Source organism: Cyprinus carpio, chromosome A5, assembly GCF_018340385.1.
Source record: "Cyprinus carpio isolate SPL01 chromosome A5, ASM1834038v1, whole genome shotgun sequence".
NCBI lineage: Eukaryota > Metazoa > Chordata > Actinopteri > Cypriniformes > Cyprinidae > Cyprinus > Cyprinus carpio.
In genome coordinates this window covers 19,044,405-19,101,302 of record NC_056576.1, presented here as the reverse complement: position 1 = coordinate 19,101,302, position 56,898 = coordinate 19,044,405, and the positions used below count along the sequence as shown (strand labels likewise).

General features: G+C 36.7%; 1 protein-coding gene and 1 long non-coding RNA gene across 2 annotated transcripts; both read right to left on the bottom strand.

Annotated features, from left to right (window-relative positions):
* Positions 1-11,290: 11,290 nt before the first annotated feature.
* On the bottom strand, positions 11,291-14,116 carry LOC122145045. Its single transcript, XR_006160055.1, has 5 exons — positions 14,087-14,116; positions 13,639-13,764; positions 12,328-12,384; positions 11,759-11,914; positions 11,291-11,335 (listed from the first exon to the last, which is right to left on the bottom strand). It is a non-coding gene; the product is annotated as an uncharacterized LOC122145045 (long non-coding RNA).
* A 17,715-nt stretch (positions 14,117-31,831) lies between these two features.
* LOC109109592 (membrane-spanning 4-domains subfamily A member 4A-like) lies at positions 31,832-34,973 on the bottom strand. The gene is made up of 6 exons (XM_042757394.1): positions 34,887-34,973; positions 34,294-34,470; positions 33,895-34,017; positions 33,752-33,808; positions 32,789-32,938; positions 31,832-32,108 (listed from the first exon to the last, which is right to left on the bottom strand). The coding sequence occupies exons 2-6, from the start codon at positions 34,456-34,458 to the stop codon at positions 31,941-31,943; spliced, it is 663 nt and encodes a 220-aa protein (XP_042613328.1). The 5' UTR covers positions 34,459-34,470; positions 34,887-34,973; the 3' UTR covers positions 31,832-31,940.
* Between the last annotated feature and the right edge of the window lie 21,925 nt (positions 34,974-56,898).

The following is a 56,898-nucleotide window of genomic DNA, read 5'->3' as shown; positions in this document are numbered from 1 at the left end:
AATTTTATTCAAACCTTGCTGAATAAAAATAAATTTTTTTCTTTCAAATACCCTAAATAAATAAACATTTATTAAAATTATGCTGACCCCAAACTTTTATGGTGGTACTACAAATCATAAAATATCACCAAAAAATTGCCTGGCATAGGGTGTGACTTTTGATATTTCATAACATTTTTTTCTAACTCATGATAAAATGGCAGCATCTAGGGCAGTCTGGTTAGGTTGTTTCCCTACCATAAACTAAGACCAGATTACAGAATATCTCCCACCATCTGAGCATGACCAGGACCGTTGATTCATTGTTTCTAACATTGCTTCACACACAAATTATTTATTCAGCCATCTTGTCCAAGTCCCTGCGACACTTCTTGGAGTACAGGACTTCCTGCGGGCACCGGTAGCTGAGTCAGGCGGCCAATGAGACAACCACTACTGGGGCTCGCCGTGTCCAGAGGTATCGTTCCTGTTTTTGTCAGCATTTGTAAGGAGACCACCTGGCCCAGTGCCCACCCAAAGAGGGTCAGTTTGTATCGTGGGTCGTCCCTGAAGGGCAGTTCAAAGGGTCAGGGAGCGGGGGGAAAGAAAAAACAAAAAAGAAAAAGCGACCCAGAATGACAACACGCATAGCCGTGATGCACACATGAAGCGTGACCTGTTTTGCGTCAGCGTAGCGAAGGCAGAGACCAGGCTTACTTCCAGTTAGTCCAACAAACCTTGGTCACCCATACAATGACCCTTGATATACACAATTGAGGCCTACATGCTCGAAATAGCCCTTGCACCAGTCAAAATGCAAATGGAAATCAGGCCTCTCCGTTCACAGCCGCCATCAGTCAATCAATCACAAAGCCACCAACTCAACCACATAAAAGATCATGGTGCAAAGTGCAGGAGCGCGGTGCAGTAAATAACACAGCAAGGTAAGCACAGGTTTGGCGGCAGCGGTTACATAAACCGTTCTGTCTCTGGAGTCATGGGGGCCTGCTCCTCATGTACAAAAGCCAGAATGGAGGTTTGAGTTCACTGCTGCACACAGCAGTTTGGAACTTTCCACTTCACACTCCTCCTAAAAGATGCCCCCTACAATGGCCTCCAGCTCCTAATGAGTTGGCTTTTGGCGTGGGACACTGGCCCGAACAGGTGCGACTGGGACTGGAAGGCATGGGGGAGAATGGGAAAGAGGTCTCTGTTTGTACAGCACCTTCAGTGTTCCGCCAGATAAACAGACCCCCCCCACCAGCAGAGCAAACCTTAAATTCTTTCAGGGGAATTGGTGAAAGACCTCTGCAGCTGGAGGGCTTGAATGGACCTGCCACACTCCAACACAAAACCCTCTAATGAGCAAAAAGCTTGGCACAGGCTGTATTTGAAGGACAAAACAAAAAAAGCCACTGTGGCTTAAAATGAGAAAGAAAGGAAGAAAGACATAGCACACTGGTCATTATAGGGACATTCTGAAGGATGAAGACATTGGGATGGGTAGTTCAGGAGAATGTATGGATGCCAACGCTGCTTGGCGCGAATTAAAAGCTTTTTTGGGAGATTTTCTGGGAGAACAGACTGTTCCTGCTCACTCAACCACCGTGAAGCATCATGTGAGTCTGAACCAAATCAAGAGACAATGGACATCAGTGAATAGATAGGGTGCTTATTTTTGATGAACACTAATGCAATTTTAAATAAGAGTGTGTTTGGAGGTAGCAGACATGACAGGGGTGGTCATTGTGTCTCTTTAGTAGTAGTAAGTGGCAGAACCTTTAAAAATAATTGCAATTAAACACTGACCTCTTGGATGCGCGAACTCCTCCCATCTGGGTAGGCGCTTGTCAGGCAAGTTGTGACAAAAGCCAAGTTGTTCCATAGTTGCATTCTGAATTTTTTTAAATGGAATTTAATTTAAAGAAAAACACCAAAGTATCCATAGTACTCAGGCACTGCATTTCCATGTCTTCTGCCACATGGCAAATAAATAAATGAAGAAATAAATAATATATTTATCACTACCTCTCAAAAGTTTTGATCGATAATATTTGTTAAGCTTTGAAAGATGTATTTGGCTTACCGATGTTGCTTATTTGATAAAAATACAATAAAAACCAGTATTGTGAAATATCTTTACAATTGTAAAAAACGATTTTCGCGTTTATCAATATGGCAAGATGAATTTTTCCAGAGCCCAAACTCCAGTCTTTACCAAGATCCTTCACAAGATTTGGTGCTCAAGTAATCTTTATCTTATTATCAAAGTGCTGAAACCAAGTATTAATTTTTTTTAAATAAAGAACACAATCTTATGACCCCCCAATTGTCAATGTCAGGATCTTAAAATAATTTCAAAAATATACAAATCTTCTTGCTCTATACAAATTTAAAAAAAAATATATATATTATTTTTTTATTTCTCTGTATTGTCAAAAACATTGTAAATAAATAAAAACATTTAAATAATTCTCATTGCTCCTTGAAAAACTTTTTTTTTTTAATATTGCTGAGGTATTTCCCTTGTTCTTGTGAGAATGGAAGAGGGACCGGGGTCGGCTGTCTGAGGCACGTGGGTATGTTTATTTACAATAACAAAAACAATTGTGCTACATGCACACACTTATTCCTTCTCACAATATTCGCCTGAATTTCTCTGGCTTCCGGCCTTCCTAGTCCCCACGAGTGCCTCAGCTATCTCTTCTTCCTCGCTTATAATATACCGTCTCCCCACGCCAATTACTGCAACGATGTACCCAGGTGTGTTAGGTATTTTGGCACTTGACCCAATTACCGCCGTGCGCCGTAGGCTCCCTGTTCTCTCTCCCAGTCGCAGAACTCTCCTGAAACCACGCCTCCCCCGCCAAATACCCCCACTGCCCGACTCAGGCTTGGGGAGCCATTCCCTATGTGGTGGAGCCATGCAGCGGGCGAAAGGGCTGCTGGTCTGAACAGAGGCGTGAAACTCCCGCCCCAGGAGGTAATAGCGAAGGGGTGAGTACGCCCCACCTGATGGCCAAACACTCCTTCTCTAGGTGCTGTACTGAGTCCTCTTGTTATTTTGTGAGCGCTTAGATAATGTACCGCATCGGGTGGTCCTCCCCTCCACCTCCTTGGACCAGGACAGCCACAGGACCTGTTTGATGCATCAATCTGCAACAGGAAAAAAAGGGAGGGAGGAGAAAGTTAGGAGAATGCAGGAGCGGCCCGCCACACAGGGCAGCCTTAGCACGCCTGGGGTAAAGCCTGTTGGCACTGCTCTGTCCACTGGACACATATCTGGCACCTCCTTTTTAGTGGGAAGAGTCAGTCCATGCGCGGTGGTAGCAGGAAATCCCGCCAGCCCCAGGAGGAACTGCCTCACCTCTTTTTGGTCTTTGGCCTGGGACCAGGAGTTGCAATTGCTCGCTGTCTTGTCCAATTTGGGGATGCACCTGCCCATGACCCAAGTGGAAACCTCAGATACCGTACCTCCACCGCCCATTGGCTGCGCGCACTTCTTCTGGGTTGGCCGTTAGCCGCAGCCTGTCTCAGCGCTCCGAGGACTGGCCATTCAAATGCTCCAGATGCGCTGCCGAAATCCCTACCAGCACATGATGATATCATCCAGAGTAGAGGCGGCATAGAGCTGGCTATGGGGCCGCCAGAACTCCCTATCCATGAGCGCTGAAACGTGGCCGGGGCCCCTGACAACCTAGAAAGGAAAGGCGTCAAAATCGGGTGTATGTGTAAGCCAAACGGCGTTGGTGAAGGCCGTTTTCTCTTGGACACTGGGAGATAAGCGGGGATCTGCCAATATTACTTTCCGTTAAGTCCAATGTCAGATAAAACCGCAGGCTGTACTACTCTAACCATCGAGCAGCTCGTCATCCGCGGGCAGTTGGATAAGCATCAAACTTCGACACTGCATTCACCCTGCGAAAGTCCACCCAAAACCGCACCAAGCCGTCCGTTTTAGGAACCAAAACTATCGGGCTCGATCAGTTACTGTGGGACTCCTCGATTACTCCCATCTCCAGCATTGCCTCTAATTCCATCTGAACCATTTTTGGGTTCAGGCAATCTGTATGGCCGTCCGTGCACCACCACGCCTGGCTCTGTCTCCATATGGTGCTGATCAGATTAGTACGGACCAGGCAGGGGGGCCAAAAAACACATCGAGCCAAAACTTTGTAAACGTGTGGGGGTCAGTTGAGCATGCGCAGGCGTTTTGTTTTGGGGGAATTGGGTTGTATTTCCTTTGTCTGAGCACTTTGGGTTAAATCGATCCAAACCCGGGGTTTTTTTTAAAGGCAAAATAAGGATAGGGAGCGTTCCCGGGCAGGGTTGGGGGATTGCCCAAGGGTGGAAAGGACCCCGTTCAAAAGCCCTGTTGGAAACGTTTGTCTTGGGATTGTTCCAAAGGGGGAAAATCATCACGAATGGAAAAGGTTTAGGGCCCCCCAAAACCGCTCGGGTTCCCCTGAAACTGTCCCACTGGGGCCCCCGGGAAATCTTCCAAAAATGAGTGCTCGGGCCCCCCTTTTTCCCCCATTTTTTTCCTAGGACCCTCCCTGGGAAAAATCCCAAAAAAAAACTGTTTTTAAAAACCGGGGTAATTTGGGTTTCCCAAAAATTTGGGATGCCAAATGGCGCGGGGTTTAAAAACCACCCAACAATGCTTTTTACCCCTAATTTGGGTTTGGGTATGGCTTTTTTGGGGGGTTTTTCCACATATCCCTGTGCACACACCTCACCTTTAAAAAAAGCGGGCCCCTACCCAAAGTCCCGGAATTTTTATCAGGCTTTGTGGAGGAGGGGCGGTTAAAAACCTGAAAACCACCAAAACCCGATAAGACCCCCCTTAATACTCCAGGTATCTGGGATAACCCGGTCGTGATTGGGGGGGGCCTGCAGGTCATCTGGGATCCGGGGCCCATTTCCCCCCTCCATGGCTGTGGGATTTGAAACCACCCAAATGGCCCAGATTTCCCCCCAAACCAAAAGGGTGGCCTCAGGCTTCCCCCGCCGCCCCCGTTGGGAGGAAGTGGGTCAAGGGAATTTGGGGTGGGTATTAAGGGTAGGAGCCTCGTTGAGCCCCTCCTGGGGGGGTTGCCCCCACTTCCCCCTGGGTGGGGGCCCCGGGTTTCCCCTCACTCCGCGGGGGGGCGGCCCTCGGGGGGCCCGCAAAACGGGTCCTTGGGGAAAGGGATTTGGGTAAGAGTGGTAAGAAAAAGGAACAAGGGAAAGAGAGAGAGAGGGGGGAGAGAGAGAGAAAGGGAGAGAGATAGATGGGGGGTTGGCCCCACCCGGGCTCCACCAACTGGTCCTCCGCCGTTGGAGGCCAATCCTCGCGCCCGGTGGTGGCCGGGCCCCTGGGCCTTCCCCCCGGCAGACAGGGGCAACTGCTCCAGTACCCCCTTTTGGGGGATGGCCTCGGCATGTTCCCCCGGCCAGCCCCTTTGCGGACGGTCCCCGAGCTGCTGGGCCAAAAAGGGTCGGCCCCGCTTCCGTAATTCCCAAAGATCGGAAGATTGATGGGGCGTTCTGGATGGGCCGACCCTCTGGGGATTGCCATTTAAGTCGCTAACCTAGGAGGTTTTGGAGGGCAGTTGTTTGGGCAGCCTTCTGGCTTCCCCCCAAAAGCGCGGAAACAACCGCATGGCCACTGGTCATGCCCCCCACATGCCCCGGCCATCCCCTAAACAGTCCAGGAAAGCCTCTGGGTCATCCGGGGGCCCCCTCTTTGGGGAAGACATGTGAGTGGGGGGGTGAAACTGGGGAAACGACCTGTCCGAACCTCCGGGCCAGCAAGTCCGGGAACGCTTGTGGTCCTCCTGCTGGGCTGGCATCAGGGCTTTGGGAAACGTGGCCCTGGTCCCGCCCGAAGTCCAGCAGGTCCTTGGTGGTTTTTTTGATGTATACCCACGAGCGTGTGAGGACTCGGCAAATGGCGATCGCCGATTTGGGCCCCAAGGTGTTTGCATCGTGGCGACCCTCATTCTCTTTCTCCCCTCCCGGGTTTTTGGGACCCCCCTGAGAATTTCCCTTTTTCGTCAGGTGAGAAGGAAGGAAAAGGAAGGGGAGATTTTATTTACCTAACAATAAAATTTAAACAATCTACTTTAGACATTTGAAAGGGTTTTAAAAAAAAACTAAAATATTTTCATCTTGCTGGGAAAAGTTTTCCCTAAACTGAACATTTTCAGTTATACAAATATCAAAATACATAAAAAACAGTAAATCCAAAATTTTTTTTTGAAAAATTTATTTATTTTTGTTAAACTCAACAAACCCGTGTTATTGAAACAGCAGTCCGGAAAAAAAAATCTTCCAAAAAAATTGTTGTCTATTTTTGCAAAGGGGGGAGGTGGAAAAAAGAGGGGAAAATTTCCTTCCACCTCACAAGGGCCCCCCAAACACTAGGAAGACTAAACATTAGCATTATGCTAAATAGACCCAAGCAGTTAAAGGGAAAATAAAGGCGCAAAGCCTAGGTAAGAGGTCTTCAGCAGTCGTCACCTGGGGGAAAACGTCTGGGGAATCACATTCATGGCAAGTCTACTTGAAATTCAACCCGGAAAAAGAACAGCTGGGCCCCCACAGAAAGAGAAGGTCTCTTTTTTCCCTTTAAAAAACAGTCTTGTCAAGTATTTCTTAAGGTGTATTCCACCAGGACAGGTGTGGGGGGGTGGGTGAGGGGGGGGTGGGGGTCCAATAGTTCCCTTTCTTTTGGGCCGGACAAGTACAATATTGATTTTTTTTTTTTTGGGTGTTTGTTTGGTGGGGGGTTCCCCCTTTTACACGCCCTTTTTTCAGAACAGAAATTGTAAACAAAACCAAACTGCTAAAGGGCAGCCTTTTTGGGGCAAAAAATTCCCCAAGCATACCAGAAAATTCCCTTTTGGGAAATGGCCCCAGAACCTCTTCAGCTGGGCTCGGTTTCGTTGTTTTTGGGCCACCCCCCGAGTGAGATCTGCTCAAGGGGGGAAACAAAATTGAGTTTTGATTCACGAACCAAACAAACAGGGGGTTTAATGCACCCTTAATTTCTGGATGCTCTCAACCCTTTTTTCACCCCCCGCAAAAAACCCCCAATCCTCTGCAAAGGGTCCCGGGTCAATTTTATAGAAATAATTTTTTTAAAAAAACCCCTTCGGGACAGTATGTATTTTATTAAAAAAGTTTTTTTTTTTAAGAAAGTTTTTTTTTTATTTTATTTTGTGAAGTGACTTTTAGCTAATATCTATCTTCAAAAAAAAAAAAAAAAAAAAAAAGCGCATGGCCTGGCTGCACTATTGAGACAAAATTTTCACGGATATAAAAGCAGATCCCCACTGACAAAGCCCCCGCCCCCAAACCCTTCCCAAACCTTCCTGCCCCTTTAAACAAAAAAAACAATCCCTGGGTTAAAAACCCAACAGAAAAAAACCCCCCAACAGAAGCCCGATATAGGTGGATCATAATTTTTAAATTTTTCGTTTCAAAACCCGGGGATTTCAACAGAACAAAATACGTGGTGGCTTTGATCACAGCATGGGGAAAAAAAAATTTTGAAGAACAAGATGGGTGAGTGAGACCGATCGAGGTATCAGTAGGCGGACTGAAGGGTTTTTGGCGTGCGCAAAAAAAGTGCCGTCACCTTGTCTCTGCCAAAAGAGACGAAGGGCTCCCAACCCAAACCCTTCCCAACCAAACTGTAGAATAAGGCCCTTTGAGACAATAAATACTTTAACAGAATGGGACATTAAAAAACCCCCGGGCCCCTTCAGATCTAAATCAAAATCCCTGTGGAATTTATTGAAAAGAAAAGGAAAAGTGGTTAGTTTGCATTTCAGAAAATTTATACATTCCTGTTTCTTTTAGTAAATTTTTTTAAATTTTTGGATTAAAGGGACTGAGGCCGAAAAAGGGGGCAAAAAAGATTCAATTCGGAAAAAAACATTTAAAAAAATTACAAGCCAAATGCAAAACTAAAAAAAACAAAAAAACCTTTAGAAAAAACCCCAACAACAAAATTTTGGAAAAAATTTAAAAAAGGGCAGGGAAAAAACCAAACCCAAAATTTGAAAAAAAATCTGTCAAAAAACCCCAAAAAGGGGCAAAACAGGGCAAACTGGAAGAGGTAGGTATGTTTGAACAAGCACCATTAGTTTGGGATTACTCACGCTGGGCTGGAAAAAACATCCCGGCAATAATGTATACAGAAAGAACCCGCAGAGTCATGGTAGAAAGTTAAAATGGGCCCTTAAAATAGCTCAGTTTAAATTTATTGGATGGAAAGCGTTACTATCTATTTTCACTTTGTGGGAAAAATAACTCCCAATTTTCCCCCCCCCCTTTTCAACAAATTTTAAAGCAGCAGTTATTAATCAGCTCAGGGTCCGTTAAGCGGTGAGTAATTCCAAAACCAATGGCGCTGTCTCAAACTATACCTACCTCTTTCAGTTTGTCTGATTTGTCCTTGTGTTTTCTGAATTGTTATTTTGTTTTCGAAAATTGTACATTGTGTTTTCTGGACCTTGTTATAAATATTTTTCTGAAATTTTTGTTTGTGTTTTATGAATTGTTATTTTGTTTTTTAGGTTTGCATTGTACATTTGTTAATTTTGTTTTTCAGAATTGTTAATCTGTTTATTGGCATTTATTCGGCCCAACCCACGTTTATGGTATATGGATAGACTGTTAATAATAAAAATCAAAAATAAAAAATAAAAAAAAAAAAAAAACAAAAAAAAAGAAAAAAAAAAATTAAAAAAATAAAGTAATAAAAAAAAAAATAATAAAAAAAAATAAGATTTTTTGAAGAAAGAAATAACTAAAAATAAGACAACATCAGAGGTGATAATCCCTCAAAAACAGTCTTTGTATTTTGTATATTAATACACACACCATTCATACAGAATTGTTTGTTTTTTATATGTATTATTTACTTAACTATTTTGTATTCCTTGGAGATAAAAAAATTTAAATTTGGGGAAAAGCAAAGTTGGATATATAAATCATACACTACAATTAAAAAGTTTGAGGTTTGGGTTGGGACTAAAACAAAAAAAAGGGGAAAAGAAGAAAAAAAGGTTATTGGAGATTTTGAGTTGATGAGCAGGGCCCCTCAGCATTCAGTTTTGTTCCACTTGGTTCCACACAGATAAGACAGGAATTTAACACAATCAAGCGGGGGCTAATTAAAACCCCACACTCGGTGTTGCCAGAACAGGAATCAATATGCTTATTTTAATTATCTATACATACACAAGATCAGCCCCAAACCAGCCCTCAGTTGGCAAAGAAAAAAAAAGAAAAAAAAAAAAAAAAAAAAATCAGAAACAGAAAAAAGACACACATACTTGGATGTGTTATTTGTGCTTGACCTAAATTGAATGTTTGAAACTGTCTACAAGTGTACTCTTTGCGGACTTACAAAGTCAATTAAATACAGAAACCACATATGCTGTGCACACAGTAGGTCACAAACATGGGCCTTTCACCAATTAATCGAGCTCACTGGCAATTAAAAAAAGACTCTCATTATCTAGAATCCTCCAAATGCTATGCCCTCTGGAACTCTTTCAACTTCCAGGCGCTCGGAAAAACTCGGCGTATAAAGCAGGGCCCAGGCCTGGTGAGAAGTCGCTAATTTGTAAACGTGTCGGTGAAAGATGACCAGAAGGTTATTAATAATTCCCTTGACCGATGTTCGAATCAGATATCACAATGAAGGGTAATGTCAAATAAATGATTTACTCAGGCTCAGTGCTCTTTAAGAATGATATTTTAACCATGCTGACACTTGTGTTGCTCTGTGAACGAAAACGTATTATTACGGTATACTGGCAAAGACTGGTTGAGATTTAAAACGAAATGTGGGCCTTACTTTTCTGGCCAGATGGATTTATATTCAAAGCGCCATTCTGGCAAATTGCACTTGAAACCCCGGAGGGGTCTGGGATGGGGCGTGTTGGAAAGTTAAGACTGCTTTTGATCACTGCCCCGAGGAGATGACATATATATTATTCAAAACTTTATTTTACCAGGGGGGAAATAATCCCATTGAGTATTCAAATCCTCTTGTTCCTGTGTGATAGCCATAGCCTGTCATACTAGTTATGGCTATCACAACACCACTACCAATTCTTTTTTTTCTTTTTTCTTTAAGTGAAAAATTGGACACTAGAGGCAGGTGGCCTCTTGGACGAGATTAGATGAACTGACCTTAAAACATTTTTCAATGTTTTATTGTAATGCACATGGATAGCTTGTACATTAAACAGACATCTGGTTACTGATTCTGATTCCAGACATTTCCCAAGCATGCCTTAGTCCTGCATGAAATTTAGACAATGTCCCACAAGATCAAATGACCACAGATTAAAATGTGAAATCACCAATTAAATTTAATTGTAATTTGTTATTGTGTTTGAGTGACAGACCACACAAACACGAGACAAAAAAAGTGTGCCACCCAACAAATTATTGAATATACTTTCAATCTCAATTCTCTTTTTTTTTCCCCCGCTCAGTTTCCTGTAAACCGCACTTTAAAAAACGATATTTGAGGAAGAAGAAAAAAAAAACAGCTTTGGTCATTAGAACCAAACAATATGAGTAACTTATTATCCTTTTGGAAATCCCTCATTTGTGATTCAGCATCCCTAGGGAAATAACAGACAATGGTTAGTACACAAGAGATTCAACATCATTATCAGTTTTAATTTTATTTTAAGATACCCACACATCATTCAAAATGATTTTTTGGCTATACTTGATAACTGGGAGCAAAGGTACAAGGCTGTCGGTTTGCAATGACTGCGGCCCACTTGTAGTTCTTTTTAAACAGTTTAATGTGCAGGTTGTTGTTGAATGATTGTTTTGTTTTTACTTAGTTACCTGTTATTGTTGCATAACTACAATAACAAGAATGAAGATTAACTCTGACTAAGAACCAATTAAGGAAATTTGTTTTAATTATCAAATGTTTTTGCTGTTGGCTGCCTTCTTAAATTATGAAGTGCTTTAGACTATTGGATATGTAGATTGGCCCTAGTTTCAGAGGTTCAGTGGAGGTTCAAAGTTACAGTGGAAGTGTTCTTGTCACTTTATATTCTGCTAGCTTTACCCTTTGTATTTGTGGCGCTGTTTAATGTAACAATTAATATATACATAGGTTTTGTTTGGGATAACAAGCCACCCTGGTTATGGCAATTACGTCATCACCACTAAATAATTCACCTAGGATTAGTGCCACACTGGCCTATTGTTGTGTCTGTGTTGCTGCCTGGTGGCTTTGCAGGCAAATGCTGAGATAAAGATGGAGATGATCAACTGAAGGATGGAGAACACCGCAATATTCCAGTGAATCGCCCAGATCATATCTCTAAAAAAAAAAAAAAAATCAACACATGCCCATATTAAAATAGCTTCACAAATAATATCCAACAATCATATTAATTGAGTTTCTAATATTATTACATAATACATAAGGAGGCATCATATGCTTTTTGCGAAACACTTGCAAACATAGCCGCATAATTCACTTGGAGATCTTTCTCACTTTTATGATACTTTTATGGTGTCTCCCCTTTGCACCATTGTAAAGCATTAAATCTCCAGTCTATAGTTATTGTAATTGTATGGAAAAGGGACCAACACAATCTTATTAATACAAATTTTTTTCAATAAATAATGACACAATTGTATTTTGGGGGAACGATTCATTTAAATAATAAAGCAGCAATTGAAGACTAATAACAAATTTAAAAACAGATCACTTTAATATTGCACACTAGACATTTGGTACCTTAAAATTTAAACAGATGTTGGAGTCAGTATGATCGTAGCTATAGGAGCACCTTTGATTGGGATCTGAAATGAGTCGTAACTCTATGCTCATCAGAAGAATGGCGAGTCCTGCAGTTATGGCACTGATCACATTCATTACAAGAGAGGCTTTCACCTACAGAAAGAAAAGCAGAAAGAAACATTCGAATGTGACTAATAGTAATGGTGTAGCAAAAATGACCTGAACTAATTTTTTAACAAAGTAAATTGATAATGAGTTCAGATGTCCTTTTAGTCCAGATCCCTTTAGTGGTTTAAAGAGTTTCAAGTTTTCAGACTTACTGTGGTTAAAAGGGAAAGTGCTGTCAGGTTTTGATGGAAAAAAAAAAAAAAAAAATCACAATGGCCTTTTATCTTGCAGCCCATTGTAACCATAAGATAGAAAGGGCTTGTGTTTTGTAGTTCAAAATTGCAGAACAATTAAAAAGTACTGTGAATAATAGTGTATATAAATACATTATAAAGTACATACATTATGACAAAAGAAGAATTCTCACCCACTGATTTCAGCAGATTTAGTGTACCTACCCCACACAGATGAAGTCTGTTGTTCGCATCAACGGACAGAGAGCCAGCACTGATGTACTGAGAAAAAAAATAAAAAAAATATGGACAAATCGTTAAAGTTAATTCTGGAAATGCTCTAGACAAAGATCAATACTTTATCCATTTTCAATTCAACAACCTCTATCAAAAAACTAACTTTGGAAAACAAAACTATGAATAAATAGGAGCAGTAACTGAAAACAATTATTGACAAAATACACCTTATTATTATCTACAGATACAACATTAAACAATATAAACAATGGTAGCGAGACCTAAATATAAACATTAACACATTTAGTTTAAGTAGAAACACCAACATGCAACTAATCCAATGTAAAATTATACATAGAACACATAGAACACAACACAAAATATTTAAATGCACATATTACCTAACAAATGAAATCATCTCACTCCCAACACAACAAAAAAAATTACAACAATCAAACAATTTCCTCCCCACAACTAACACACAAATCAAAGAAATAACCTACAAATAAATTATCTGTTTATTTTAACCATGAAATCCATGCAAATTTATTGTTATCTTTTAGGATAAACTCTCTGAAATTGAACAACTATTTGTGGATTAATACACTATACTGACTACATATTATATTATAATCTGAATATTATTATTATATTATCTCTTTTTCCCCCTACTAATCATATTATGTTATTTCCCTCCTATTTTGCCCTGAATTCTTCAGATGGTCACATCAAGTCTTTCTCTACCCACCTACTGTCGTATGAGCTGAAGAAAGAAAGGTATTTTATAACACTAAATATTACAATTAGGGCGGGCAAACGAGAACAGACTGGCTACAATAAGACACCTGGCTGAAACACTGAAATGCTTCAGAATCATCATTCACAGCTACCCGTAGTCAGGGGCGTTGCACAAGATCCCGGGCCCTATGCATAGGCAGTCCTGATGGGCCCCTATGCCCCCCTGGAAAATATCCAGGTAAAATAAAATATATTCCAGACTTTTCAAGGGCCCTCTCTTCCTTTGGGGCTCTGGTAATCAGTGCTGGGTTTACCCCCAGTCCGACACCCCTGGCCGTAGTAGTTGTGTACTAAGGTAAAAGCCACAAGTTGGCCCATGCATCAGTGGTCTGGAAAGACCTACAAATCACAGAAAAAGGGTTCATGCACAGCTTGAAATCTGTCTTGTCCGTTTCCAATCATCAGTTTGAAGCACTCTTTCTTTCTAGAAAAAAAAAAAAAAAAACAATTCTGGAAATTAAAATAAGAAGCTAGAAAGCAAAGCCATTAAATTAAACTTACAATAAGGGATCCCCAGTAGGTGATGCCACTAATGACAGAAATGGCTGGGTAAGGATAATTTTAGATATTGGTGGTGCGTACAATACCACACAAGAAAACCATCACTCCAACCATTATCTGGACAGTCTAGACAGAGCAGATATTAGTAAAAATAAATATATATATATATATATATATATATATATATAAATATATATATATATATATATATATATATATATAAATAATGTTCATAACTGCATATATTTAATGTTTAGACACACTCAAAGAAGCTATGTTTTATATGCTTCACTACAGTTTGACTGGCACACATCTATTCACTTGAGGACTTTGACATATTTTGTGTTATTGTTGTTTTTAAACTTTTTTATCACAGATGACAAAGAGATACTAAAAGCATTCCAAAAGCATTTATTATTATAATTCATCAGTAATTAAATGCATTAACCCCTAATGCCTTTGGTTGTGCTTTGAAAAAATTCGTAAGAGTCATATTGTGATGGTGTTCCTCTGGCCTGCTGTCCATCACCACAAAGAACAGTATCTTGTGCCACCTGTGGATTTACTTGGATGATAACTGTAGCTTTTTGAGTTGAGATGACATTGCTGCTTTCCATTCCTGGCACAGTTTTGAGTTCCCCTGTAATAAAAGGGCAGGTCTGTTGGTTTTGAATTAGCTTTGTTATTGTTACAAATGTCAGTATATACATGTAAATTAACAATGTGTACTCTTTCTCTGTTACCTGTTCCAGGAGATGTACCTGTTTATTTGTCAACAAAAGTCCCCCAGATGATGTAAAAATGCATCTTTATGCAAATATGCATCATCCAGCAGACTTTTGACAGCTCACATGGTTTTTTGTTAAAAACTAAAAAAGATCGTACAGTTTTATATGCCTGCCCACAAAGTCAGATTGACAGAGAGGTGGTGCCCAGTGCATTGTGGGTGTTGAAATATCCCTACCTTTCTGGCAAAAAGGGAACACCACAATCCTTTTCCGTTTACAGCCATAAAGCCACCATTTAGAACCAATTTTCCATATATACCAATTTATATATATATATATATATATATATATATTATATCTATATATATTTATATATATATAATAATATGCATCTGACTTTATTGAAAAGGCTTTTACTTTAATAAAAAGTAAAAAGAAAAAAAAGAACTGCACAGCTTAAAATGTTGTCACCTAATATATTAGTTCCTTAGTAAAATAAGCATGCATATGCACATCATACGAGGTACTGGTCAGAAGACATCAAAGTTGCATAAAGAGGCATAAGACCACACACTCAATAATATATTCTCATAATCACTTGATAGTCTAAGATTCTGTAAATTTATGGAGTATTTTATAAAATTTGCATTATTCACACATATGAACAAGAATATTAGCATGATAGTATATTTTATTTGAAATTAAATCATGCATTATATTAATAGTATTTTTGTAGCCTAATGACCAAACAAATCTTAAAATCTTTAAATGGAATTTTATGTACCAAAGTATAACAATCAACAACTTACGCTAAAACAGCCACTGGTGTGAAAAGTCACTTGGTCAAAGATGATCAAAGTCAATAGATTGTGCTTATTTTTAATTGATGTGTATCAAAGTGTGTATATAAATATGGGGTGACACTTTATAATAATTATAAACTAATAAAGTACTTACAAATCATTAACAAACTAGTTTATTGTAAATTCATAGTTTATAAACTGTAATACATTAAAATCTATACAAATAGTGAGCTCTTTACTCATTATCACTGTAATTAAAATATTATTGTTGTTTAATTAACTCATAGTAAAGGAACTGTTAATTGGTAATAAGGAGTAAATAATTCTCACTTTAGGTCACTGGAAAATGGGAAAATGTCATTTATAAAGTGCGTTACCAAAAAACTTTATTGAACATAAATTGCATTAGTGTTTCTAAAAATATATACCAAATGTTTAATTACAGTGACAACGAATGAAAAACTCACTTTTTGTATTGAGTCTATTAATGTATTTACTACAGTTTATAAACTATGAATTAATTATAAACTAATAGTTTGCAAATGATTTGTAAGTACTTTTCTTATATACTTATTATAAAGTGTTACCAAATATGGGCTTTTTCATTTTAAAAATTCATAGATGTTAACTGATGCATAAAATATTTTACCTGAAATCAAATGAGTTTTGTTGATGTGGATGTCTGATCGCTCTGCTGGTGTATCTTTGTGTGTGTGGACTGTGAAGAACCGCTAAGGAGGAGCTTGTGTCATATGAGCTTGCTTTGTACTTTTAAGAATTATGTAACATGCTTACAAATGCCTACAAAAAATCAAAGGGCTTTACATACTGATAGGTAGCATCAGTAAACATGATGGAATTTTATGTATCTTTGTACAGCCTTGAGTTCAATTAGCAAAACTTTACAAATCTTAAAAATCATTTATGAGTGATGATTGTAACATTGATCAAGGGGACACTATTTGGGCATTACCAAAAAAAAAAAAAGAATTCACATTGGGTTGAGATTAACTGATAAAGTACCTTGAATGCAATCAGTGTGAGTTGGTCTGGGAAATAATAATAATAATAATAATAAAGTAGATGTAATAATGTAATATAATAATGAATAATGTAGATGTCTTGTTTTGAACAAGTTCAGACAACTACAGCACAATGCCCTAGTTTCACATCAGACAGGTGCCAGGCAGTTTACCATTGTGGTTGCTTGAAATTTCCTTTACGTTTTTGTCTATGGTGTGGAGAGATTGCTTTGTCTGACATGAACAAACTGCAGTAATGTAATACTTATACACTCAAGCTTTTTAGGTTGCCATTGCATGAGCAAACTGTAGATAACTATAGCATACAGCAGGGGTCGGCAACCTACGGCTCCCGTGCCAACAATGGCACGCAGAGGGATAATCGCTGGCAAGCGAGCAGTAGAGAAAACTGCATACTGACGTAGATTTTGAGGTAATAACTTCTCATAGTCACACAGCCTGTTAGGAGCTATAAATACTATTAAAGTGTGAGAATTAACTTGCGCTAGTCTATGGATGCACGCGCACAAACTAGGCACTTAAGATCAAAGCCTCAGTGGTCTAAAAGCACTCGTCAATGTCAAAATGACAGATGGCCAATCAAATCAAAGTAGGCGTGGTTTACTGTTCACAGAAGCAGAGCGTGAAGCGTTAGTTTAGTTTAAAGGAGTCATATCAAGTTTTCCTTTCTCTTTGGAGTGTTACAAGCTCTTGGTGCATAAAGAAGATCGGTAACACTTTACAATAAGGTTCCATTAGTAAATGTTAGTTAATGTATTAACTAACATGAACAAACAATGAACAATACATTTATTACTGTATTTATTAATCTTTGTTAATGTTAGTTAATGAAAATAGTTATTCATTGTTAGTTCATGCTAATTCACAGTGCATTTACTAATGTTAACAAACACAACTTTTGATTTGAATAATACATTAGTAAATGTTGAAATTAACATAAACTAAGATTAATAAATGCTGTAGAAGGATTGTTCTTGCTTAGTTCACGTTAACTAAAGTAGTTAACTAACATTAACTAATGGAACCTTATTCTAAAGTGTTACCAGAAGATCTTTAAAGTTGCAAAGACTAAAGTCTCAAACCCAAAGAAATATTCTTTATAAAAGTTAAGACTTGTCCATGCCCTACTAAAATGCCTCATTTAAACACACCCACATGTCTACGTCATGATGTAGGAAGATTTGCATAACGCCGCCCAAATGTTCACGCAAAGAAAGAAGGCGTAACCTTTAATTCTCACTGTTGCCGCTGCCGCCATGTTGTGGAGATGCTGTTTCGTTGTGAAAGCGATAATACTTCGTTTGGCCTTCCATAAGAGGACACAACTAGAAATCAGTGGTAAAGTTGTATTTACAGCACTGTTCCAGAACAATTCAACCCAAATATTCAGATGTTTGCAGCACATTTTATGGAGGACTGTTTCTTGATTCTGGGAGAGAAGACTATAATGCCGGCTGTTCTGACTCATAGTCTGTAAGTACGTTTACATATGTAAAGGATTTGCCACTGACGTTTCGAATGCGAGTTTGGAGCAGTGTAGAGTAGTGCTTGTTGTTCGTCATTTCTCCGATCACATATGCAGACATGGTTTTATGTTTACGCGGCGTGATGCAACGCAATGCGTAAAAACACAGTATAAGTCATTATAATAAGTAATTATGTCCCCACTGCATGCAACAAATGGCTTGTTTGTAATGGGTTTTATTGTTTTTGTCTTGTTGCGCCAGTGTTCTGACCGTGACACGCACCACAGTATGGCAAGGGGTATAACAATTCCGTCACACACTTGAGGCATTCTGCCAATCACAAAGCACTGGATAGCTGGCCAATCAGAGCACACCTCGCTTTTCAGACCGATGAGCTTTGTAAAAAAACGTGTTTCAGAAAAGCGGGGCATAGAGGAGAAACAATAATGTACAGTATGTGGAAAATAATGTGTTTTTTGAACCTTAAAGCACATAAACACATTTCATTACACCAAATACACAAAATAATGTTCTTTTTAGCAGAGGTGGAAAGAGTACGAAAATATTCTACTAAAGTAAAAATACCATTACATGAATGAAATTTTACTTAATTACAAGTAAAAGTACCAGTCTAAAAATCTACTCAAGTACAAGTAAAAAGTAGCCTGTTTAAAATTTACTTGGTTACATTTTAACAGTGGGAGGGAGGCAAAAATGGGACCACGGTTGTCAAACTCAGTTCCTGTAGGGCCATAGCCCTGCACAGTTTAGATAAAACCCTAATTAAACACATCTGATCCAGCTAATCTAATCATATAGGCCTTTAAATCTCAAACCAGTTGAAGGAATCAGTTATTTATAATCAGTTATTTATAAACATTTGGGCTGTTATTAGTATCAACAAAATTCATCTTTTCAATGCAGAGAAGCTGAATCTGAAGTGGCGTTTAGATGTATTCACACACTGTTTAATGCAGGACATGAATGCATTTAACATGCAGTTACACATGCAAAAATAATGTTTTGATATAGAAGACATAAAATGTTGAGTACTTATTTGAAATTATAAAAAATAATAAAATAAAACATTAAATGTGAAATTAAATTCGCCAGTGGGTGTCAGCAAGTCACTGTTAATAAGTGAGTCATTGCGATTGAACCGAATCGTTTAAACGGTTGATTCATTCAGGAACGAAACACCATCATTCCTCAGAGACGCAAAACTGTGCTATGGTGGCTGTGTGTGCTGTTGTCGAAAAACAAGCAATATGGTGTCTAAACCGCAAGTCTCTTAATTAACGTCTTGTTTATTGAACTGTTGTTAATATACATATATATATATATATATATATATATATATATATATATATATATAATCATGCTGATATTTGAAAGGAAAAAAAAACACTTTCCATGTTATAATGATTTACTATACTAATGCACTTTACTAATGCATTTTAACAGACTGAATCAGGCAGAACGCAAAGCGCGCGCGCACTAGTCTCTAATCTACTGTAGTCCTACATCGCGGAACTCTGTAGGAGTGTTTGGTTTGGTTTTTGGCAAAATACTGATAATATCAAATTGCACATCGTTAAAAAACAACAATTACAATATTATCGCAGATCGCACACCCTGCACAACTGTCTTTTTGGCTCATTTTAGCAAAAGGTTTTGCTTAAATTAGTCAAAGCTTAATTTTAACCCCTTAACTGTCACTCACATTTTTGAACATAGACTTGAAAGTGTACTTTCCAAACTAAAATTTTTATAATTCATGAACAAAAACATTTTATAACATGATATTGATGTACCATTTTCGTGGTAATGCAATGTCTGATTTTAAAATGGGTTTTAAAGGATGAATTTTGAGATTTTAAGTTTTCAGTTGATATATCATTTCTGATTATTCTAAAGTGTGACAGAGAAAAAGGCAAACGAAGAAGACTTTTTTTTTGGACAAGGTAAGAACTCCTGTTATGATGTAGATTTTTGAGGGTGCACTCTTGTCATAAATTAATCTATTACTTTTTCCTACATCATTTTTACCAAAAAAACATTGGTAAAACATCTATTTAGGAGTCTTAGACCTTTCCAACGATATATAGTTTGTCATGATTAGATAAGGATTTAGTGAAGTAAACGTAGGCGTCCCGAATACGGGACGGGGTGACAGGTAACAGGTTAAACAACAATGTAAGTATTAACCTTACCTCTACACGCTTGCGAAGGGTTGATGTTGAGATTTTATAAGCTGCTAGTTTGGTCTTCCCAGGCAAACACAGCTTAGGCTACACTGCATAATAGAGCATAAATATGGCCATGGGGTTCAGTTCATTTCCTTCGAGCTCAACTTCAGCAGAATACTACGGGGTTTCGTTTTCAGCGGTGTCTGCACCATTAACGCCTGTCTGTCCGTCTGCATCTTTCTTGTGATTTTAGCGCCAGTTTGCTCTCCTGACCATTATTTACTGAAGTAGTTTCCAGGGAGCGATTTTTTTTTACTCAGTAATAAATGCGTTTTAAAATGTAGGGAAGTACAATACTTCGAACAAAATATACTTAAGTAAAAGTAAAATTACAGATTTTAAAAATTACTTGAAAAAGTAGAAGTAGGCTACACAAAAAAGCTACTCAATTACAGTAACGCGAGTAAATGTAATTCGTTACTTTCCACCAAAACATTACAGAAACATCATATGAACCCTTTAACGTTAAAGAGAGCCAGGGAAGATGAAGCTGCAAATCATTTAATATTAGTCAACTTTTAACAATACGTTTTATGACAGAAATGTTAAATGAACGACAGCTATATCCAGTGATGCAAACTACTCAATTTTTTATTTTTTTCTCAAATATGGCCATTATGTACGGAAGCCCTGAACCGCATGGTGGAGAAAAAAAAAGGAAACTTATCTCGTTATTTCGACTTATTAAGTGGTTATTTCGACATAATAACTCGTTATTTCGACATAAGTCATTATTTCGACATAATATCTCGTTATTTCGACATAATATCTCGTTATTTCGACATAATATCTCGTTATTTCGACATAATATCTCGTTATTTCGACATAACTCGTTATTTCGACATAAGTCTCATTATGTTAAGGCTTGTGTTAAGTTCAGTATGAGCCACTAGAGGGCAGAATAAGACCGAGAATCAGAGAACGCATTGTAGTTATGTTGACCTTAAGCACTTTTACAAGTTGGTGCTCCAATTTCTCAGAGGTTTTGTGCTTTATTTGTTAACTTTAAACAATCATATTATCGCCTATTATTTTTTCTTCAATATTTTGCTTCATGTGCTTGACCTTTATTGTCCCGATCAGAAATTCTATTTTAATCAACTTGGCTTGCACTGTGTTGGCCTACGACTACTACAGGTTCCACTACTGTGGCTATTATTATTATTATTTTATCTGTTATTGTTGTTGCTGTCCGTGATAAGAGCAGACGATTTGGCAAAACGAGTGTGGTCGTACGAATTCGTACAAATAAACCACCTCGTAAAATATGTATGAATTGCCGTGAGATCGGGTTTTTAATCTTGCAGATTATTTGCTAGCGGTGCTTACAAGATAGCTAATAATAATAAAAATAAATAAAATAATCTTATATATTCACGGCTGCTGCATGTTACTGACAAAACAGAAATTACTTTATTCATAACCAGGGCCGGATTAAGACCAAATTGGGTCTGATGCTGCAGGCCAAAAAGGGCCTATTATTTCTCGCCATTTGTGCATGTGCGTTCAACACTCAACATACACGCGCACTCAGACCGACCAAGAAGTGACGCAACCAGCCAGGCTTTATTAAACATGAATAATAATAACGACTTATTATTGTAACAACTCGAGATTAACATCAAGCTATGTAATATCAACATTAAAAAGCAATTGTCCGAAAAATGAAACAATCTAAACCAGATAAACTTATCCTAAGCATATAACTCTACTGCGCTAGCTGCTTACAGCCTATTGCAAGTGCGAATTCTTCGATCGTTTCAGTGAAGTCAAGGCTGCGCAGCAGCCCATGCTCAATGCTCATAAGCTCAACCTTTCCTGCCCCATTGAAGACCGCAGCTCTCCTTTGACTATTCCCAACTTTGAAAAGCTCCGCTCGCCGGAGGCATTGGACACCATCATGCACAGATAGATGCGCAACCCAATTTCGACGTTTGGAAATGTCTGAGAAAAATTCAACGATGACAAAAGCTTGTAAAAGCTCTGCTGATCCGTTCACAGTGCGCATAAATGCAGCAAACTGTATCAGCTAATTTTGAGCGATTAATAATCAATTAAACGGTTTACAAAGGTTTGCTGAATGGTTAAAATACGCTACGCGTATAAAAAAAGATTATTATTTAATTCAGAAATAGACCTAATGCAGACACAAAATATTAACAAATATTAGGCTAATAAACACTGTAAACTAGGCTTTTTAGTTCCCCTCACTCCACAACAAATCCTTTCAATTAACAGTATTTAGAAAAGAACAAGAATTAAAAATATAAGAAGCTATAGCAATATTAACGACAAGCCAAAAACGAATTAATTTAGGCTAAAACGAAACTGAAACCACAAAATCAAATGTTTCCGTATTTATATAGGCCTATATATAGCCTAACTTTATGTTTTTCTGTTAGTATTTTTAATGGGTCACAGACACCTTTCTAATTTAATTCAATTCTAATTTAAGATAATCTTGTTGGTTAATGGTTAATAATCGGTCGGTTAGGGGAAAAAATAACAAAATTCAAATTTCATTATAAGAATTATTTTGAGGTTAATATAGCAAAGGAAAACTGTTCAGCTTCCGGAAAATTCTCGTCCATTTTCATCTGGGTCTGGGCCTAATGCTGCAGCATCAATAGCACCCACCTCAATCCGGCCCTGTTCATAACCAATACAACTCCATTTGAATTTTTCTTTAGCCTGTGATCAACAACATGAAATAAAATATGATACTACTAATTTTTAGCCTTCTCGTTTATTTATTTATTTATTTTTTACATCATAACACAGTTTCATGGAAAAAACCCAACCCCACATAAATAGGCTATATTTATAATAATATTTATAATAAAATACTATAAAAACTATTTAAATTATAGGCTATAGCCTACTTTGGAATTATGAACTGAATTCACGAGTTCCGTGGTTGACCGTATGAATAGAGTGATGGTGTGACAACATTACAGATAATGTGTTCAGACGGGAAAAACCTCTTGTTTGTTTCATATGAATTACATAGGCCTAAACATAAAATTATTATTATTATTTTTCTATTTAAATTGTTTATTTTAAAAGTAGACATGTCCTTAGACATGGTTGGTCTGTGATGCATGAGCCTGGTTCATTTCTGACGTTTTAGAAAAAAGTTCATGTAGACCGAGATGGCAGAAAGCACATCCGTTTTCATGTTGTTGAGGGTGTCTTCCGACCAAAACTGACGGAGCTGAAGCCATAAGCGGAGTTTAGGGGGGTAAATGAATAAGTACGTTTTGGGTTAAATGAATTATTTAAGTCCCATATCCTCCCGAGTCGCGGATGGTTCTTAACTTGAGAGGACATGAGAGGACTCTCTTTTCGTTATTTTCCAGCTTTAGCAAGTTAACAAATATTCGTTGCTTTCTTTATAAACTCGCTAATAAAAATGTGGTGGACTGAATCATTTCTGGCTGAATTGGACAGGCGATTTGAAGCGATGGCCTTGAGTGTGGCGCGTGATTCAGTATTTAGTTAAAGCACATACACAAGGCTTATTCACCCTTGGCTAGTGACAGCTGAAGTGGATCTTGTGAAATGTGCGATCGCATCGTCGATTACTTTAGAGAAACTTAAGATGACTGTGCATACCATGAGCGCTCAGACTGACCTGAGATTTTCCCCGCAAACATTTCAGCAGTTATTATAGGCCTGTGTGTCCCGTGTTTCTGTCGACTGAACCAGCCATGCCATTAATTATGAATTTACCAGTCTTTTGCATGCCAAAGTCAATTTCTGCATATAAATATAACGCCAAATAGAAGCAGAAAACCGTGCTATATTTCATCATGAGATCGGGTTAGCCCACAATAATTAATTTGTTGGCTATTTTACAAATGGGAATACAAATAATTCATGACAATATTTAAAATTCAAGCTGCCCATAAAATTTATAGTGAAAAGTACTACAGAAGCATCTGGAATGCAATAAAGTGTTTTTAAAGCTGTTTTTAAAGCATTTGCTGAATGGATAATATATATATTTTTTTTAAATAGGATAATAAATAATTCACATATCAGACAAAATTGTGTTGCAGCAAGTCCTTTAAATTTTAAGGTATTCAGAACAGAGCAACATAAAAATCAGAAGAAAAAAAATATTTTTATAATTTTCTATACAATTACAGGAAAAAGTTTTACATATGCCATATGTATGTTTTTTTATTTATTTTCTTATTGTACAGAATTATAAAATAAAATGCAAATTATAATTGGGCCTGTTTTAGGCTTTTCCTTATTTTTAGATTTTAGACATCCATCAATTATGGTTATGAAAAAAATGACTCGCCATCTCATTGGATGTGCCTTTAGAGAGAAATGCACGGATTACACAATGAAAGAGTTTCTATTTTCAATTTGAATTATTTCATTTTAAAGAAGTAATTTAAAGTTTTCTATATATATATTTTTTATCATTTCTGTGAGGCAATTCACTGAGTTTAGGTTCATCATTGAACCTAAGAAAAAAAAAAAATCATTGTGAAGTACTCCTGTTCAAGACCGAGACGGCAGAAAGCGTTTGTTTTCTTTATTTTATAAAAGCAAAACGTTTTGTTGATATTGTGAGTGCACACAAATAAAACTAGACCCTTTACAGTTTAAAATGATGTATTACTCTTACCTTTACGAGCAAAAATGACTGTGTATTTTAAGTTGTTTCCACTGCTAGAAAAAAATACTATTGATCGCGCCGGCGCCTCCATGTCCTGCGGCTTCCACTCTCCACACAAACTACTGGATAAGCGTCTAACAGCGCACAATTAAATAGGTTAAACATTTAAACTAACATTGTAATATGCTTGAACTGTTATAAATATAGATTTAAATATAAGATGTGATGATTTGAGAAGGCTAAATTGATTAAACATATAATCAATTCACTGTCTGCCGCTGGCCGCTTACATTTAAGGAACAAAGAAATGCTCCAAACGTTTATCTAAATTAAATTTATAAAAAAAACTAAAAAGAATATTCACTTTTCCATTACATACAAAACTGAACTACTTTAATAGCTGAAAGAGTAGTATAAGCTGTTTTGGGGAAATGGGGAAAAAAAGACTGGCTAGGGCCTATATTTGAGGACCCTGCAGGGCTCTAATCCACTTCATCCAATGCTGCTTTGTTCTCTGTTTTCATCTGTGAGCATGCTCTTGATATATGTATTTTACCATTTAGTTGAGTTTGAAACATGTGGCACATTCGTTCTGCTCTCACTGATCATTTGGTCCTCCATAAAAAAATAAATAAAAAAACTCTGTGCGTACCCTCGGGAAATTTTTATTTATTTATTTATTTATTTATTTATTATGTATTTTACTGTCGAATATATATTATATAAAATTTAGTTTTCCGTTTCTTAAACAAAACGGAAAAACGAAAATCAAACCGTTTCTCATTTCTCTTTATTTCTTTTTAAGTAGAAAATCAAATGACCAAACGATACACGGACCTGAAATCTACTTGATTAAAGCATGTTCACAACCGAAACATAATTAATTGAGTTGTACATACATGTTTAATTTTTGTAAATTCAAAGACCTGCCATGTTCATTTTTTTCAGTGTAGGTTTCATAATCGTCTGCTCTTATCACGGACAGCAACAACAATAACAGATAAAATAATAATAATAATAGCCACAGTAGTGGAACCTGTAGTAGTCGTAGGCTAACACAGTGCAAACCAAGATGATTAAAAAATAATTTCTGATCGGGACAATAAAGGTCAAGCACATGAAGCAAAATATTGAAGAAAAAATAATAGGCGATAATATGATTGTTTAAAGTTGACAAATTAAGCAAATCAAACAGATAAAAATGTGGATGAAAGAGCAATAATGGCAATTAGCACAAAACCTCTGAGAAATTGTAGCACCAACTTGTAAAAGTGCTTAAGGTCAACATAACTACAATGCGTTCTTTGATTCTCTGTCTTATTCTGCCCTCTAGTGGCTCATACTGAACTTGACACAAGCCTTAACATAATGAGACTTATGTCGAAATAACGACTTAATATGTCGAAATAACGAATTATTTCGAAACAAAAAATAATATATCGAAATAACGAGTTATTATGTCGAAATAACGAGTTATGTCGAAATAACGACTTAAGTCGAAATAACGAGTTATTATGTCGAAATAACGAGTTATGTCGAAATAACGACTTAATATGAGTCGAAAATAATGACTTAATATGTCGAAATAGCTTCCGTAATTATAAATAACGAGTTATGTCGAAATAACGACTTAAGTCGAAATAACGAGATAAGTTTCCTTTTCTTTTTTCTCCACCATGCGGTTCAGAGCTTCCGTAATTATGAAAGAGAGAGAGAGAGAGAGAGAGAGAGAAAGAGAGAGAAAGAGGTGTAAATTGACTGCGTCTATGTCTCTCTCCACAAACAATGAAGTTTAGTTACTTAAAAAATAGCGATTTTACCCCCCTCGTTGCGAAATATGATGTAGCAATTCAGTATCGATTAATAAAAGTTGCATGGCAGCGCTGACAAGTTTATGAGCTTTCCGAATGTTACTTTTTGCACAGTGCAATCTCTGATTTCTGTGTGCGAGCGGTGTGTGTGTGCACGCACACGCATCAAGTAAAGCAGCGCATTAATATAGAGCGGTGATTAAACTGAACGGTTTTAATGCAGTGGCCTTGTCAGTAGTAGAGCTGTAGTCAAGTCCAGCTTTGTCAAGTCCAAGTCAAGTCCAAGTCCAAAAGTTTCGAGTCCAAGTCAAGTCCAAGTCCAAAAGTTTCAAGTCCAAGTCAAGTCCAAGTCCAAAAGTTTTGAGTCCAAGTCAAGTCCAAGTCCAAAAGCTTTGAGTCCAAGTCAAGACCGAGTCCAAATGAGAGAAAAAAAAAGATCCTCTTGAAGACCACATACTTAACTAATGTATGTGATGCGAGAGACAGCATATTTCCTATTCTAAGAAAATAATTTTACATTATTATTTGTAATGATCAAAAACCATGTGCAAAGTAACAACTCTGTAGGACAGGCGTCTCCAAACTAGATCCTGGAGGGCCAATGCCATGCAGAGTTTAGCTCAAACTGGCCTTAGCACTATCTGGATGTTTCTAGTGTTTCTAGTAAGAGCTTGATTAGCTGGTTCAAGTGTGTTTAATTAGGGTTGGAGCTAAACTCTAAAGGACACTGGCCCTCTAGGACCGAGTTTGGAGCTGTAGGGTCAAATTATTTTTATGTACTTTATTTACATATCATTTACTTTATAATGCTGCTGTTGCTGACATTATGTCTGTGGTCAAAAATTAAAATGACTGATGCCTTGGCGCAGCACACACACATGCAAAGCTCAGGATATGACAGTTAAGGCTAGAAGGGATACATTTGGCTCTACTGGGCATGTGCACATAAATACAGCAAAATTTTTGTCATACTGTTCTAGCAGGGCTTGCATAAACTAGTCGAACTCTGTCGGAAACAATCGACTACTTGAGCATGTATTAACCATAATGGAGTAATACAGCCCTACTTGTCAGACACACATACAGTGGTCTTCAGTATGGTTATAATATATATCGGTTATTCAAAAAACATTTGAAAAGTGTAAAAAACAATTTATGAAAAAAATCCTCTGATACTATTTGCACGAAAATCAAATAGGCCTATTGTTTTTTATCGTATCATTTCAAAAATGTGTATGTACTGTATAAATACAGAAAGCATTAAAAAGGAGGGGGTGTTGGCACAGTGGTAAACCAGAAAAATTAAAATGGCACGTCATGCTGAAAAGGTTGCCGACCCCTGGCATACAGAGATAACATCACCAAATATCCTAGTAGAAAAAATAATGTACTGACCCCAAACATCAATTAAACTTAATTTGTATGTATTCATAAGTTGTATTATTATTTCAACTTAAAGAGGACATCTGATTAAATTTTCACTTTTTCTTTTTTCAGCCTTTTTTTTTTTTGCATTTAGTTAGGTATCTGGCATGTCTACCAGCTCAAAAAAACTGAAAAGAAAACACAAAGCCAGTTTTTATAGGCTGTAGGCATACTGAATCTGAAACGGTGTCATCCAGCGAGCGATTTCATTTTGCAGCTGGTTTCTACAGTCGTGGCCAAAAGTTTTGAGAATTACATAAATATTAGTTTTCAAAAAGTTTGCTGCTAAACTGCTTTTAGATCTTTGTTTCGGTTGTTTCTGTGATGTACTGAAATATAATTACAAGCACTTCATATGTTTCAAAGGCTTTTATCGACAATTGCATGACATTTATGCAAAGAGTCAGTATTTGCAGTGTTGGCCCTTCTTTTTCTCAGGACCTCTGCAATTCGACTGGGGCATGCTCTCAATCAACTTCTGGGCCAAATCCTGACTGATAGCAACCCATTCTTTCATAATAACTTCTTGGAGTTTGTCAGAATTAGTGGGTTTTTGTTTGTCCACCCGCCTCTTGAGGATTGACCACAAGTTCTCAATGGGATTAAGATCTGGGGAGTTTTTCCAGGCCATGGACCCAAAATTTCAACATTCTGGTCCCCAAGCCACTTTGTTATCACTTTTGCCTTATGGCACGGTGCTCCATCGTGCTGAAAAAATGCATTGTTCTGTCACCAAACTGTTGTTGGATTGTTGGAAGAAGTTGCTGTTGGAGGATGTTTTGGTACCATTCTTTATTCATGGCTGTGTTTTTGGGCAGAATTGTGAGTGAGCCCACTCCCTTGGATGAGAAGCAACCCCACACATGAATTGTGTCAGGATGCTTTACTGTTGGCATGACACAGGACTGATGGTAGCGCTCACCTTTTCTTCTCCGGACAAGCCTTTTTCCAGATGCCCCAAACAATCGGAAAGGGGCTTCATCGGAGAAATATGACTTTGCCCCAGTCCTCAGCAGTCCATTCACTATACTTTCTGCAGAAGATCAATCTATCCCTGATGTTTTTTTTGGATAGAAGTGGCTGCTTTGCTGCCCTTCTTGACACCAGGCCATCTTCCAAAAGTCTTCGCCTCACTGTGCGTGCAGATGTGCTCACACCTGCCTGCTGCCATTCCTGAGCAAGCTCTGCACTGGTGGCACTCCGATCCCGCAGCTGAATCCTCTTTAGGAGATGATCCTGGCGCTTGCTGGACTTTTGTTGGACGCCCTGAAGCCTTCTTTACAAGAATTGAACCTCTTTCCTTGAAGTTCTTGATGAACCTATAAATTGTTGATTTACGTGCAATCTTAGTAGCCACAATATCCTTGCCTGTGAAGCCATTTTTATGCAATGCAATGATGGCTGTACGCGTTTCTTTGCAGGTCACCATGGTTAACAATGGAAGAACAATGATTTCAAACATCACCCTCCTTTTAACATGTCAAGTCTGCCATTCTAACCCGATCAGCCTGACATAATGATCTCCAGCCTTGTGCTCGTCAACATTCTCACCTGAGTTAACAAGAAATCACTGAAATGATCTCAGCAGGTCCTTTAACGACAGCAATGAAATGCAGTGGAAAGGTTTTTTTGGGATTAAGTTCATTTTCATGGCAAGGAAGGACTATGCAATTCATCTGATCACTCTTCATAACATTCTGGAGTATATGCAAATTGCTATTGTAAAAACTTAAGCAGCAACTTTTCCAATTTCCAATATTTATGTAATTCTCAAAACTTTTGGCCACGACTGTACATAGATAGCTAGCACGCTTTGAATAAGACCACCTTAGAGCCGGAATGGATATTTCTTATTGCATTGTTCTTGGTTATGGCATTATATCCAATGGCTCCAAGCCATATACGGAGCCTCCTTATATGACTTCCCATTACGTTTTAGCAGTCGTTGGACACACATCGGCAATGAAGTGATCCTGTCATGCAACCTGTCTTCGTATTAAAGTTACTGAAGTTATTCAGTCAAGAGCAGTGAGTGATTTTCTGTTTTCATTTTATTGTTTGGGTTCAGTTAACAGCATAGACAGCAGTAGGTACTATACATTACACTGCTGTCACACAGATCTAATATACACATGCAATTTCTTTCTCGGTTGTTTACATTTACAGACATAACCGACTGTTTATGTAAACTTTTTTTTTTTTTTTTTATTAAACATTTTTGATTTAGAGCTATTTACACTAGAGCCAGAGGTCTGCCCGTATACATAAAAAAAGAAGAGAAAAAAACAACCAGGGGGTTACAATACAATGTTACAAAACAATATTAACGGGATATCAGGTACATCTCAGGATTTCAATAACTTTGTGTGTTTTTGACATAACCATATGTGTACTTAAACTGAGTAGTTTAAACTGATATGGTTTTAAAACACATGAAGATAATAAGATTTCATGACGTAGAACTGCAATGTCATGTGAGTGCGATATGACAATCAAAACCAAACATATGTTTTGTTTTGGCAGAGTATCCGAGGCACAAGCTGTTAAGGCACAGCCCTATTCTGGAAAAGGGGCAGGGAAACAGCAGCTCTTTTGCATTTTGATAATACATGCTCATATTGTAGCATTGCATGTTTTTGCTTCCACTCAAAATGGGCATTTTCAAAATGGTATAATACATGTTCTAATGGGTATTTTGGTCATTTTCGATTAAAAAAAAAAAAATTTTTGAATTTTTAAAAATGTTTATTTTATCGGAATGGTACAAAACTTTTGGACACGAAAAAAAAAAACGCAAAAATGGATGCAAACAGACAGACACACACACATATACTTGTATATGTGGTTCACGGGGAATCTTCATAGGCATAATGTCTTTTATACTGTACAAACTGTATTTTCTATCCCTTTACCCTAAACCTACCCCTCACAGAAAACTACTGGCAAAAAAAAAAAAAAAAAAAGTTTAGTATGTATATTTTTTAGCCATTTGGTAAATGTAAATATTGTAACTACACATAAACATTTGTGTCGTCATAAACCACGGATTCAAGTCAAAACACACGTACAGACAGACAGAGTTTGAGACTGTTTACCAGTAAGTGACTCAAGTTTTGATCAAGCATTCCTTTTGGTTACAGTTTATTTTACAGTGTCCTTGTGTCCAGTGTAATTATACATATAAGTACTGATTAATTTTAAATAACTACATGTACTTACCACATGGTTAGGGTTATGATTAGGGTTACTTGCATGTAATTATGCATAATTAATTGTTATTATAATAGTAAATACATGTACTGTGTAACAAGGACACCTTAAGTAAGGTTAGGGGCAGGTTGACAGATGTAATTGCATGATGGCATTTTCAAACATAAATAAAATGTAAAAACATGTATGTACACAATAAGTGCAATTTATCAAATGACTAATTTAAATAAGTACATAGTAGTTAAGGACAGCTAATATAATGGGGGTCCTATATTGACTTTGTATAGAAATAAATGGTACATAATTTAGATGTGAATATTGTTTAGTAACATGGAAACCCCTCAAGATATACCAAATAATAAAGAAAAGAAAAAAAAAAATATTATTGAGTCACCAAAAGCAAAAATATGAGATAAGTCTTTGAACAGTAGGATCTCCTCACTGTAACTCAGTATCCCTGGGAAGTAACAGACAAGATATGTTAGTACAGAAGAGACTTAGACTCAGTATTAGTTTTCATTTTACTAGCAAGTTATACACACTGTACCAACTTTTTTTATTGATTAAAATGCCCACTTTCACATACTTGACCAGCTAAGCAAAATGAAAAAGTCTGTAGTTTTCAATAAAGCATGTTGTTGTTTTTAAATTAGTAGTAAATAATTTATATTTAGCATAACTACATTTCAAGAGTGCACGTTTAAAAAAAAAAAAAGTTGAAATGATTATAATATTTAATATTATATTTAACAGTTTAGACTTGATTTTCCTAGTTTCAGACCACTGAGGTTAAATAGTTTATATGTGGAACATATCCTGGTTGCTTTGTTCCTTTTTCATTCTGCTAGATTTACTTGTTTGGTTGTGGTTTGTTTAGTGTAAATTAAAATACCTTTTGGAATAAAACTGACTACCACCTTGATTATAGCACTTACATTATCATCACCACTAAATCATTTACCTGGTTTAGTGCCACATTGACCACTGTAGAGTCTAAGTTGCTGGTGGCTTTGCAGGCAAATCCTGAGATAAAGATGGAAATGATGAACTGAAGGATGGAGAACCACAGCAATATTCCAAGGATCCCCAAATCAAGTTTCTAAAAAAATTATAATATATATAAAAATATATAAATCTATAATGAAAAGTTTCAAAAATATATATATATATATATATATATTCAGTTTTGGATATACACACACACACAAAAAGGAAGAAATTTATAGTTATATGCACTACAAATATATATATACTTTTTTTTTTTTTTACATAATATCAGTATATATAAAGTATATATTTTATATATGAAAGTAGTTTCACAAATAATATCTGTTACACATAATATCAGTTATATTAAGTGATTTTCTAAATACTATTACTTTACATTAAATACTATTACATGCATGTCTGTAAAAGTAATGGATAAATCTACTTTTGTTTTTTTTTGGTTTTTTGGTACTGTGTACTCTATAAGGAGACACTAGAAGGAACGCTTGGGGACATAGTGCACGAGTTACATGGACTATTTTTTAAATATTATGATACTTTTGTGGTGCCATTCATTTTGAAGCATGAAATCTCAAGTGCCATCTAACTGTATGGAAAGAAGTGACCAGCACAGTCTTTATTAGTAAAAAAAAAAAAAGTTTCAATTACTAAATAATGACATAATTGTCATTGTTGGATTAAGTATTAATTTAAATTAATAAAACTGCAATAAAAAAATACTAATTGAAACAGATCACATTAATATAGTACTGCACATTGTACATTTAGTACCTTAAATTTTAAACACATGGACTCAGAAGAATATTCATAACTGCATCTGTTATAAGGATCTGAAATGATTCGCAAATCTATGCCCATCAGAAGAATGGTGAGTGCTGCAGTTATGGCACTGATCACATTCATTACAAGAGAGGCTTTCACCTACAGGAAGAGAAGCAGAAACATAAAATGTGACATAGTAATAGTAATGGTGTACACATGTAAAATGTTCTGAACTATGTAAATTGATAATAAGTCAGAGGTCTTTTTAGTCCACATCCTTTTAAATAATTTCAGACTACCATGGTATGAGTGTTTAAAGTCCTGTGGTTGTTTTTTGTTGTTTATGCAAATATACCAGTGTGGCTAAAAGCCCCTATGAGATTTTTATTATTATTATTATTATTATTATTATGGTCCCTAAATATATGGCAATTGAAAGATTATTTATTTTTTCTTGAATATTGGAACAATAGTTGACAGAGAGAGTTTGAGACTGTTTACCAGTAAGTGACTCGAGTTTTGATCAAGCATTCCTTTTGGTTACACTTTAGGTGTCTTTGTTCCAGTGTAATTATGCATATTAGTATACTGATTCATATTAATTAACTACATGTACTTACTACATGGTTAGGGTTAGGATTAGGGCTTGGTTTGGGGGGAGGGGGTGGTTATAGTTTTCATTAAAAATCATGTAAATATAAATGCAGCATATATATAGGAAAAAGTTAGGAAAGTGCTGTGGTTTTTGTTGCTGCCGTATTTGTTTAGTGGTGGAAATAAAATCACTATGGCCTTTTACCTTGTAGCTCCACTGTGCCCTACTACAGTTCATCCAGTCTTTACTCAATGAACAGATGATTAAAGGGGTTTAAGTTGCAAAACAAAGTAATGTGAATTAGTGTATGAATACATTGCAAACAATGCAACAGAAGAGTTCTCACCCACTGACTTCAGCACTTTATATGTACATACCACACACAGATGAAGTTTATTCTGCGCAGCAACAGACAGAGAGCCAGCACCAATGTACTGAGAAAGAAACATTGAACATGTTAAAGTTAATTATGCAAATAAAAATTAGAAGCTATAAAGCAAAGCCATTAAATGAAACTTACAATAAGGGATCCCCAGTAGGTGATGCCAGTAACAACAGAAATATTAGGGTATCGGTAATTGTACTCATCAGTGCGTACAATACCAAATAAGAAAACCATCATTCCAGTCATTATCTGGACAGTCTAGACAGGAGAGATATGGGTCAAATGTTTTTTTCTAATGGCATATCATTCATATCATTAAACACACAAAAAAAAAAAAAAAAAAAACACACACACAAAGGGAAGCTACAGTATACAGGTAGTAATGTTTTAGGCACTACAGTCTTAAAGCAATCCAACGGGGAAATCTCTTCACTTATGACAATTAACTTTTTTTTTTTTTAACACGGAAGAAAATTAGATAATAAAAGTATTCCGAAATCATTCATAATTATAATTCATCATTAAACACATTACCCCTAGTGCCTTCGGTTGTGCTTTGAAAAATTCTGTAAGAGCCGTATTATGATATGCCCCTCTTGTCTGCTGTCCATCATCAAAAATAGTATCTTGTGCCACCTGTGGATTTACTTGGATGATAACTGTAGCTTTGTCATTTGAGATGACCTTGCTGCTCTCCATTCTAGTTTTCACCTGTAAATGAGCATTAAGCGTTGAATTTCTGCTTTTCACAACTCATTTAATGTTGTTGTTGTTGTTGTTTTTTTTCCTGTTTCTCTGGTACAGTCTATTTGCGTTTACAGTATATCTAAAGCATGAGCTGGTGCTCTTACTGTATCTAGAGTGACTTACAAAACTGTGATACTGCCGGGGTTTCTCAAACTAGAACATTTCAAAGACTTACATTAGTTTGCTCTGCAATAAAAAAGAAGCAAAAAAAAGAGACTGCACAGCTAAAAATTTTGTTACTCTAACATATACTTATATCATAATCATTTGATAATAATAATCATAATATTTTTGGCAAGGGTATGTACCAAACTGTGTGCACGTATATATGTATATATTAAAATAATTGTAGATGTTAACAGCTGCATAAAATATTTTACCTGAAATGAAATAAGTTGTGTTGATGGATGTCTGATCGCTCTACTGGTGTATCTGTGTGTGTGTGTGTGTGTGTGTGTGGTGGGCTGTAAAGAACCACTAAGGAGGAGCTTGTGTCATATGAGCTCGCTTTGTACTTTTAAGGATTATGTAACATTCTTCCTCCTACAATTTAAAGGGCTTTATATATACTCCGTATAAAAAAAATAATAATAAACAAAAAAAAACCTCTGTCTTAAATTTTTTGTTATCTTTTTTTTTTTGTTATTCCTTTTTGTTGTCTGTACAATTTATAAAAAAATTAGTTATGCCTACAAAGAAAAAAAAAATTTTTTTACAGTTCACGGAACCATAAATTATGGCCATTTTTGAGGACAAAAATATCTCTTATTAAAATCAGACGTGTCACGTGTTCAAAACACATACACAATAATCCTGTAGCTGACCACTCATTTATCAGTAAAAATGAAAGGCTTAAATCATTAATAAATTAATTCAAACAGGACTTACATCTTTGTATGTCTTATTCAATTATCAAAACTCAATCAATCTGAAATACCAGCTGTGAGCGATGACTGTAACATTAATTAGAGGGACACTGGAGCCTGAGCTGGCTCTAGGCATAGGCAGGATGAGCCCACCCAATGTGAATTTAGGCAAAGATAGAAGTGCTAATTTATTATTTACGATTTGTGCATTGATTAAAAGCAATGGGGCAGGCTGTTTGTCATTTTGTCCACCCCTAAAAATGGCTCATTCAAGAAAATGAATCTATCTATCTATCTATCTATCTGTCTATCTATCTATCTATCTATTTATCTATCTATCTATCTATCTATCTATCTATCTATCTAAAAAATAACATAACAAATATACATAAATATCCAACAACAACTTTGTGACAGAACAACAAAAAAAAAACAGCAAAAGCAGTAATATTGAGAAATATTTTTACTATTTAAAATAACTGCTTTCTATTTGAATATATTTTAAAGTATAATTTATTACTGTGATCAAAGCTAAATTTTCAGCATCTTTACTCCAGTATTCAGTGTCACGTGATCATTCAGAAATCATCTATCTGGCAGAGCTGAGACTTAGCACCAAACCTTAGAAATAAAAAATAATTTGATGATGACAGCTCTCTCTCTTTCTGTGTATGTGTGTGTGTGTGTGCGTCTGCGCGAGTGTTTGGTAATGCAAAAAAAAAAAAAAAAAAAACCTTGCTCCTGTTCTTATTTTATATGACATGGTTTTCAGAGCTGTTCATATTACAGTGGCCCTAAGGAAAGAAAGAAAGAACGATATGATTAAATAATGGGACAAATAATAGCAATTTAATAACTAAAAACAAAATACTACACAATAAACATGAAAGCAAAATATTGCACATTGTGCATATAAATACCTCAACATATAAAGCTGGATCATCCATTGATATTAAAGCTAATTGTATGCCCATCAGAAGAATGGCTGTCCCTGCAGTTACAGCACTGAACACATTCATTCCGAGAGAGGCTTTCATCTACAATAACAGAATCTACTAGTTTCAGACCACTGGAAGTATTTTTGTAAATTTGGATGTAAATTTATCGATAATTAAATTCAAAGTAAATTTCAATTTACAAAATAAATGCATGCACAAAATTTCATCTTATATCCATGTTTTAATTCAATCCTTCAATCTACATAGGAATGCGTTGAAGATTTAAAAGCAAAATAATTAATTTGGACTAGATAAATGTTGGGAAAACATATCAAAGTTCGATATACATTGGGCAAAACATTGGAAAGCAAAAACTGTTACAACCATCCAGTTTTCTTGGACCTTTTACCACCAGCCTAAAGCCACAGTGTGACAACCAATTTTTGCTAACAGATGATGTCTTTTTTAAATGCATTAAAAACAAATGTTTTTTTTCTGACAAACAGAGTTATAATGTGTTGAATTGGTGAGGAATATGTACATACCACATATGGATGACATTTATTCTGTGCAGCAACAGACAGAGAGCCAGCACTGATGTACTGAGGAAGAAACAAAGGACACTTAAAAGGTAATTCTATAAATTTAAAAGAGAAGCAATAAAGCAAAACCATTAAATGAAGCTTACAATAAGGGATCCCCAGTACATTATGACACTACAATCAAGAATTGCAGAATAATTGTAAACAATGGTGGCAAGTACAATACCAAGTATGAAGACCTTGGCTCCAATCATTATCTGGACAGTCTAGAGGGCAGATATACAGGTAGGTAAGGTATTTTATTCATGAAATGTATGTTTGGATACAGTGATGTAGAAGAAATGAAATACCCAGTACATTCCCAAAATGGTTGGTTATCATTATTATTCATCATTAATTACCCCCAGTGCCTTTGGTTGTGCTTTGAAAAATTGTTTAAGAACTGTAGTGATTTTTTCATCCGGCCTCATGTCCATCAACAAAAATAATGGTGTCTTGTGTCACCCATGGATTTACATCAATGACAACTGCAGTTTTGTCAGTTGAGATGACCTCGCTGCTTTCCATTCTTTGGATTTCTGTAGTAAACATGTTTATCATGTTACTCTTGATCAAAGTTCAATAAAAAATCTGAGCAATGTACTTTGCATACAGGAGAAATTAGTATTTAGAGAGTATAAATACAGTATAATAATAATAAATACAATAATTTTTAATAATAAAAAAATATGGTAGCAACATTTAAGGTTTTACAGATTGATTTTAAAAAAATATATTTACTGATTTAATATTAAAATACCAACCTAATGAAGTACTAAAATCTGTTTTATATTTTTGTAATACACTAACAACCAATAAACACAGATGGTAATGAGAAAGCCACAAGCCACAGCTCATCACAAGTAACTTTTCCACAAGTTGAGATATATATTAATATATAGTAGGTGCACAACACTATCATGGACACTAAAATAATGTGATAAACATTAATTTAACAACATGAGATGTAACATAAAACCCTAATGTAGGAAGAATTAAGAAGAAACATAATTTCAGTGTAAAAACATTGAATGCAAGCGGTCACACAGGCAATTCTGGAAATGTCAATTTACAGTCTTTCACTGTTAAATTATAAAATGCCTCAGTCTTTTTCACTTCCATAAATTGGACTTAGCTACATGAAATGTCCTGTTACATTAATAAAATTTTTCAATTTAAAAAAAGGAAACCTTTTTAAATTTTTTTCAAACAAAAAAATTTTTAAAAAATTTTTTTTTTTTAAGCAAGTGTTTAATTAAAAAAAATAATAAATCAATCTAAATTTTCGTCCTTGAACCCCTGGCTATTTTCCATATGTTCCATTTTTGTATTCCCTAAGCAAGTGTTTAATTAAAAAAAATAATAAATCAATCTAAATTTTTACGAGAGCGTCAGCGAGTGTTTTATGCTTATGGTCGCTGCTGAGGATCACTGAAAAAATTAAATTTATTCCTTTTGTTGTTGTTGTTGTTTGTTTGTTTTTTTAACGCCTTTTTGTGTCCCATGGCAAACAAAGTAAATATTGGCTACATGATAAGTAATGTTTAAACGATTGCAGAAATGTTATTCATTTTAAGGGTTTAAAGTGTAAACATGTATCTTCAAAACGAGTTGGCAGCAGAAATCACACAGAACAGAACGATATGTTATTTCTATTTCATATATAATAAATGAGTACCTTTCAGACGTCTATGCAAACTTAAGTTTTGTAGAACCACATTTTAACATAAAATACATACGAATTCTCATGAGATCACGTTGGACTGCTCTAGTGTCACAGCAAACAAGTTGAAGGTGGTTTACCATGGAACATTTGTGGTTGCCTTATATTTCCTTTTCAGACTGCCAGCTGTACATTTGCCGGTTTGTGCTATGTGAACAGTTTAACTATAACTATTTAACTATAAAGCCTTAACATGAGCAGACTTTTCACTTTTGCAACATCAGTAAAATGTTTCTTTCCTGTTTTTAGCATTGACCAAACTGGAACCAAGCATAATACATACCAGATAAGAATATTAGCAACAAACATGATGCCATATTTTGATCAATATCTATTTCAAGGTACAGAATTAAAACCTCACTGGGCAGAAACATTGAGAACGGATGCTGATTAGATGAACTGATTACAAACCACAAACACTCACAAATTACATGTTTTCTTGTCATGCACAGAGACAGCATCTTGTTCATTAAACAGAATCCTGGTTTTAATGGATATTAAACTCAGAATTCTGATTCCAGACATCTCTATAAAAAACCTAGCAATGAAACTTTTCAGCTTAAACCTTTTAATTGTTGCAAAAAAAAAAAAAAAAAAAAAAGATACAAAAAAGTAAATAATTAAGTAAAGTGATGCTCTTTTTTCTCTGTTGACACATTAAATATCATCAGGAGGTCTCAAGACAGAACAGAATCGTATTTCTCTGTTGACACATTAAATCTAAATTTTAGAGATACTGCCCCCAGATGGCACATTTAGATAATGCAAATACTTACCTTGTTTATTTAATATATATATATATATATAAAATATTATAATAAAAATACATGAATAAATCTTGCTCCAGTTCTCTTTTTTATATGACATGCTGTTCATGTAAATACTGTTCCTGATGAAAGTGGGAGATTGCATCATATGTGGCATTAGGACTTATATTCATAAATGTTCCTGAGAGACACTAGATATCCTAACAATCTCAATAAACCCTGTTCATTACTATCAACACAAGGCTTCTCGCTTCTGCGACACAAATCAATCTAAATGAGGACTGAGAGTCTGGCTTTCTTAATAAGCTCTATAGACCTTCAGACTCTCATCAATGATCCAGTCAATTGTGAACAGACACACACTCACACACACAGAGAGAGAGAGAGAGAGAGAGAGGGAGAGAGAGAGAGAGAGCTGCATTAGCAGTACATATAAAACAGGAAAGCATAATTCAGGTAGCTGTACTAAAAAAAAGAAGCACACACACTGAATTGAATTTGCAGTGGTAGAAATTAAAAGTATCCAAAAACATTTTGCCCAATGAAGAAATGTGAGGTGAGAAAGGTCCAGGGCAACCCTCAAAAAACTAAATACTATAGATAAATAAAGTATTTTTGAATGCATTTCATGTTTTACATTGATTTCCTTTCTATTGTTTTACATAAACAAATTTCATGTTTTACATTGATTTCCTTTCTATTGTTTTTTCTTAACAAGTATCTCTAGTATTTGTAATTGCCAATGTTAGTCTTTTTATATATAAAAAAATAAAAAAAATAAAACAAAAAAAAAACAAACACACACACACAATTAATTTTACTTACCCACCTGTAAAAAAAAGCACTGCCTCTTTCCTCCCCCCTTAAATATCTCACATAGTCCTGCAAAAATCAAATGAGTAATTTTATATTGGGACCTAATGACCTCTCTCCAATGATGAATTAGTATGTCTCTCTTATGAGCACTGATCTGGGTTAGGGTGACAGCTGTGCCTCACTGTGTCTCTTTTTCAGCCTTTGCTTTTCCATGCCTTTGCAATCTTGAATTAATAAAAGCCAAGCACTGACCACACAAAATATAGTTCTGGGCCAGAAAATGCAAGAATTTGAGCAGATCGATACCACCCATGAAGTGGCTTTGTCTCCTCACAATCGATTCTCTGCTGACTTCCACAGAAGACATGATGGATGTTTTGTTGTTGTTGTTGCTGTTGTTGTTGTTTTTTTGAGGAAAGCAAAGTCATGTCAAAATCATATAAAAATTCTGTTTCATGCACCTACATTTTCCTAGAAGGACCAGTGTTATATAAATAAATATTTTTATTTTAAAAAGTATTGATAATTATCAAAATTATTGGGCCTAAATTATGCCTGATATAGTTTGAGATATTTTATCAAATGTTGCATTATTGTCATTTCTACAGCTCTTAAAACACAGCAGTAATTAAGCTATACTATAATAACAATAGAATAAAATTATATAAAACAGTGTAGATTCTTTTTAGATGTAATATTTCTATCACAGAACATTCTGAAAGTGTGTACACAGCTCATACAATTTCAAAAATAAAGAAGACAATGTTGTCAATTGGATGCAACAATGTTTGATTTTGCATGCTGAGAGACTCAAAATAGAGTTTTATTTAATTGAATTATGTATAAATTATGTAACATTTGATTATGACATTCAACACTTTTTCAAACACTTTTTTGGAAGTATGACATTTAAAAATACTGTAGATGAATGTCTTTGGATTTGTTTGATAATCTAAGTGTTTCAATATCCTGGCACCCCCCTGTGGTGTGTATTTGAGCAGCACAGGAAATGAAGCAGATGAACAGTTTATTTAGCAGCACTGTAGCTGTTTGAACACAATTTATGGCTTATAACGACAAAAAAGACAAAAAAAAAAAACATTATTTTTGTTAAACTAACACATTGTCATGAGGCACAAAGAACAGTTAATGGTAAAAAAACATTACATGTATCCACAAATGATCCATCTTATCTACCACAATCAATACAATGACTACAATGAGGCACAAAGAACAGTTAATGGTGAGCTAACATTACAGGTGTTCTCTCTTCATCTTCTTCTTCTTCTTTTTAATTTAATTAATTAATTTATTTTAGGACATCTACCATCAAGGAACTATTTACTAACTAAAATAAGCAGGGTTCTTCACTGGAGTGCTTTGTGTAATAGGACCTTTCAACCAAGAGGGAGATCAAAATGTTTTCTGTTGTGCCTCCCGACCATATAGTTGAAATTACATGCAAATTACACCTCATCAGATGTAAACCTTGTCCATTACGATTTAATTAATGGACAGAAGCAAGAGAGGTTGTTCATTTAACTGAGATAACCTTTACACTGAGTACTTGCACCACACACATACACACACACACACACAAACATGCACACTGTCTAATACTCTGTGCATGCTTTAAATTCCTATTTTTAACAATTGGAGGAGAGTGGCTCCCTCGGCCTCCTTCCCCATAAAACTACGGCTTCACTTAATAGCATGTTATTTAGTGTTCTCTGTGTGTGTGTGTGTGTGTGTGTGTGTGTGTGTGTGTGTGTGTGTGTGTGTGTGTGTGTGTGTGTGTGTGTGTTTACAAATAAATACAGACTGCTGTGAAAATGCAGATGCAGCAGTTCTTAAGGGGATGAGAAATGTAATTTCTCACTTTGATTGTGCTGTGTCAGGGTGTTGGACATGCACATGCACCATAAACAAAGGGCGAGAGGGAGAAAGGCATAAAAAATAGGATTCATACCCACATAAGAGGATAAGTGATTGATAAAACATTATCTTCAGCATATGAACGTTTTGTAGGTTAGAGCATTAGTGCTATTACTGAGAACAATGCAAACAGTTCCTCTGTTTAATACAGAGGGGAGGGCAAAGGACAACATTCAGTATCCAGTGCACACACAGTACATTTCGGCATAACCAGACCAAAATGAAGAGGGATGACAACCTTTTAAAATGACATTTGTTTATAGTGGACACTATGAATGCTGCACTATCTGAGCTTGAACAGTTATTATATAAAATATAAGCATTCTTAACGCTGTTTATTGTACACTGTACAGTCCATACAACTAATCTGAAATCCATTTCACGAGTTCACCCTTACATCTAATCTGATAGCAAATAGTAAGCATATTTTGGCGTGCTGTCCTGGGGGAGGGCTCCGAGCCCATAATATAGTCCGAACCCCGAGAACTCCCCCTATTCTTAATATGGGATGAAAATAGATTAGGAGTGAGGAGTAGGGGTGGAGGAGGAATGCCAAAAAACTGTCATAGGACAGAGGTAGGTAGGCTGCATATATATATATTAGGGATGTAACGATTAACTGCGAGCCGGTTGAAAATAGATTCAAATATGTGACGATTCAAATCGGTTGAGATGCTAAACAAATCGTGATTCATTTAGGGGCAGGAGTTAATATGAATGCATGTTTGAGGGGAACTAACTGTCTTTAGAAAAGTTTAGAGGGTATTTTTTTTCTTTTCATCTTGTCTCTGTATAATGCATATTAAAGTTCATAAGTGCAGCGCTGCTTTGTTTACAGCGGTAACCAAGGAAAGGCTTTAAGTGCCACCTGCTGGCAGAGAGTGAATCTGCGTCTCGTTCAGCTCGTCCGCTGAAGTGTCATGCAGATATTTTTATGTATAGTTTACAAAACTGAAGTGAAAACCATTCTGTTTTTTGCTTCAAAATTTCGAAATTATACAATCTAATTTAAATTAAAAACTGCTCATGTTGCATGAATGCAACATCTTTATTTGATCATGATTAAAATGCAATTTTACATTCTATTTACATTTAGTCATTTAGCAGATGCTTTTTATTCCAAAGCGACTTACAGATGAGGACAACAGAACCAATCAAAAACCAACAAAAGAGCAATAATATGCAAAGTGGTATATTAGTATATTATTATAGTTATATTTCAATTTCACAAAGAAATGTACAGCATTTTGCCACCGCAATAATAAAAGGACCCATTCATTAATAATTTGTCTTAAATATCATTTAGTTTAAAAAAAAAAATTGAATAAATCGTGAATCGAATCGAATCATGAAGTCAAAATCGTGACTCGAATCGAATCGTGAGTTGAGTGAATCGTTACATCCCTAATATATATATATATATATATATATAGATATATATATATATATATATATATATATATATATATACGTATTGTGCTAGTTAGGATGGTTAGCTAAACGGGTTACACCTATGCCACCTATGCTATTGATTATCTGATCGTGCTCCTCCTGAACTTTGTTAATAAAACATCATGTGTGTGCTTTCATTATCAATCATTCCCAATTATGCATGTTTTCATTTATATCATCATATATTATATTATATGTTATGTTACATCATGTCACACCACATTATGGGGCAGTAATGGTTAGAGAGTTGGACTTGTAACCCAAAGGTCAGGGGTTCAAGTGTCGGTACCGGCAGGGATTGTAAGTGGGGGGAGTTAGTGTACAGCGCTCTCTTCCACCTTCAGTACCACAACTGAGGTGAGACTCTTGAGCAAGGCACCGAACCCCTAATTACTCCCCGGTAGCCGCAGAAAAAATGTCTGCCCACTGCTCCAGGTGTGTGTGTCTGTGTTTACTTGAGGGGGCAGCTGTGGCCTAATGGTTAGAGATTTGGACTTGTAACCAGAAGGTCGCAGGTTTGAGTCTCGGTGCTGGCAGGAGTTGTAGGTGGGAGGGAGTGAATGAACAGCGCTCTCTTCCAGCCCTCAATACCCATGGCTGAAGTGCCCTTGAGCAAAGCACCTAACCCCCCACTAGTGTTACCTGCACTAAATGGTACACGGCACTCTCAGGGGTGTGTGTTCACGGTGTTCACTTCTCACTGCTGTGTGTGTGCACTTGGATGGGTTAAATGCAGAGCACCAATTTCGAGTATGGGTTACCATACTTGACAAATGTCACGACTTTCACTTTTTTTTCACTTTATATATGGTTTATGAGGACACAAATGCGTATAATGACATGGGTACTACAACGTAAACATGGTTTCTGAGGATACTTCCTGTGTCCCCGTAAAACAAAAGGCTTAAAAAACATACAACACAGTGTTTTGTGAAATTAAAAAATTGCCAGTAGTTTTCTGTAAGGGGTAGGTTTAGATGTAGGGTTGGTGTAGGGCGATAGAAAATACAGTTTGTACAGTATAAAAACCATAATGCCTGGAGAGTCCCCCATAAAACACATATGCAAGTATGTGGTTGTGTGTGTGTGTTCACTACTCATTGATCTGTGTGTGCACTTGGATGGGTTAAATGCAGAGCACAAATTCAGATTATGGGACACCATACTTGGCTACACGTCACTTTCACATATTTTTCTTACATCATTAATTTAAACAAAATAAATTCAGATTTACACAACATAAATCAGTCTAAAATGACAATACAAAATATTTTTATGTGACATGATTTACAATCATGATACACACAAATAAAACAAAACAAACATGCAGCGGTAGACCTATACTCATTCAGGGAATTGCATGTTGTGTTTAGAATTTTTTTTTTTTTTTTCAAAAACAAACAGACACTAAATTCACGAGGACATATGCTATATGACAGTCAAATTCTGAATCACATACTGAATCTGCCTTCTTCAGCAGAGCAATCAGCATACATTATTTCCATAAATGTTCAATTGTACATTGTACATTTGGTTTCTTTACACCAGTTATGGATCACACTGAGTATTATTCATGTTATATATACTGTAAGCCCTATATTAAAAGTCAAGTCTTACATACACATTTCACTACAAGTTCAAGCCATGGTGATCTTCCCATGAGGAAAATTACAGCCCATTATATGACTAAAGCATAACTATACACACAAGACAATAGTTTAACCTCCATCACACTGCGCAGAGACACAGTGCACAAAATGTGTGAAGGAACAGCACGTATGCATGTGAGTTTGTGTATTATAAGAAACAGAGAGGCAAACTCAGCTTCAACCTTAGTTTAACCTCATGGCATGGCTGTCTGAATGTAGCAGATGGCACAGAACTGAATGAGTCATGATCTATCATTCACTCTCCTTACTTTTCCTGCTCATTTCTTCTGAAACCTTTGTTATCTTCTCAAAGAGCCAAAGATACATCTGGATGTGAATCTCTTAACCATATCCAAAAGGGAATAAATCGCCTCAGGCCTAGAAAAGATGTATAAAAATGTATCTAATTATTTGGCCTACACCGCAGTCGCATGACTTAAATGTGACCACTATTAAAGGGATACTCCATCCCAAAATGAAAATTTTGTCATTAATCACTTACCCCCATGTCGTTCCAAACCTGTAAAAGCTTCATTCAGCGTAGCGCTATTTTGGAAATTCTGAGCAGTACGCTGATTTGGAGAGACACAGAGGAGAGGAATTGTTGAATAAAGTCGTTATTTTTGTTTTCTTCATGTACAAAAAGTATTCTCTTCACTTCATAACGTTACGGTTGAATCACTGATGACAGATGGACCTTGACACTGTTATTTATTTGGCAGTCAATGGGACAGTCTCAAGCCTCCCGGTTTTCATCCAAAATATATTAAATTGTGTTTTACGGGTTTGGAACGACATGGGGGTAAGTGAATGACAATTTTCATTTTGGGATGGAGTACCCCTTAAGCTTCTGACAACTCTCTTTTTGTCTTGATTTAAAAACAAAAACATTGTCCTTGAACATTAGAATAGTTTGCAAGAGCGCAGTTATAAACACAGTGAGACCGTAAAAACTGACTAATGAGTAGATAAGTTTACCTGTTTGCCAAAAAAATATGGGGGCAATCGTGGCCTAATGGTAAGAGAGGTAGAGAGGAAGAGAGCCCAAAGGTTGCGAGTCTCGGTACCGGCAGGGATTGTAGGTGAGAGGAGTGAATGACCAGTGTTCTCTTCCACCTTTAACTGAGGCGAGACCCTTGAGCAAGAACTCTAACTGCTCCCCAAGCGATGCAGCAAAAATGGCTTCCCATTGTTCCAGGTGTGTTTGTGTTCACTCCTCACTGGGTCAGATAAATATGTATATGGGACGCCATACTTGGCTTCACATCACTTTCACTTTTAAAAAAATGTCTTGTGTTAACCATAGACCTAGTTCATTTTAACCAAAAATTTGTTCAAAACACCCAATGATTTTAGGATCATGGAACAAGAAGTGCTAAAATTCTAACTTGTTTCTTTTTGGATTTTGTATAAAAGTACATAATTCATGCACCACACTATTAGAAAACAACACAACAACAACTAAAGATATTGTCACACTACACAGTTTGGACTGTAAATCTCAACAATGGTAACACACATGATAACATGCAATATTTTACACATATTTATAGTCCTCACAAGTAATCAGTTCTGACTCACTCTGATTTGACCCAGAGGTTTAAAGCATGCTGGGTAACCAGCAGTGTCACAAGATTATATTATTTAAGACATTTTCAGCCATACCAAAAACTTTACACATTTGACTGATTTTTTTCCCCTCACAATATTTATGCTTAGATTCTTGAAATGAAAAATACTGTAAGTATAATTATAAATCTTAATATTTTTTCTGATTTTTATTCATTCATGTGTAGATAGTAAATAAAAAGCAGTCAACAAATGTCCATTGTAAATATGAACTCTTTAATCATTATTTTAAAAGCATCCCAGGATACACCAGAGAATGTGCAGAGAAGTAAAGAGAAGCTAAAATATAAGGTATTTTAAGTTTCACATTATTGGTATTTTCAAAATTCACATACATTTTGGTTATTTAATTGTTTTTACCATTTTGATGTCTTTATTGTTATTATTATAAAATGTGGAATAGTAATATAAAAGAATGAGTAAGTGTAGCTAAGCCACTGATTGGTACTTGATTGGTGTAAATGGATTGCTATAAATGACACTGATTGGAATAAATGGATAAAAGCAGAATTAATCTAATCTTTCTTTCTAATTATTCTTGTGCTCTGCTAGTTTGTGCTCTGCCAACAGATAAGGATGATATTATCTGTTATGGTCATGCTCCAAAACAGAAAGATACAACAATATCATCTACATGTCTGTATTAGAGTCAGCTGCCTTATAATGTACAGAATGTCTTTTCTTGCATGGTAAAATATGCAAATGAGATTTATCAGCACTTTGGCCAGTTGATGCCAAAACATTTGCATTAATCTGAGCTCCCAGGCAATCAAACTGTCCATGTTTTGCTTGGTTCAGTGTGGGTGTATGTATGTGAGAAAGAGCTTTATGTGGATTATTTGGGCTGGTCAGTCACATTATGAAAAAAATGCAACACTGCAATCATTTGTGAAATATGTATGTGAAAGAAAATATTGTACAGTGGGTGCAAAGTTAGCAGAGACATATCCCAACAGACTAAAGGCTGTTATTAAAGCAAAATGTGGCTCAACAAAACAAGGGGGTGTTCCTTTTTCCAACAGTGATTCTGTTTTTTTTATTATTTTTATTTATTTATTTTTTCTGACATGTTGGTGTTATATCTTTCACTTGAAGTAAATACTGCTGAATAATTCTGAGCAGTACGCAGATGGCCTACCCTCTTCTGTCTCAGCCGCGCTGTGCCGATGTGCTGTTTGCTTTCAAACCAAAGCGTAAATACCCAAAAAAAGCGTATCCTTGTACCTGCGTACTGCTCAGATTTGTCAAAATAGCACTATGCTGATTTGGAGAGACACCGTTATTTTTGTTTTCTTAGTGCACAAAAAGTATTCTCATCGCTTCATAATGTTACGGTTGAATCACTGATGACAGATGAACTATTCTGACGATGCTTTTCATACTTTCCTTGACCTTGACAGTGTTACTTACTTGGCAGTCTGGGACAGTCTTAAGCCTACTGGTTTTCATCCAGAATATCTTAAATAGTGTTCCGAAGACGAACAAAGCTTTTAAGGGTTTGGAATGACATAGGGGTAATTGATTAATGACAAATTTTTCATTTTGGGATGGAGCAACCCTTTAAGCTTCTGACAACTCTTTTTGTCTTGATTTAAAAACAAAAACATTGTCCTTGAACGTTAGAATAGTTTGCAAGAACGCAGTTATAAACACAGTGAGACTGTAAAAACTGACTAATGAGTAGATAAGTTTACCTGTTTGCCATGTTTTCCAACGTTAAATTTGTTATTGTTTGAAGCATGTCAAGGCTCATTGCCCTCATTTATTCATGAAATCATCTCATTCAGCTCTAATGCATGAATTCAGTATATTTGTCCCCGCTCAATCAAAATGAATGAATAGTTCATTCACATTCATGTATTCTCAACCAACAATAATCTCATAATGAAGTACTCAGTAAAACCAGCTCTAGTTTAGTGCCTCTGCAGGACACATAGTGACCAGCTGGATGGGTCAAGTGCACCAAATGTGCTTGCAGTTGCTATGGAAGTGTTCTTAAAGGGGTCACCTTAGAGATGGAAGGAAGGAATGAAGACATGATAAAAGAAAAAGTTCTGGTAAGATGAAACTTGAAAGAGTGGGAGAGAGAAAAATAGGGAGAGAGAGAGAGAGAGAGAGAGAGAGTGTGTGTGTGTGTGTGTGTGTGTGTGTGTGTGTGTGTGTGTGTGTGTGTGTGTGTGTGTGTGTGTTTGTGTGCGTCTTAACAGCTTATTGAAGTGAGTCTAATTAATCTCTTAGTAGCTCTCATCTTTCCTCCAGATGCCCCAGGGGCACAATGTACCCTGTGTGTGTATGCATATGTGTGTATTTTTTTTTTTTTTTTTTTATTTATTTTTTTTTTTTTGGTTCAAGGATTGACCTTAAGACTGTCTGAGAAGAAATGCACCCTGGGTGGAACATCAAAACACAAGCACCCCATGTCAGTGGAAAATTTTCTCTTCGGAAGGTGTGTGTGCTTGGTCTGTAAGAAAATGCATATGAGCCATTGAGTGTTTATGGGAGTATAGGGGATTTTAGGAGAGCACATAGACTTTTTTTTTTTTTATTTCTGCATATACAAAAATACAGGGAGCTTAACACTCTAATATATAATTCCACATTCCAGCTGGACCTACATGACTCATTTAGCACTGACTCAACAAGAACACAACACTTGCCAACAAAAAAAAAAATTATTATGGTATTCATCCAATGACATCTATAATAGCCTACCTGGAAAAAGATATCTGCTAGTATTCCCATTCACCTCAGTAGCTGTCAAAGGGTCTTGGAAGTATGTGATTATACGTGATCAATGTCTTTGCTCATGGGACCATAGAACTTGTCAATTAAAATGTCATGAAAACTGCCCTCAAGAACTGGGCACTGGTTAAAGATCTATGGTCTACCTTAATGAAAATGTGTGTGTGTGGGGGGGGGGGGGTTGTGTGTGTGTTTTTGTTTTTGTTTTTTTGTAAGAATTATCTTTAAGAATTAGCTTTTTAAGTCTGCATTAATTTGATCAATAATACAGTAAAATCTGCAATATTGTTAAATTTTACCATTTAAAAAATAGCTATTTCAGGTGTTCTATTTGAATGTATTTTGAATGTATTTTAAAAACCATTTTGTCATGGCAAAGCTGAATTTTCAGCAGTCATTACTTCCTTGACCCCCTTGTATTCTTGAAAAAAATAAATAATAATTCATGAAACCTAAGCTGAATGAGTCTTTATCTAATTTGTTTGTAATGCTTGTGTAAACCCTCTCATTCAATTCCATGGCACAGTTTCATGTAAGAACAGGTTTATGATCAATTTACACAGAAATTCCCATAATGCTTAAATCTTGACTCTAGGTCTGAATATATTCTGTCAGTCAACACATTATTAATGGTTGTTACCAATTACAGCTAATTATGGTCTCAAAATCTCTATGTTTCAATGTGCTCCCATTCATCAGAGTCACATGTTATCCTCTGATCAGAGTTTCCCCAATCATCCATTGACGTATCCAGGGTAACCCTTTGTCAAATATATACTGAATAACAGTATATAAGTCTGATCAAGTTACACTAATATCATTGTGACAACAACTAAGAAACATGATCGAATACAAATGATGCAATCATTTGTGAAATAACAACATGACTTCACATATTCACATCCACAGTCATCTGCCTCACTGATTTAGCACACACATATCATCTACTCGCAGTGTTGCACATTAGACAAGTCTGCCTGACAATAACCAAGATCTCATTTTCTTTTACTTATTTCTTCCTATCCTGCTGTCTCAGAAAAATCAACACGCTGCCTCTGAGCCAAGTTCTACACACACACATAAACCACACATTCTCCTTCAGTGAGTGAAATGTACACACTATTACCATCTGGACAACAAAGAATCCTTACAAGGCGGGCTGGACACAATCTCTCTCTTGCATAGCACAAATAGGCATGTCGTTGACTTTTATATATTTTTATAATTCAGTTTGATGTTTGGCTGAACTGTTGTCAAGTAGAAAAAAAAATGACTGATCAAATGTCTTTACCATTACTCTACTGACTAAGACATCTATGCCAATTAAGTTAAGGGCAGCTGGTTTGTTTAAAATCTCTCTTGTTCACTGTTTCTGTTTATCTGTGCATAAGTCTCTCTCTCCAAATGAGAGTCAAAACCAACAAGCTTTATTGACATGACTGCAATCATTACAGTATTGCTGAGGCATTCATAGTACAGGAGAATAAAATAAAACAGGTTAAAGTACATCAAAATAAACAAATTATTGTGCTCATCATGATGCATGCTGATGTTGAGAAGTGGTATATGTGTGTACATAAAACACACTCAGAAAGAGACATACATATACACCTTTAGAGCAAATGAAAATGATCTCAACTATGATTCTTGCTGCCTGCCACTAAAGAAACATGAGTCTTGCTCAGACAGTTCATCCAGTAACTCTTCAAGGATTACTGTAACACACAAAGACTTGCACACAGTTGGCAATATTAAAATTAAGTTAAACAGTCTTGATCCATGGTTGATGTCAACAACAAAAAATACAGGAAGATTTTTGACTCCCTTTTTAAAAGCTGATAAGCTTATTTATTTTGTTGTGTTACTGTAACTATGAACGATTGTGCGATTAGTTGCACTGCATTTGCATTTTGCATCACTTTTTCCCTGCAATCTGTGACTCAGTCAGAACAGACATGCCACCCTTTTTTGGGTTCTGATCCATTAGAGAACATCTGCCAAACAATTTGCCTATTAGTCTTTTGTGAATCTTTATATCCAAGTCTTCTGCATGTATGTTTTTGTGTTGTTAGTCATTGTAATTCACACACACGTATATATATATATATATATATATATATATATATATATATATGGACAAAGATTAACATTTTTAATTGCGATTAATCACATTGTTATGCACAATATTCAATAATGAATTCAAAAGTAGCGTCGTGTGCACTTTTTTCATTTAAAAGTACTGCTATTGTTACAAGTGCTGGTGTGCTAGCAAAACGCTCGACGAAGGAGATATAGAAAAGGGTACTTTTAATGATCCACAGAAGAACAGGGGCACAACCAAACACAGATCATCGTTGCATTCAACGTAGTCATAAAACGTCAAACGTCAAACAATAAACGATAAACAATAAACGATAGCGGACAAACTGGAACTAAACAGACAGGGTATTTAAACACAAGGAAAGTAATCACAGGAATGGAAACAGGTGGGGAGTAATCAATTAACAAAATGAGGAACGGAACATGACTAAATAAGGAGAACTCAAAAGGAACAGAAGTCCATAGTTATAACAGTTCGCCCCCTCACGAAACGGTGCGTCCTCGCACCGACATAGATAGTCCAGAGGAGGGAGGGTGGGGGTTCAGGAGGTGGGCGAGGGGCAGGCAAGGGGCAGGCCATGGAGAGGAAGCATAGAGCATAGAACCAGGGTGGAATGGATGGAGGGAGGAGCCAGGGAGGAGCCCGGAGCAGGAGGAGCCAGATGGACATCCAGAGGCCAGCCAGGATAGCGGCCCATGGTGGAGTCAACGGTGGGAGGAGCCATGGTGGAGGAGGAGCCGACAACCCCAGGTGGCCGACTGACGGAGACTGCACCGGTGGATGAGGAGCAGAGCAGCCACAGAGCCAGGGTGACGCCGAGGATCAGGAGTGCCAAGGCGGAGCAGAAGGCTCAGGCACCCAAGGTGGAGGCGGGCACCGGAAGACCGCTGCGGAGCCAGAGCAACTGAGGATGGAGGTGGAGCCGGAGGGAAGGAGGACCCTGACAGAGCCCGGAGGGATGTAATGACGAGGCGATGCGAGAGGAGTGGAATCCCGAGGCGGTGAATGGTGGACAACTGACCAAGGTGGAGCCGAGGGATGAGGGAGCCCAGTGGAGCTGGTGGGATGCCGGGCACCGGTGGAGCCAAGGGAGCTAAGAGCCAAGGCGGAGCCGATGGGTCGGAGGTCCGAGGTGGGGTCCAGGACTCACAGGATGGAAGCAGAGACAGGGGATCCTCACGCCCAGGCAGAGCTGTAGACTTAAGTTTCGAGGCGGACCAGAGCGCCCAGATGGTGCTGACTGAGGGTGAGCCGAAGGACTGACAGGCACCAGCGGAGATGGAGCAGAGGAACTGACTGGTCTAGAAGGAGGGCAGAGGGAGGCTGGGAGGGAACACAGGAAGATTAGGGCTGGACAGAACCAGCAGAGACATAGGAGAATTGGGAATTACCTCCCCAAACCAGTCTATTAGGTCCATTAATTCCTTCATATACTTTCCAGAAACCAGTTGCAGCTCACCCTCAGTCGCAGGAGTGTGGGCAGGGCTCTCCTCCAAGCCCTCGATCTCCACCTGTAAAAACACAATGCACGGTGTTGCCGGCTCACACACCTGGTCAGTCCCGCTCTCGAGTCCGAGCTCCGGGACAATGATTGGCTCCTTTATCATGGCTGGCTCGGGCTCTACGGCTGCGGTGGGCTCTGGCTTTAGCTCCGTGCAGCGGGATGTCAGCTGGCTGGTCTCTGGTTCGGGAGTGGGGCTGGAGATATTCTCCTCAGCAGGGCAGACGGTGAACAGAGATCCGTTATTCTCCAGCACCCACTCCACGAAAGTGGCGAAATCCTCCCTGGGACCGTTCACTGGGAGGCGTGCCTTACACCGCTCACTCAGGGTGGTAAAGTAGAACGCCAGATCGAGAAAGTCCCTGGTATGGTCCTCCAGCGACCAGTCCCGTTGCTTCAGTCACAAGAGTCGGACTGCCGGGATTCCCTTTCCGGGAGAGGGAGAAAACAAAATGAGAAAAAAAAAGAAAAACACCACTAACTCACTCACTTTTGGGTCCGCTATTCTGTTACAAGTGCTGGTGTGCTAGCAAAACTCTTGACGAAGGAGATATAGAAAAGGGTACTTTTAATGATCCACAGGAGAACAGGGGCACAACCAAACACAGATCATCGTTGCATTCAGCATAGTCATAAAACATCAAACATCACACGATAAACAATAAACGATAGCGGACAAACTGGAACTAAACAGACAGGGTATTTAAACACAAGGAAAGTAATCAGAGGAATGGAAACAGGTGGGGAGATATCAATTAACAAAACGAGGAACGGAACATGACCAAATAAGGAGAACTCAAAAGGAACAGAAGTCCATAACTGTAACAGCTATATGAACAAAAGTGCAATAACATTTGGTTTGCAAACACTTTAAACAAATAAGGTGCTTTTTTACAGCAGTATTCCTTTTACATATTAGCAGTTAAAATATTTCTTGTTAATATCAACTTATAACATTAATGTTATCAAATTAAATATAAACCAAAACTATTTGCCACTGCCAGGTCATTAACGATTTTATAGACAATATTTTATCTGTCCGACATGACTTGAACGCACCATAAAATCACCATGACAAACACAGAAACATTATAACAGGCACCTTCCGAGTAGAGACCTGCACTATCGTGGGACCCAACGCAGCAGAGTGCGGCGTGGGACAACACTTGATGGGGGTGCGGGTGGGTAGAGACTTGTGTGTGTGGGATGCGGGAGAATAAAGGTGTACACACACAACCCAATCTTAACCCAAATGCTCTTATTGGTTGAGAGACACATGATGAGACTCATCCCAAGCCAGTACTGACCAACATCACACCCCTTCTGTGACCCATGGTGTGTCTGTATGTGTATTCAGAGCCAGTGAACAATGGACTTTCATAATAATAAAAAAACTGTGTTAACGCGAGATAAAATATTGTCGGCGAGAATCAAGCAACGTGTTAACGCTATAATAACACGTTAACTTGCCCAGTCCTAATATATTTCATATATAATCAATATCACACTCGTAGCAAATTGCTGTTTTCAGAACGGCAGTGATTCGGTAGGCAGGAGGCTGCAGGTAATCACAGCGTGTTGATATACAGCCATATTGCACTGTTCCGAGTGTGATATTGCATTTATAGAACAGTTCGAAAGCGAAAGTGTGTAAATAAAAAAAAGAGACAACAGACTGTCTTTAAAAATCCTCTTTTGTGTGTAACTACTTCCTTCCGCCACCGATTCAAAATATCAGTTTGACAGTTTAACAGCTCCCAAGCCTCAGTTACTAGGACCCTAGAACTAGTAACGAAGGAATGTTGAGTTGCTTCATTGAAAGCTTATTGGATTACTGTATTTAAAGCTCATTGTATTATGTAGAGTAGAGTATTATGAGAGAGAGATTGACTGTGAGTGTGATTACTATCTGATACAACATTCATTCTGCAGCTCAATCTCATATTCACAATAAAACATTAGTTTGAATGTGTGCTGATGAAAGTGATATCTTTATCATACTATCCTTTCATATGTTACGGGTGATTTCCAATGACAGTGCTGCTTAGTGCAATATTTTCCTTGTTTACAACCCTGTTTCAGTCTCTTCAGTATAAAAGTCTTTACTGCTGACTCACTCACAGTATGGCGTAACAATGTCCCTAATGGTGCAAGTCCTCCTGGGAAGTTCGTATTTATAACGCCAGGTACGTTCCTGTTTGGTTGGAACAAGATGGCGATTTAACTTTTCTACATAAAATTCACAATTTTTTTAGCTCTACATCTACAAAATTATGAAGACAGAATGTGCATCGTGTTTTTGCTTTTTTTCTGTTTTTATTCAATTTATGAATGTGATGTAAACTGAATCATTATATATTCTATGGTACTTATACAATAATATAATATTTTGTATATGTAAAATATAGTTTAATTGTATATGACAAAAAAATCATTTTATTAATTTCAACAAATTTACCTTCAATACAGATGCTGGATATATATAGTCTTTGGCTGCATCATTGCATCTGACATGTTCTCTCACTGACACGCCCCCAACTCGGAAACTTTGGGGTTAAAGAAAATTTCGAGTTTCCCACTCATAATAACAACTTTGTGCACGCTTCCAAATACAAAAAACTATTAAATACTGTCTGTCCGACATGACTTGAACGCACCATAAAATCACCATGACAAACACAGACACGTTTCTCAATACCAAATACTATTATTAATGAAATATTACTATTATTTATATAAAATATTATTTATTGAATAATAAACTTCATAAAAAACAGTCATCATAAAAGCTGCTTGGCAATTCAGTAAAAAAAAAAAAAGTACAAAGGCAGCGCTCTGATATAGTTACAGCATTAAAGTTATATAAAATATAAGGTAATGAGATTTTGTCATCAGCCAAAACTATTTGCTTTTGGAACAAATAATAGATCACTGAGAACAAAGACTGCCCATTAGATTTACCCAAAATGAATTAAATCTCAAGTTTAACCAGACATCAGAGGCAGTGGCAAATTCCAGAAGATCTTGCCGAGGTAAATATGCAGCCTTGATGAGCAGAAGAGACTTCTTCTGCAAATATTAAAAATCTTACTGATCCCAAACTTTTGAACAGCACTAATATTACAATTTGTATATATAACGGCAGTGTATATATATATATATATATATATATATATATATATATACACACACTATATATTACACACACACACACACACACACATATATATATACATATATATATATATATATATATAATATAATATATATATATATATATATATATATTATACATATATATATATATATATAAACACACACACACATTGGTTTCCGTGTTTTATGGGGACGTTTCATATGCATAGTGTCATATATATTAATTGTCTTTATATTTTAGTCCATGTATAAACTGTATTTTCTACCCCTTATACTAACCCTACCACTAAATCTACCCCTCACATAAAACATTTAGCTATTTAAGATTTTTTTAAAAAAAACTTCATTCTGTATAATTTAAAAGTTGTTTCCTCAGAGGGACCAAAAACTGTCCACACAAAATGTACTGGTATTACTATACTTGTGGGGACATTAGGGAATTCCAGGTACACATTTGGTTCACACTTCTTAGGTGTCAGTGTCTATCTGCTGTTCTAAACTTGTCTGTGATGGTTTGAGGTTTGGCTCCCTGAGTA

Coding starts and splice junctions, on each gene's coding strand:
- LOC109109592 (XM_042757394.1), bottom strand. CDS start 34,458: ATGGAGAGCAGCAAGGTCATCTCAAATGACAAAGCTACAGTTATCATC. Junction 33,809..33,894: donor CCTACTGGGGATCCCTTATT/GTAAGTTTCATT, acceptor TTTCTTTCTCAG/TACATTGGTGCTGGCTCTCT. Junction 32,939..33,751: donor ATAAACTTCATCTGTGTGTG/GTATGTACATAT, acceptor CTCTTCCTGTAG/GTGAAAGCCTCTCTTGTAAT.